This window comes from Arvicanthis niloticus, chromosome 7, assembly GCF_011762505.2.
Source record: "Arvicanthis niloticus isolate mArvNil1 chromosome 7, mArvNil1.pat.X, whole genome shotgun sequence".
Classification (NCBI taxonomy): Eukaryota; Metazoa; Chordata; class Mammalia; order Rodentia; family Muridae; genus Arvicanthis; species Arvicanthis niloticus.
In genome coordinates, this window is record NC_047664.1 from 66345480 (window position 1) to 66406427 (window position 60948).

Genomic DNA, 60948 nt, shown 5'->3' on the forward strand with positions numbered 1-60948 from the left:
AGGAGTAAGAGTTGGGGGGATCTGGAGCTAAGGATATCATATGCCCTCCCTGTTCTCCCCTGAACTTGGCACCCCCAAGGAATGTGAAGTGAACTCTGTACACAAGCATCTCACGGCTGACGGCCCCAGCACATCCATGTGCAGTGTGCACACTTTTTTGTTTTGTTATTCAACATATTATAAGGATTCCCATTAAAATAGAATGGCTGAATTTTATTGCATAAAAATTGCAGACAATATAATCATTTAATTATAAATTCAACATTAGATTACAGAGTAAAGACACTCAATACCTTTGTAAGTTTAGAAAGCTCTCAGACGTAGCTAAACACCTCCACGGAGAGAACAGAACTTCAGAAGCTTCGGCACCAAATCAAGAATGACATTTCACCCCCTTTCAAGTTTCCATGAAAACTATTGGAGGAATTTCTCACAGCTTAATTGCTTGGTAAAAGAGCTTGCTTGTTCCAAACTCACAAAGTAATTATTTTATTTTAATGTTTAAAAATCACATTTATTTATTTATATAGAGGACAGTAGATAGCCTGTAGAGAAGTCTGGTCTCTCTTTCTACCATGTGGGTCCTGGGGATCAAACTCAGGTTGTCAGGCTTGGTGGCAGGCACCTTCACTTGCTGAGACAACTCACTGGCCCATAAATCATTTTACAATGAATGTCACTGGGTCATTGCCAGTGCCTTGTCTGAAACAAGTCAGACCTCAATAACCAACAGCACTAATAAATGTCAAGCTGCATAAACCAAATATTGCCCTCTTGGGGCTGCCCAAGAGTGTGTACATCCTCTGGGGAAAGTACAGGGCCCCGCATACACACACACACACACACACACACACACACACACATAAAGTTTCCCATAAATAGAAGCAGTCTTATTTTAAAATGTGCTTTAATCTGTATAAACTCCCATGAGAGACTCCCATAGGCATCCCATGATATACAAATGAAGATGAATAAAGAATAGTTACTGGTGTGGGCCTCAGTCTATAAAATGTTTGCTATGCCAGGATAAGGACCTGGCTGCCCGGCACCTATGAAAAAGCCAGGCACACAGGTGCATGCCTGCAATCTCACTGCTGGTAAGGCTGAAGCAGGAAGTTTCTTGGAACTTTCTGGCAGGTGCAGTGTGATACTCTGCCTCAAAAACTGGGGTGGGGAGAGGTTGAGAAGACACCCAGCGTCAACCTCTGGCATCCATGTGCATGTGTGCTTGGATATAAATGTGCATATATGCAGATAAAATAAAATACTCAATTACAAAAGAGAATAGTCACTCACAGATTGCTTATCATCTTGTAGGACACGTGACGATTGTTGGCAGGCTCCAGGCCCCATCTATGTCTGGTTCTATCCGGGAAACATTGTCTGTACACTGTATTGTTAGGAGTTTCTTGACTAGTGTGTGTTCCTTAGGAGAAGACAGGAACAGGGCTATAACAGATCACCAGGACATGTTCTTCATACCTGCATATATTAAGCAGAATGGATCATGTTGTCTGCAGATTCCTCACTGTCTGCCTTGATACTAACAACACTGTGCCATGCACCCATACTGGCATCCAGTGGCCCCCAGTGGTTGCTATTATTGTGCTTCTTTGAGAATGTCTTCCCCAGAGAAGCAGGAAGGTATGAGCCGATCAATATTTGTTTTCTGGTACTATTCAGCATATCACTGAGAACTGAACAGAGGAACCCACCTTGGGACCATATGCTCTCTGAGTCTCTCCATTAGGATTTTGCTGCATTTCTAGAATTATCTGGTTTCCACTCTCCAACAGGAGGGTAAGGCAAGAAGTCTGGTACAGAGACAGCATGGTCCCCCTTCTAAGAGAAACCGTCTTTCTTTATCTGGTACAGTTTAAGGCCAGCAGTAAAGGCATACATAGCTCCCTCAGTGGATGGCAAGAGCAACCAGTACAGGCAACTTGGTTGTTGCTCAGTCTTAAAAGCCACCCTTGGAAGATTACCTGACAGCATGGTGGCCATTGCTGTGGGTATCTGAGAGTGGGGGACACAGCAGAAAACACCCTGTACCAAGATGCCGTCCTTAAGTGTTGAAGGAGATAGTACTATAATCAAGCTACAGACAGAGACTCCGGCACACACTGGTAGCATGACCAAAGGATCACTGGTGAAGTGCTGGAAGCTCAGAGTCCCAAAGCCATCTTGCATTCACTGAGAACCACCAAAAAATTATATGTCAACATCCTTCTGGCTCTCCGCTTCAGGTGATGCCACACCACATCAGCCAGCAAGAACGGGCTGTTGTCAGCTGCCCACCTTTAATGGGCGATGGACATCAGCCTCCCAGAAGATCCCTGGAGGAGTGCAGGAGCTACAGGGGTAGCTGGTTAACCTCAAAAGCACTTTTAAGATGAGAAGAAAGGAAGATGAAGGGTCTGTGTTGGGGCCAAGAGCTTCCCACTTGGAGAATATAGTAAGTCCTGATAACGTCATGTTCCAGAAAATTCAAGTGGTCCTGTGGCAGAGGCTTTGATGGCTGGCACAGCGACGAGAATGGGGAGAGTAACTGGGGAGCCATGAGGTGTTTTGTATAATCAGCAGACTCTAAAATAGTTCTAGGGCAAACCCCTGAAATCAGGCATACCCCAGGAGGAAGTACGGAGTGTGGAATGTGTGTAGCCTGGAGACTTGGGGTTGAACAGGGGAATAACGGGCATGGCTCACAACGTGTCAGCAAAAATATATTTACTGAAGGGGAAGAATGTCCCATGGGTAGATTCTGCATCCTTTGTGTATCACAAAGGCACACCCCAAAGTGGGGCAGCCTCAGTAGCAGAGGCTCCACTGGAGTTTCAGAAAGCAGAGGGCCAGCAATGCCCATTGACAAATGGTTTCTTACAGAGACTACTTGTGGGGCGGCTGTATGCTAGGTCCCATTCCTAGCTCAGCCGAATGGCATCCATGAGTGAAACCAAAGATGTCTCTCTGAAACTATCTGGATTCTAGTGGATGATGCCAGGGAGCAGGTGGGATAAACAGAAGAAGTAATTTTGTCGGGTGGCAAAGGTTTTGAGGAGACAAAAGTCCGATAGATGAGTGAGCCGTCCTCAGCTAGCTCATCCAGGATGTCTCCACGGTGAATGTAGCTGGAGATCACCGGCCATAATGAACCGTTTCGGGAATATATGAATGGGTTTAGTACCCTGGTATCAATGATATAATGATATAAATGATAGTATTTCCATTCATACATTTTAATTTAATTTTTAGAACCTACACTCATTCATTGTTAGAGCAACAGCAGCTTGAGCACCGAGGCGCCCTCTGAAGATGGCGCCTTCGGTTGGAGGACACAAGGCTATAGCCGAGCTGCGTGGGTGGAGAGCCCTCGCTCCATTTACTGACTCAGACCTAGGTGGCCCCATCTTGGGCTGTTTCTTTGAATCTGGACAACTGGAGCCCATTGTCCTCCAGCAGCGTCACAGAGCCTTGCGATGGGGGCGGGGTGCACCTCTGTAGTTATTCAGCCAGATGTGGTAGTAAATGGCTTTGATCTCAGCACTTGGGCAGCAAATGGCAGGCAGATCCTCATGAGTTCAAGGCCGGTCTGTTCCACACTGTAAGTACTAAGTGAGTCAGAGCGGCATAGTGAGACACTGTCTCCATGACAACTAAATAAAGAAATGAAATTGATATTCAAGTGGAAATGACATCTAAATCCTTGATTGCCTGTGTAGGGGACTTCAACATGCATCATTAGAGCTGGGGTCCCTCAAGGAGCCCAAGGGGAATGAGAGCAGATGAAACAACTCTAAGAGCACAGAAGTAAGCCTAGCAGGGTACCAGTGATTACATTTCCCAGCAAATCACCATGAGGATCCAGGATGCCCTTCATCCTCCATCCTTTGCATGACAATATGTTCTGGATTATGGACCAAAGAGATGATGGACCACCCTTTCGTTGATCTGAATGTCAAACTCCATAGCATGTAACTCATAAAATGACAGTGTGGTTTTGGCAATGGGAATCAGACAATGAATACAGGATACTTTGACAGCACAATCTGATTTCTCACTCATTTTCAATGCCCTGTCTGCTCTTTTTGGGTGTTCCACTGTGGTAGAGAGAAAAGGATCTCAGAGGGCATTTGCCGTAGGTAGATGTAGAGCCCCACCCTGCTCAGCATCTGCTTGGAGTTTGAGGGTGATGGTTGGATTCTCTACCATATTTCCTGAGGGAGTAGAAGCAGAACATTCTGAGCAACACAGAAGTGCAGGACCGATCACCCTTGTCCACAGGCCAGCTTCAACCATGTGAATGGAGAGGTTAGATTCCTGGTTTGTGGTGGGACCCCAGCTTGACAAATGACAGGCAAGTGAAAAGAAGCCTGCCCATTCACAAGATCTGGAGCATCCTGACATGATCAGAGTGGTTCAGCTAGCTTCCAAAAATGGCACAAGGTTTGTATGTGCACTTCCCCTTTAATTCATGACCCAGCAGAGTGGGAATCTGCTGGAATGCTAAAGGTCTTTGAGCAAAAACACAGAACGGAGCTTTCCCAAGGCTGGAGATTATGTGTATCTAGAAGTAAGTAGCATTCAGCTCAATACAATTCCTCTTGTCTGGCCGTAAGCCCCGTCGGTCACCGCCAGGCTTTTTAGGGATCAGGATGGCATCTCAGGTTCTGAGGAAGGACTTTCTAACTGTTTAATCCGCCCAGCTGCAGAGACAAGAAGGGGCGGAGAGCTAAGCCTGACATGTTGTTGTTGTTTTAATTGTAATAAAACCTATCAGGGCCTGGGAGATGGCTCAGTGGGGAAGCGTTTGCCCAGCTTACCTCACAACCTGACTTCCATTCATGCTCACAAGGGTAGGAGAGCATCAACTCCACAGGGGAGAATCGACCTCTACACAGACACCACAGCACGTGCCACACCCCCTCTATCATGCATAGATACACATTAATAGTAAAATTTACAAACCATATGTGGTTTTAAAACTGAAATAGCTGAATCCTGGTTCATCTTGGAAGGGAGGCGTCTCGTATGGAATACTTCACTCAAGGTTTGCAGCCTCTCCTACAGGGTCTGTTTCACTTCTCCAAAAGCCAAAAGCCACAGCGTATTAGTTCTCAGCTCTGCCACTGCCCCGCCCCACTGTGACTTCTCTGAGCTTTCCCTTCTGCCAAACTCTCCAGGGAAGGGACACTGGGCTGCAATGCAATTCCTCAGTGCTAGCTCTGGTAAGATGTTAGCAAGACCTGGCTTCTAGATCCAATGCCCTCAGGTTGGATGTCTCAATACAAAACAAAACAAAACAAAACAAAACAAAACAAAACAAAACAAAACAAAACAAAACCCCTACTAAACCAGTTAGAGGCAGACATCCATGGTGCTAGAACTCAAGCTCAGGATCGTGTTTGGCTACATAGTGAATTTAGAGCCACCTTGGGCTACATGAAATGTGCCAATAAACAAACAAACAAACAAATAAATTAATAAATAAAAAGAGAAAAGAATCAAATGAAAACAAAATTACTTGTATGAGAAGTTTATAAAATACAAACAAGCCATAAGAAACAGAAATAGATAAAAACCCAGTTTTAATGTTGTAAGTTGTTTTTTTTTTTTGTTTTGTTTTTTTTGTTTTGTGTTGTTTGTTTAGATTAAATGAGATGAAACATAGGTGGCTATGACTATTTAGGTAAAGACAACCAAATTTTGGCAGTTTCATATGATTTAGGCTACCGTCCTGGGTGTTTGGAAAAGCAGACATGATGCCATGGCTTCTTTAGGAGAACAGTGTTCTCTGTCTCTGTCTCTGTCTCTGTCTCTGTCTCTGTCTCTCTGTCTGTCTCTGTCTCTCTGTCTGTCTCTGTCTCTGTCTCTCTCTGTCTCTCTGTCTCTCTGTCTCTCTGTCTCTGTCTCTCTCTCTGTCTCTCTCTCTCTCTGTCTCTCTCTCTCACACACACACACACACACACACACACACACACACAATGTCTGTGGACCCAAAGAGGATGTTGGATTCATTGCAGATGGTTGTGGGCAACCATGTGAGTAATAAGAACTGAACTCAGGGCCTCTGAAAGAGCAACCACTGCTCTTAACCACTGAGCCATCTCTCCAACCACCAATCCCCCACTTCCCAAGGCAAACAGCTTTTAATCGCGCTAGATTAGACTTGGCTGAACTTCTGTTCAGAGGAACCAAGCCCCAAGGACATAGTCTTTTGTTCGAGCTTTGCTTTCTTGTGTTCCATACACCTTAATGTAATTCCATTGGCTATTTTAAAACCATAGGGTGGGATTTAAAAAAAAATGGCTGAACCAATTGAAGCAGTCTGGAGAACTGACCCTGGGGTCATGAGAGCAGTTGAGCTGGCCCTGCCACCCCCCAGCTGGAGGCCCTGTACTTTGCCCTGGTTGAGGGGGGGGTGAGGGTGTGGGTGAGTCATGCCTGAGTTTCAGGATGAGAGATAGCCCTGCAGCCTAGCCTTATCTCCTCGCTGGCTGCAATACTGCAGGTCACCTGGCCTGGGCAGCACAGTGGAGCTGGCTCTGGAGGTTTGGGTGCAGGTGAGCCAGCCCCAAGGGCATAAGAGCAGGTGAGCTGGCCCTGCTGAGGCAGCACTGGGTATCCTAGCTGGATCAGAGCTAGAGAACTCTCCCTGGCGGTGTGAATAAGGGAGATTCCATATGCCAACCAGCTCAGCTACCATCTAGACTCAGATTCAGGGTTCTGAATTGGCCCACTCCAAAATGTATATCATCTGCAAATGGTTGGGATGCCTGAAAGGGCCAGTCCTGCTGACCCAAAGCTGCAGGATCTCCATAACAGGATAACTGGGAGGAGTCCCGATGAAGATCCAATATTGATCTGGAACTAGACCAATGACTCATTACAACGAACATTTGCTAATGAAGATGTGTGGCCGGAGGAATCTACTGTGGGACACGATGTGACACACTGCAGCTTTCACGATGAGATGCTTTCTATGCTTTGTTTTGGTTTTGTTGTTGTTTGTATGGGTTTTGGGGGGGATGGGCAAAGGTTGCAATGACAAAGTACAGATATGAGGGGGTGGGGAGATGTGCGGGGCTGGGTTGCATGATATGAAACCCACCATCAATAAAATGTTAAAAACAAACAAACAAACAAACAAAAAACCAGCTGAAACAAGAAAGGAGAACTAGCAAGGTCATACCAGAGACCAAACTACATGACAGTCTCATTGTCCTTCCTCCGAGGTCTGCAGGAAGGCTGCTACCTTCAAGATTTCCCCAATTCCAGATTCTCTATCTTCTCATCAGAATTTAATCTATTCATCTTCTTCCCTCGCTTCCCCAAATCTGTCTTCAAATTATAACTCCTACCTTGAAGCCAGCCAAGTCCCACTCAGCCATCAGCCCAACCCACAAGCGATCCATGAGTAGCTCTCCTGACCCCAGAACAGTGCAAACTGTTGCTAGAAAGTAGACTCCCACCCTTCGGGAGCTCATGGTGTAGTGAGGCGGGGAAACTTCTGTAATGGGTGTATGCAGTCCGGTGACAGAAATATGTGCAAAGTGATTAATACATGAGGGGGCATCATGCTTAGAGGGAGGGATGAGACCTTTCAAGGAAGAGTTGACATCTGTGCTGGGTCTCGGAGGACCAGGCAGGATGTCAAATGTAAGGTCAGGACCTCAAAGGATGTTCTGGGGAAACACCGGTAATGGATGGGGCTTATGACAAGACATATGTAAATAAGAAGAGATGGGGGTCTCGTCTTTAACTGACTCATCCTCGTTATCATGTGACTAAGCTAAACGAAGTTTTCTAACGGAGAAATCAACATGATGGTTTTTGTTTATTTGTTTGCTAGTTTGTGGCAGTGCTGGAGAACCAGACCCAGATCTTCACAAGCACCAGGTGAGTGCGTCTCTCTCTCTCTCTCTCTCTCTCTCTCTCTCTCTCTCTCTCTCTCTCTCTCACACACACACACACACACACACACACCATGACAGTAGTTTCTTTAAACATAATTTTCAGAAATTATAGAGAGGAAGGACCAAGCAAAATGAGCAGGAAAATAAGTCCACGAGCTTTGGAAATTGTCTTCTGTTTGGTTTATTTTCTTTTTGGTATGTGTGTGTTATTATTGTTTATTCAAGAAAAAACATACAGATCCATTCTCAGCATTTCAAACATTATAAAAATACACAATGTACAAAACACATGTTCTTGCGATCAAACAGACCCCAACCACAATTTCTATACAGTATGCTGATGTAATCTTTAATTTTGATGTATAAACTAACATACTAATATGTGTCTCCACATCATTCTTTTTAATGGCTATGCATCATTCTGTTACATACATATGTTGGAAAGTATTGCATTAATTCTTGTTCTGTGGATATTTAGAATGTGCTTAAATTCATGATTATGAACAAGACTGGGAGCCTATTTACAAAAACCTTTACAAACTTGTTTCTAAAGACATGGTCTAAGAAATCTTTCAAGGAATTAACCATTTTTATTTTAATAGATATAACAAAATCACCATCTTAAAGGTTATATCCATTTTTCTTCCGACAGTGAGTGTAGGCCCCAATTTCACTGGGCATGGCAGATTTTAGAAGCTGTTTGTCCTTACCAGAGAGATGGTAGAACCCTGGAATTCCTCACTGGGCTTTATGAATGTCTGTAGCTCACACCTTCCCCTTGTGTCTGATAAATTAACTTTAATAGCAGCTCGAAGGTTTGCCCAAAAAAGCCCACATTTGCGCCTGTCCTTGGGCCACTCTAAATACACTTTCTTTTCCAAAAGAGCTTTCAGCTTAGGAAACCTGGTAGGAATACAGTAGGACGGAATGGGTTCTAGTAAGATGGGAATGACATCATCATAACCGTCATGGAAGAGATCCTGATGGACGAGGTAGAGTTCATAATGGTACCACCCATTCTGGACAAAGTTGGGAGACAACACGAGGATGGACTTATAGCTCTTCTCAGTGCAGCTTATAATATTTTCATCAATGCTCCTGTCAGGGCCAAAGTTTCTCTCGGGAAGACAAAGCAAGATAGAGCCGTCTTCTGTTTCTAAATTGAGAATCAGTTTGTTCTTCAACCAGACTGAGTCTTGTGCAGCATAGGAGATAAAGGCATGGAACTGTATACTTCTCCTACACTCTTCTCGAATTGTCCTCCTAACCCTGTGCTGTGTCCATACGCACTGGCCCAGCATCCTGAGATACCAGCATATGTCAAAGTAAAGCATGCAGAATGCTACAACCAAACCCAGAAACAGCACAACCAGCACAGTGGTGACAATCAGCAAAGTTGTGTCGCAAGCTAATTCAGGAAGATAAACATCTTTTAATGGAGTCCCCTTTAGACTCAAAGGGTATTGCAGGTGTATGAGTCTGGCCATCCAGCCAACAGGCTCTCAGAATGTTTTTCAAGCCAAATGACACCTCGTAAGTCACAGGTACACCCGAATAGATTTCTTCCTGCATTCAGAGTCTTTACCTCCTGACAGCTCTGGAAAAAAATTCAGAGATGGGCTGAGAATTAAATTCATTTCAATGTTCAGAATAGAGAGCTGTGTGAAGTGATCGCACCCAGGGAAGTCAGTCAGAAAAGTAAAAGCAATACTTAGCTCTCGTAAAAGACTTTAGGGACTGCTCAAATTCTGTTACTGTTCAGATCAAGTGTTTGGATACTTTTAGGCAAACATCTGAAAACAGCCATCAAATTTATTGGATGACAAGTTCAAAAGGATCAAGGTGTCTGGCCACACGCAGCCCTCCCCATTTTCATGTTGCAATAGGTTCTGGCTCAGATCCAAGTGAAGCAAGGACGTGTGGTTGGCAAAGAGACTCACCAGAGAAAGGGTCTCCAGTTTGTTGCTCCTCAGAATCAGAGTTTTCAAATAAGGCAGATGGATAGGGTTTTTAAACAGGTCGTCTGTTAAGATGTTATTGGCAAAATTTAAATGTTGGAAACTTTGGGGGTGACTGGGGAAGAGCAGATGTGGCATTTGTGCATACGATATCGTCAGGTTTTCTATGTCCATTTGGGTGAAAAACAAGTAGATTCTATCCTGGGGAATAAAAAAAGACTCTGAAATGTGTGTTCTCCAAGATTATAGCTTCCATTGCATTATTTGAGTAGTCAAATGAACCGTGGTCCTGATGAACCATCCCTCCAAAAGTCAGGTCCTGAATTTGGAAATATTCCACTGATGTCCACCACACAAACTGGACAATGTGGAGAAGGTCATCCCAGAGCAAGTCAACTTTATGGAGAATCAGAGTGGACGCCTTGGTGTTCTCCACAGAAAGTGTCCGCGAAGCCTCGTAACTTATAAACTGACTCTTACCATCTATATTTGACATTTCTACTATCTTCGAAGTCTTCATTCCATCACACAGAAGCATCCAGGAATTTGTGTTCATTGGTAAAATGGTGTGAAGTGCTGTCGAGTTTAGGATGGGCAGGCTGCCTTCTTCATAGTGGGACAGAGTACTCAGCCCTAACAAGACAGTGCTGAGATGCAAATGAGAAATTTTCTGGAGATCTGATCTTTGTATGTTCACCCCGCTCAAACCTAAGGTTTCCAGATGTGGCATGTTGCCAATCTCCTCACAGGCAGGCAGAGTATCAAAGTCGTTAAAAGACAGATCTAAATGTCTGAGATCTACCAAGGAAGACCAAATGATGGACTTTAGTCTGTTGTAAGACAAGTCTAGGTAGCTTAAGTCCTTGTTAAGGTTGAGGACCTCGGTGTCCAGCTGTTGGATCCTGCTGTGGCACAGGATCAGGACACACAGTTTGGAGAAAGAGTGGAAATCTGAGCTCTGGAATTGATGGAGGGGGTTATAGGATCGATCCAGCATGGTTGTGGCTGGGGTCACATCTGGGGGAGCCATCCTTAAAGCCATGTTGGAACAGTTGGAGATCAGTTGCCTTTCACCTGCCGGCCTTGGAGCCCAGGCTTCTGTTGACATAATGATGTTACAAAGTGTGTAGATGCTGCTGCTGAATTTCATTTTATTTCTAAGGAGTCTACCTTTGCTTTCCTCATGTGAAAGAAGAGTGTCAGCTTAAACCCCTAGAAGGCAGCGCAGAAGGATAGGCTTTCATCATTTTAAATACCGGAAGACTTTGATTTTTTTTTTTCTTGATCCCAGCAGTCTGCTGCAGTCATTGATAGCCATACTGAATCTTTGACTTCATCTCAGGACCTTGGCTGATAGATCTCGGAGCCAGTTAATGCACGTGCCACACCCCTGACACCAAAGTGGAGTCAGATCTGCACAGAAAGCACGGGGTGGGGGGTGAGGGGCGGAGGGGGGGTGCTTTTCTCTGCTCAGTTTAGGAACTGCCTTGTCAGGCCAGAATCCACACCTTTTCCTCAGTCCCATTTGATAGCCTGAGGCTTTTAAGAAGCTTGAAGAGATGGCTCAGTGGTCAAGAATGCTAGTTGCCCTTGCAGAGGACACAGGTTTGATTCACAGTGTCTGGGTGACTCACAACTGCCTGTCACACTAGCTCCAGGGGATCTAATGCCCTCATCTGACCTCCGAGGGCACCTGCACACGCATAGTGCATGTACTCAGCTACATTCACATACACATAAAGCAAATAAATCTTTAAAAATATTGATAGTACTATTGAATTGCTATCACAGGGTGACTATCCAGCCTTCTTGTGGATAGAGTTCCTGTGCAGCAGAGAGCTGAGGAAGTCCTGGGTAAGGGTGAAGAAAGTAAGTGAAGTCTAGCGTGGACATGTATTGCTGATGTGGCCCAGCCTTGCCACAGACACTAAGCATCCATCCCAGGGAAGGAGCGATGCAGCAAACACAGTAATGTGTGGATACATTGGGCGCTGATATGGAGTCATGAGAAGGGTTATTACCATGAAGGTATCGGTGTGTCTATGACAAATTTGAGTAGATATGGTGGGGAAATAAAACAGGCAGCAATAGGAATACAAGGCACTTTAAATGTGACCCCATGCCTACAGATTTCTCCTTTTCTTCTCAAGTTTCTTTCCCCACCCTCCCTGCAGTGAAGAAATTCTAATAAATATGTATATGGCACCCTTCCAGAGTAGTTTAAATATAAGAGCTCTCTGTTGTTTTAGTCCTTGTTGTGGTAACTCATCACAGGCTGAGGAGACACCCCATACAATGAGCAGTTTCTCCTTACAGTTGTGTCATAAGAAGACAAGATGATGATGGGCTGGCTGACTGAGCTCCTCCTGAGGGCTCCTTCTGCTTCACACAAAGGAGGGGAGAACAAGAGAGACAAGAGGAGGGAGGGAATCTGAAGGACGGAAGTCAGGAAGTCGTGGACTTTCTATACAGCTGTGAAGTAAAGGTCTTTTAGTTGGCTAATTCATGTACAAAAAAATTAGTTACCCATATTGATGATATAATTCTTATATTCTATAAGCTTTTGTTACTAGTAAGACTTCTCAAATATCTTGGAGGGAAATTTAATTTTTAGTGAAGTCTCCATTTCTTAAACACATGACTGCCAATGATCTAAGATGCCCTCAGAGTACTATATACAGTTAAGTATTATGGTATGTTATTATGTACTTTAATATCTTTAATACTTTAATTATCTTTAAAAGTCAACTTAGTTCCTGACAGACTTTCAGACCATTATATATGTAAGTGTAAGTTTTCTGCAACTACTTCAAAATATTCCCAGAATGCTAGTTCTTAACTTGTGTAAAGGAGTAATTATTGCTCAAATGGTTGTGCCTATGATATCTAGTGTGGAACTATGCAGTTTCACCTTCTTTTCATTTCCTTAAGATTACATGTTAAGTATTAGAAGAGCTTTCAGGCTAGCAAGATGGTTTATCAAGTAAAACCATGTACAGCCTAGCCTGAAGATCTGAGTTCGAATCCCAGAGACTCTACTTTCACCTCCACGTATGTACTATGACACCAAACACATAATAAATAAGTGGAAAATAAAAAAAATTTAAAAAGAAGATTGATCATGCCACTATTATCTGAACAATAATTCCCATGCATTCGGTATCTCTTCTGAAGTTTTGTTCTCTTATAGCTTGTCATAGACAAGAGTGGGCTGGAGCACACGCTGTACCACTTTTAAGGGTTTGAGAAATAACTCAGGCATCAAGATGAATAATGTTTAAATCGAAATGAATGTGAAACCTACATTAAATAAGTATCAAAACTTCTCACAAAGACAGAGTTAGTACTCTGGTTTCCTCAAAGCCCTCAGGCTCAGTTTGGTTTGGCAAGATCACTAGGTTTAAAGAGACCATGTCAGTGCTTTCCTCTCCCAGAACTTTTTACTTACTTTAAGTTTCTAGATCTGAGAGCTATGGCCCTTAGAGAAACCACAGCAACTCCCATCTTGCTACTTTATTTGGGCTAGGATGTCAGAGTTTCCATCTCGAAAGATGGTTCCTCCTGCTCAGTACCACAATCTGATGAGCTATAGTGAGAGAGGAAGCGACTCCCAGTGAACTTCTTTTAAGTTCATGCTCTCAGGCAATTTGTGTGCCCTGTGGCATCCCATTAAAACATTTTAAGAGTAAGGTATAAACATCATATTATTGCCGCTGTCGTATGGAGGATTAAATCAGGACCACAGGCATGCCAAGCACACACTGGACCACTGAACTCTGACACTCAGCTCAACATAAGGCTTCATGAAAGATAGATTCAGTAATACATTATCACTGCGCTGATACTATTGATACTATGTTGAAAGCAGTTGAAAAGCAGAGAAAGTTCCCCATTGACAGCTTATGAGGTAAAAGTCTAAACCCAAAGACAACTCACAAGCAGCAGTTGATAGTTTGCCAGAGAGACCTTACCCTGAGTCATTTTCCTTTAATAATTCCAGTAAGCAGAGAAAGGCTTCAAAGCTCACCAAAGATTGAATGACCTTGCAATATAAGAATAAGGAAGACCATTTTCTAGTGTTTCTATGTGTCTGACACGGTGCCCTATGTTTTTCATACTACATCTTATTCAATCTTTCAACAACCCCAACAAAATGGTGCCCTTTATCACTCCGATTTTTCAGATCTAGGAGCTAAAACTCAGAGTTTAAGTAACTTGCCCAGGGCAGCCTAGAAAGTCGTGGAGTAGGGGTTTGAATCCATACCTGTCTGGTCCCTTCTGGGTGGCAGTCAAATCCCAACCGGAAGCACTCTCAAACTCTAATGCATCAGCTTAGGTAGAGCTGACCCAAGGTGAGCCCCGCTCACATGGCCAAGCTCCTTCCTCTCAGCTCAGTGTCTTTCTCAGTTGCAGTATGCTGTCAGCATGGGACTCTCTGCTAGGTGTCACACGTCAGAGAGACTCTGCCCGCACATAAATACATCGTTATTAGTTTACAAGCCCAGCCTAGGTACTACTCCAAGAGAATGCTCTTGTAGCTCTAAATCTCTTGATGTAACTCAAATACTACGGCAACGCCCGAGGCATCTTGGGCCACTTTGGACTCCTGGAGTGTCCCTTGGAACAAGAACTATAGTACTGAAGACCCATCTGGTCTGTCCCACTCTTTAGACATAAAACGAGATGCAGAACGGTAATGGAGCTTAGGTTGTTAACATGTACCACTGAGAAATAAAAACCAGAAAAACTCACCATGGTTCCTAGGATCTCCCACAGTAGATAGAAGTGCTGACCAGGTGCAGTCTGCAGTGAAATAAATAAATGAACAAAGAAAATCAAAACAAAACAAAACAAAAATCCCTCCAAACCCTGAAGCTCCTGAAAGATAACTGCTCAGACCAATAGTCCTACGCCCACTAAGCGCTCCTCTTCGAGAGCCCTAGGTCTGCGTGCTCTCCTCCCCTCCGTGCTGGCTCTTCTGCAAAGATTCACACAACCCCTATTTCTTTTTAATGAGTGTCTCAGCGGTTCTTAACCCAGCTTGACGTCTCTGGAATCTCTGTGGAGATGCAGGTACCTGGATGATCTCTTGAGGCTGCGGGAACAGTTTGACTCAGCATTTCCTTAAGGTTTAGACCTTTCCCCCTCTGCTGCGTGCTGGTGGCATTCCATCAGTTAACATGGAAGAGCATTTTGGGGGGAGGGGGCACAAATCCACTTTTATTTATTTACTCTCCATTGGTTTAAATCCGGGATGGGTACAGCATCACATGGATTCTGTGTCCAATGGCCTTTGCAGGAAGGTTGCTTCAGAATTTGGCAGGAACCATACTGCTATTTCTGTGGGCCCGAGTTACTTTTCCCCAGGTCACTCTGGTTTGGTTTGCCTCCAGGAGTCACTGTATTATTTTTTTTTGCTTTGTACACATAAGCACATCTCTCACCTAAGTAGAACTCAGTTTCATCTCAGGCATAAATGCCTTCAATTTTAAGAAGAGCCGAGTGTTCACTTTGGCTCCCAAGACCTTGCTTGTAGCCAGCAAAACTGGCCTTGCACCACAGCCTGCCAAACATACAGACATACTTGCTTTTTTTTTTTTTATTATTTTTTAGAAGTCCTGTTTGCAGCAGGCCTCCACAGGCTCCAAGATGGCTGAGAGCACTTTTTTTTTTAAATACATATTAAACTTGCCGTTGTCACTGTTTCTGTGGTGTTAAGGACATCCCCATGGTTGTTCAGTTCTCTCCACTGTTATTTCCAGAACCTTTCCCTCACCCATTGTCACAATCTGAAACTCGGTGCCCACCAGCACTATCTCTCCACTTCACCCTTCCCAACCCCTGGTATCTCTATTCTATTTTCTGTCTCAGAGTATGATGGCTTTAGGTACCATTTGTAAGTGAAGCCAAACAATATTTGTTCTCTTATTTTTTTTTCTTATAGGCTTATTTTACTTAGTATCTTTCTTGTTTTTGTTTTGTTTTGTTTTCCCTATGTTCCAGCATGCCTCAGAATAGCCTTCTTTTTTTAAGGCTGAATATTATTCACTAAATGCACCGGCCACATCTTATCATCAGACATCTGTGTTGCTTTAGGACTCTTGTGAAAACGGATGCTATGAAAATGGAGTCCAAATGCATATGTTCCTTCACGTTGACTTACAAGAACAGGAGAAGTGACTGTCTCTTAAAGTGAGTCCTTCAAACAAATGTTAGTGAGCATCCAGTCATGATGACGAGCTCACTGAGGGAAATCAACTTACAGTAGAAGAACTTCATTCTTGTTTTATAGAGGTGTCCATACATGGTCACGTCACCCTATCACCTAGGGCTTTTGCTGAAGCAGAACGTTATGACATGGAACAAATTATGTGGCAGTTATTCACCTGGTGGTACTTGTGAAGCAGGGGGCAGGAAAAGAGGGGAGAGAAAGGGAGGGGAAGGAATAGAAGAAAAGTACCAGAGGAAGGGGCTAGAGACAAATACATCTCTCAAGGGCAGGCAAACACTCATAAATATAAAATAAAATAAATTTTTATATACACTCAGTGAGTAAGGGATTGACAAAGGGGAGAAAGAAGAAAGAGAAAGTCTGGAAGTATTTCTCACTAAATGTGTACTTTGCCATTTTGTTTTGGTTTTGTAGAGTTTGTGTAGGTTTGGTGTGGGTGTGGGCGTGCACACCTGTGTGAATCAGCAAGAAGGCCAGAGGTGCATACCAGGAGTCTTCCTAAATCACTCTCCACCTTATTTTGTAGGACCCAGTCTCTCACTAAACTTGTTGCTGACCAATTGGCTGGTCAGTGAGCTCTGGTGATCTGTCTGTCTCCTGACACCCAGCACTGGGCTGCGATGCACCCAGCTTTACATGGGTGCTGAGGACCCAAACTCAGGTCTTCACGCCTGTGCAGCCAGTGCTTTGCCCAGGGAGTCATTTTTTTTTTATTCCTTTTTTTGGCATGGGATCTTGCCTGTAGCCTGGGGTTTTCTCAGACTTATAACACTCTACTTCAGTTTCCTGAGCTCTAGAATTTCAGGGGTATGATCCATGTCTGGCTGCCCAGCTCCAGTAGTCCATTCCTGTTTGTGATGCTAGGCCAAGGTCATGTGCAAGGTGGGCATGACAGTCTGTAGCCTTTGGTTACGCCCAAGATCATACGCATGTCCATATCGCTCAGGTATGCCCAACACCTACCATAGCTATCTTTGTGACTATGGTTGGGAGTTACTGTGGATCTGCAGCTGAATTACAGATGTCAGGCATATGATAAACATCTTGTCAGACACATTAGCTCAAAGATTTTCCCTGAGATTCCCTAGTTTGCATGGAAGCCACAGGACATTGTCTTCACTGCAGGTGGGGGAAAAAAAAAAAAAAAAACCCAGTACACACTGAACCATGCTGAGAGTTTTTCTAACACTTCCAGCTCATAGTCACTTATGAGAGCCAGTTTTCAACTCTTAAGGATTTTGTGAGACAGTGAAAAGCAACCAACACTAAAAATTGAGTTCAGATACTTGGTATCCGAATAAACGGCCTTAAAACCAAAAATAGTAAGTATTCAAACTTTGACTTCCTGATCATTGTGCTGTGTACTCATCATGGCTGTGCCCTAGACAGCCTTTCTGTCTACTGCACGGTAAAAACACTGTGCTGGGACACTTATGCCCATCTCTGTCCAACTCCACCTTCAATGATGTCACAATGCTGTCACATTGTCACAATGATGTCGCATTGTTACAGTAACACCTCGAAATTGACCATGAAAGGGGTGTGTGTGTGTGTGTGTGTGTGTGTCTGTGTCTGTCTGTATCACAAAATTCACAAACACCAATCAGATAATCAGAATTTTATTTATTGTTGTATTAAATTTTTACAAGAAATTTCTACATTCCCACATACACACTGAAGAGAACATTGACTTTTCAAAGCTTTTCCCTCTTTGGAATCTATTGTGAGGCATTTATCAGGACACTGCTGCATCTGTTATTTATGTCTGTCAAGGAAAAGGGAAGACACCCAGGCAGCAGCACAGTCTATAATCCTGGTAGAGGTGAGGTTGAGGCAAGAGGGCCATCCTCAGTTACGTAATGAGTTCAAGGGCAGACTAGAATCCATAAGACTATGTCTCAAATTCAAAACAAAGCCTGGTAAATAGCTCAGGTGATAAAGGCACTTGCTATACAAGCCTGAAGATCCAAGTTCAGTCTCCAGAGTGCATGTAAAAGTGAAAGGGAAAGCCAACCCACAAAGTTGCCCTCTCTCTCTCTCTCTCTCTCTCTCTCTCTCTCTCTCTCTCTCTCTCTCTCACACACACACACACACACACAAACACACACACACACACCATGCCATGTGTCACACACCACCCCCACTTATACACAAATAAATAGATAAATATTAACAAAAAGATAGAATTTCTAGAACTCAGTGTTTCACTTTTTGTACAGTAACACTGTCAGGGGTCCTATGGGACCTATTGATTTTTGGTTACATTGTTCAGGGTTTACATTATGTTCTATATAAGTGCCGACACCTAGACAACTGCACCATCACACACTCTAGCAATCTATAGTCACACTTCTTAGCTTTTCACTCCATTTGGGTCATTTTTTTATGTAGATGTTGTATGTGGGATAACACTCATCACACTCTCAAATAGCCGTTTACCAAAAATTTTAATATACTTAACGCTATCAAATAAATTGTCATCACCCTCAAATGACCTTCTGCCATCTTAGACTAACGTCTTAATCACTGTTCTATTGCTGTGAAGAGATACCATGACCACGGCAACTCTATTAAAGGGAAGTATTTTATTGGGACTGGCTTACAGTTTCAGAGGTTTAGTCCATTGTCATCATGGTGGGGGGCATGACAGCACACAGGCAGACATGGTAGCTGAGAATTCTATATTCGTATCCATAGACAGCAGGAAGAGAGAGCCACTGGGTCTGGCCTGAGCTTTGGAAACCCTGAAGCCCATCCCTATAATACACTTTCTCCATCAACGCCACACTTACTCCAAGGCTCCACCTCCTAATCTCTCTAAATTAGCACCACTCCCTGTTGACCAAGCATTCAAATACATGAGCCTATGGGGGCTGTTCTTATTCAAACCACCACATCTAGTCCCTGGCCCCCTATGGCTCATTGCCATATCACAACGCAAAAATGTATTCAATCCAACTTCAAAAGTCATTATAGTTTATAACAGTCTCAACACTGTTTAAAAGTCCAAAGTCTCTTCTGAGACTCATGGCAATCTCTTAACTGTATAACCTTGTAAAATCAAGATGAAAAGGCAGATCACATACTTCTAACATACAATATCACAGGATATGCATTACCATTCCAGAAGGGAGGGAGGGGAGCATAGTAAGGAAATACTCGACGAAAGCAAGACCAAACCCAGCAAGGCAAAGTCTCCAAACTCTGCATCTCCATGTCTGATGTCAAAGGGCTCTTCAGATCCCCAACTCCTTTCAGCTTTGTTGACTGTAATACACTTTTTTCTTTTGGGGCTATTTCCACACTATTTTCTGCTTTCCTCGGCAGATATCCCATGTCTCTGGCATCTCCGACATCTTGGTGTCTCCAACAAAATCCAGACTTCACCTTCATAGCTCCATGCAGAAGCCTCTGTGACACAGAATTGAGCTCACTGACACAGGCCTGGCCTCAGTGTCTTTCTTTAGTCACTGAGGGGGATTTCATAACTCCTTTCTTGTATATTTGATTCTAAAGCCAGAACCACGTGGCTGAAGCTGCCAAGTTCTACTGCTTGATGGCGCTGGGACATGACCCGTTGTTCAGTTAAATCTTTATCAGCTTCCTGGTTTTGATGGTTTCCTTCACTGCTTAAATGTTTCTTTAACTGTACATTTTGCATTTTTCCTTGCTCACCTTGCTCTTTTTCATCTAGATCTGCCCACAATAACCACATAATACAGTCAATACCAGGCTGTTTTGAAATCTCTGTCAATGCCGTTAATCCAAAACTCTTCAGTTTAGCCTGAGCTAAACAAAGACAGACAAAGGCAAACATCAGTCACATTCTTCACCAAAATACATGTTACTCTCCTCTGAAACCTCTTGAGCCAGGCTGTCATAATCTCCCATTTCTTTCAGCACCACCATCTCCCATGCTCCTACTGGACTGGCCCATCATTCCAGAATTCAACTGCTTTTCTAATCCACAGTCCCAAAGTCCACATTCTACCAAGAAACATGGTCAAGCCTGACACAGCAAAACCCAAGTCCCTGGTACCAACTTCTGTCTTAGTCAAATTTCTATTGCTGTGAAAAGACACCATGACCATGGCTACTGGAGATTGGCGCCAACGCTTTGAATTAACCCGGACCCCAAAATCTGGAATCTGTATGTCCAAACACTGAAGGTCCTTGTCCCCAGTTGTTTTTTGTTCAATCAATAAAGAGTCAATAGCCAATGGCTGGGCAGGTAGACTGAGGCAGGACTTTTAGATTTGTGCTGTCTAGGAACTAGGAGAAGGAAGAGAGAGAATCACCATGACTTGGGAACCCTTTTCCTCCTACTGGATTGCCTTGTCCAGCCTTGATATGAAGATTTGTTGCCTAGTATTATTCTAACTTATTATGCTGTAGTTCTGATGCTGTCCCTGGGAGTCCTGCTCTTTTCTGAAGGAAAACAGAGGAGGAGTGGATCTAGGATGGAAGGTAGGTGGGGGTAACTGGAGGCATCGAAAGGGATGGCTGCCAGGGAGAGTGCGAGTGAGCCAGAGAACCTAGCTCGTTTCTGAATTCTCACAGATGCTGGTTTCCTGTCACCGCACAAGCCAGGAACTGGGAAATTTTACTTATTTATAAAAGAAAAACAAAGGGCTGGGGTCTTAGCTCAGTTGGGAGAGCGCTTGCCTAGTGTGGACCAAGCTCTGGCTTCCGTCCTCAGCCTGACCTGAAGCAATTCACACTTGTAACCTACACTCTTGGGAGGTGGAGAAGCAGGGAAATGAGAAGGGTATCCTCTGCTACAGAGTAACTTTGAAGCCAACCTGGGCTACACAAGGTCTTCTTGTCTCAGGGAGAAGAAAAAAGAGTGGTAATCTCAAAGAATTAACCTTGGGGACACTTCGGGGGACACTTGGGCAAAACTTCAGTTAAAACCTTTCCTTTTCTTTTTTTTTTTCCTGGAGTCCATCTTAACAAGGAAACATTAGCGTGTCGACTTTATAGACAAGAAAAAAGAAAATCCGAGAATGCGTTTTTTTTTTTTTTGAGAGCCCAGATTTATAATTTCCTTCTCCACCCCATTTTATTCCTTTGCTGATTGGAAACTTTCCATGTACAGAAAGAGTGTAGAAATAAACCCGACACTGAACTGCAGGCAAGGCAAGCAGCGATAACGCTTTTGCATATTTCAGCCAGTCCTTTCTCTGTGCATATCTTAAAATTGAAACCAAGTTGCATTTGCAGTTCTGTATGTTGTTGAACTTGATGTCACGGCTGTACAAGCATTCTTATCGGCTAATAAAATGCCTCCTCTATGCTTAAAAAATTATGGTAAAAATACATAAGGCAAAACTCTCCATCTCAACTCCTAACACCTTATTATGTTTATGTATTTTGTGCATACACAATTTTGTACATACACACATGTGTGCCATGGCGTGCATTTGGAGGTCAAGGGGCAACTTGTGGGTGTCACTTGTTACTTTATAATATGTGACTCCCAGGGACTGAACTGAAGTCTTCAGGTTTGGCAGCCAGCACTTTAACCCACGGTGCCTTCCTACCAGCCTGTTAACTCTAAGACTTTAAATGGCTACACAGCGTGTCCTTAAGTGAACACAGCATATTTGTCCCTCACTGGAAAGCTGGAGTGTTTAAGTTTAACAAACTTGTGAAGAGATATTTGTTTATGTCTCAATTTACTTCTAAGGGATAGATTCTCAGAAGTGCAATAAATAGATAAGGAACATGGGTATTTCACAGGTCTCAACATATCACCAAGTCGCGGTTCCCTCTCATTGTCACTGTGCAAAAGCAGCCATTTTACTGCCCCTCCCTAGTGTGACAATCTGATAAAATGGAATTATGTCAGACTCTGTTGTTGAAGGTCCCACAAGCAAGTGGACCCATGTGCTTTTAGTGCCTGGTCCTGCTCTGCCTCAGGAAATAGCTCAGCTACAGGGAAGGGGAGGACCCACTCCATAGACCAAGGGTAGCCTGGCTTCTCCTTCACCTGAAGGCTGGAGCATCCAGCCTCTTATAGGTGAGCACCAAGACAAAGATGAGGGGCCCTAGGTGGTGAGTTCCTAAAGAAAGAGCTGGTGTGGTTGTTCCTGATGGTAGTCCCAGTTCTTAGGAAGATGAGGTAGGAGGATTGTCCAGAGTTTAAGACTAGCCTGGGCAACAGAATGAGACACGGTCTTGAGCCTAAACTTTTGAAAATGAAGAAAGAATAGTTGGCAAAGTGTCTAGAGAAACAGTTAAGCCATGTCTCATGCAGGATATATTTATATTTAACAGAAAGTTCTCTTCTCAGAAGAGAGGAAGATAAAATGAAGTTAAGGGAAACCAGCAGGACTCAGAACTCACAGCAGCAGATGGAAAATGGCAGCTTCCTTTCTTTTGACAGTGAAGAGAAGATTAACACACATATTCAGGTCTAATTTTCTTTGAAAGTGTTAGGTATTTTAAAATAATTTTTTCTATGATTTTTAAGCAAAAATGTTCTCCTTATACTATAAGTTCATTACAGGACATTTAGAACATACAAAAAATTTAATAAAATAAAAACTGTATGTGTTGATGAGTATCTCAGTGGAAGTTGCTAACTACTGCTAATGTTTTATTATTTCTCATGTGTATGGGTATAAATTTAAACACCAAAACCAAAAGTCATTGAGGAGGAAAGTATGTGGCTTATGTACTCTGTATCAATAATCTGTTGAGGGAAGCCAAGGCAGAAATTCAAGCAGGGCAGGGAACCTGGAGGCAGGAGCTGATGCAGAGGCCATGAAGGGGTGCTGCTTACTGGCTCGCTCCCCATGGCTTCCTAGGCCTGCTTTCTTATAGAACCCAGGACCACAGCCCAGGGATGGCCCCACACACAACTGGGATGCCCACACCCCATCAATCACTAATTAAGAAAATGCTTATGTTTCGGGAGGCCAATTAATCCTGCGATGTATAGCCCAGTCTTGTAGAGGCGTTTCCTAGTCAAGGTTCTCGCCTTTCAGATGACTATAGCTGGTGTCAAAGTGACCTAAAACTAGGCTGTTTGAAAACAAAATTCAGATTGAATTATATATGTTCTGTTTTGTTTCTCACTTTTTATTACATTCTGAGCATTTCTCCAGACCAGGATTGCTGACCTGTGAAATCCACTCGTGAGAAGACTAACCACCCAATTTATTTCAGCAGAACACTGCGAAGGGGGTTTTGTCCTTTATGAGTCCTGTTTACCCCCGAAGAGGAAGAACATACGTCTCATACCTCAGTTCTAGGAACTAGAACTGGGGCGTCTACTCTATGAACATTGCACTCTGGGAGCATTGTTTGAGTTCATATCTGGAGATATAGAGGTGTTGGTTAGCTACCTTAAGAATACATTTTTTAAAAACCTATAATATAAATAATGAAATTAGCTTAGAAAGTTTAAGTAGCTTCTCTAAGATCATCACAAGTGAATGTAGAAGCTAGAACTGAAACCCAAACAAACTGCACTCATTTCTCCTCCTCCTCCTCCTCCTCTTCCTTCTTCTTCTTCTTCTTCTCCCTTCTCCTCCTCCTCCTTCTCCTCCCCTCCTCCTCCTGCTCCTCCTCCTACCCTCCTCCTCCTGCTCCTCCTCCTCCCCTCCTCCTCCTTCTCCCCTCTTCCTCCTTCTCCTCCTTCTCCGCCTCCTCTTCCTCCTCCTTCTTCTTCATTGTCCTCCTCTTCTCTTTCTTCTTCTGTTGCCTCTGCTTCTTCTTTTGTTTTTGTTTTTTGAGACAGTGGTTCTCTGTGTAGCTCTAGCTGTCCTGGAACTTACCCTGTAGACGAGGATGGCGTTGAACTCACAGATTTGCCTTTGTCTGCCTTCCTAGTGCTGACATTGAAGACTTGTGCCTCCACCACCTGGTTTTATTGCTTCACCTTTATCCATTCGTTGACCTGAATTCTTCATCTTTCAGCCTGGAATTCAGCAGAAGATGCCACAAATGCAGTTGCAGCCTCTTTGTCACCTCCTGCAGCTGTTCATGGGTTTAGCTGTACGCATACAGGGCTGATCTGACGTCTCAAAATCCTGACTTTGTTGCATAATCTCCACGAAGCTCTGTGTCCCTTACAGAAACCACCCTTTAGACTTAAGAGGTGTCGGGGGCTCAACTGCATCAACCAACAGGTTGTACCCCTGAACCTCGATATTTCAGAGTGGGGTCCTTCTCCAAAATGGGAGCATTGCAAGTGTAATTAAGATAGGAACAATAGTATTAGACAGAGGCCAGACCGTAGAAGTCTGTAAGAGACTAGCATATGGTTGACACGTTGCTGGAGTTGCTGGAGTTTCAGGTATGCACCAGCATAGATGACTGCAATATGATTTTATTTCATTGTTGACAACCATATCCTAGTCTCCTACAGTTTGGGTTTCTGCATGAAAATGGGAAATTAGCATGTAGAAGCAGACATACCATCAGGGTAAAATGCAGACTTGCAGATATGCAGACAAGGCGACAAGCACAGGGAGCAAACAGCCAAACTCGAATCAAGAGGAAGCAGGGAGCAGGGCCTTCCCTCTCTGCAATTACAAGGAGCCAAGCCTGCTTCCACCATGACTGTAAACATTTGGGCCCAGAACAGGAAGCCAACAAACTTCAATGGTTCAGGCTGTGCAAAAGTGGTCTCTGCACAGAAATCCCCGAAGCTACTATAAAATTGCTTCCCAAGGAGTCGAAACTGGATTGTGAAATCTAGAAGTGTAATTTGGGAAGTGTAGCAGATCTGGAGGAAATGGAAGAAGCCAGTTAAGACTGTTGCAACTCCCTTTCAGAATACCACTTTACAGGACTCATGGTCTATAGCCTCTTCTTATTGAGTTCTGTAGACGTTAAGTTGTGTTTCATGAGTCCTTGTAAGACCCCAAAAGGGGACTCTCACCCAAGTCCGGACCTGCACGAACCCAAGGACACACGAGAAACCTTCTTGATGCAATTGCAGAGGAGGTTTAATGACGAGGGCCCTCGGGCCGGAATATATCTCACGCAGGAGATAGGGATTCCGACCCTCTAGCCCCGGAAACTTGGGATATTTATGGGTAGGGGTTGGGGAGAGCGGGAAAGTTTGGCGCGGTTACATATGATTGGATATCTCAAACATCCGTTCCCAAGCCTGGTTTCCATCTAGCCCCCATCCCAATTACCCTAATTTACATCTGTATCTTGCTCCTGGGAGAATTCCTTTCAAGTGACTTCCGTTTACCCAGGTATTTTATTGCCTCTATCTTGGGTCTTTTGTGCCTTTGAAATGTTTATTTAAGCCCTTGGAATGCACCCCAGGGGCAGCTAACACTTGAGTGTAAATTGAAACTCTGAACCTAAGAAACCTATGTAAATTGAAACTCTGAACCTAAGAAACCTAATTTTGAGACCTAAAATTTCATTTTTACAATTTATTCTTTCATCCTCAGTTCAATAGTCTCAGTAGTCTCATTAAGACTATTGACAATATGCTTCCCCCTTTCTTCCTCCTCCTCTTCCTCCCTGAGATAGGATCTAACTATATAGCCCAGGCTGACCTGGACTTCAGTTACCTCCTTCCTCAGCCTAGAAGTTGCTGAGTTGCAGGTATGTACCAGCACGCCTGACTGCACTATGGCTTTATTTAATTATTGACAACTCTATACTAGTCTCATTTGTCATAATCCTCATATCCAACCATGCTGGGGCACTAGCCCCAGAATAAGTCTGGGCATCCCAGGCTTTGCTCTCTTTATTCTAATGGCTTTTCCATTCTTCACCATTACATATGGAGGCTTCTTTCAACACCTTTCAATGAAACACCTAACCTATTGTTTCTGAGGTTTTGTTCTGTTTTGTTTGTGTTTGTTTGTTTTGAGGCAGGATCTCTCTACAGAGCCCTGGCTATCCTGAAACTCAACTATGTATACCAGTGTGGACTTGAACTCATAGAGATCTACCTACCTCTGTCACCCAGGTGCTGAGATTAACTACCTATTATTTCTAAAATGGCCGAGTAAGTAACCACTGGACTTCATTGTACGTTCTAATTTCATTACTCTTTCTATATCTGGAGACACACAGGCCTCACTGATTCCCTGATGCTTTCTTGGAACAATGAATTGACTGTATATGCAGTCCCTTCAATCCTTCCATTAAGTGGAAACCAAGATGAGAGCTTTATATGCAGGCAACTTATGTGGAAAAGTAACATCCAGGACTAAGAGTGAAGGGATTCATGGTGATCCCAGAAAGAATGAGGAAGTCAACCCAAAGTGGAGTTGGAGTTTTCTACTGTTGACCAGACAGGCACACAGAAATACACATATCTGCAGAGGAAAGGGCTTCTTCTCCTGATTCCGTGGTAAATTTAATAAATGTGATTGTAGCAAAAGGAACAAATGGATCCCTTAAGCGTTTAAAATTAATGGTTTGGGAGCTGGAGAGATGGCTTAGCAATTAAGAGCAATAGCTACTCCTACAGAGACCCAGGTTCAATTCTTTGCACCCACATGGTAGCTAACAGCTGCCCATGACTGCAATTCCAATGACTCTAATGCCCTCTGCTAGCCTCTGAAACACAGACATGCACACAGTGCACAGACATGCACGCAGGCAAGACACCTATAACATAAAATGCCAGTAGTCAGGAGGCAGACACAGGAGGATCTCTGTGAGTTTAAGGACACTACTCTATGGAGCAAGTTCCAGGACAGGAAAGACTACACAAATAAACCCTGTCTCGAAAAACAAATAAAACCTGTCTTGAAAAGAAAAAGAAAAAGGAAATGAACAATTTCAACCCAAATTATAATATCCCACTAATTTTTATTAGCAAACACTAGTGGCAAACTTGGGCTAAAAAGCACAAATTCCCACATCATAAAGTCAGAATCATTTTTATGTTCTTGCTGATACAAATGGTACCAACATTAGAACTCCCCAGAGCAGCAACACCGATAGGGTGAACATTCTTATTGCTGTGTGTAATACGTTGCTTCTGCCTGGTTAACCAGCTTAACATTAATGGATGCTCGTAGGTTTGCCCAAAAAAGCCCATGTTTGGTCTTCTCTGTGGGCCATTCCAAATAGGTCCTTCGTGCCATGAGAGTTTTGAGCTTGTGGTAATTGGTAGGGATGGAGTATTGTGGGATGGGCTCCAGCAAGATCAGGATTAAGTTATCAGAGCCTTTGTGGAAGAGATTGTGATGGGCAAAGTAGAGTTCATAGTGGCACCACTCACTCTGGATGAAGTGGGGAGACAGCACAAAGATGGACTTGTAACTCTTCTCAATGAAGTGTATGATGTTCTCCACAATGCTCCTGCCAGGGACAAAGTTTCTCTCATGGAGGCAAACCCGGATGTCATCTTTCTCTAAGTTTGGTAGTAATTCGTTCTTCACCCAAGCAGAATCATGCTCACTGTATGAGACAAAAGCATGGAACTGGAGCTTTCTCTGGAGTTCCTCTAAGGGGATGTTCTTGGCCCTGTGCCTGGTCTGTGTCCATTGACACAGCATCCTCACATACCAAGGCAGATCAAAGTAGAGACACAGGAAAGCCCCAGTGGCAGCCAGCAGCAGCATAGTGGCCCCAATGGTGACCGTCAGCAGAACGGTATCACAGGACAGTGGAGACATGTGGAAGTCCTGCAGTAGGGTTCCCTTAGTGCTTTCTGGGTAGTCACACCTGTAAGAGTCAGGCCAGCCCTCCACCACTTCTCTTGATACCTGGCCTATGTTTTTGACAAACTCCCTCAGCTCACATGTGCATTGGAATGGGTTGTTCCCCGCTGTTAAGGATCTAATATTCTGACAGTTCTGGAAGAAATCCTCAGAGGGGTGGGAAACTGAGTTATGGTCGATGACCAGCACAGAAAGGCTGCTGAAGGCCCCGCATCCAGGAAGGTCAGTTAAAGAATTGGATGCTACATTGAGTTCCTGCAAAGCTTGCAGGCTGGTGACATCTTTAGGGATGCTCATTATCCTGTTGTTGTGAAGGTCAAGGACCTTGACCTTGGGAGGTAAGCATCTGAAGACAGAGCCTGTTAACATATTTGAAGACAAATTTAAAACTAACAAACTCTGGGGCCAGGAGCATTGGTTTTCCCTATCACTGTACCTTAAAGAATTCCGGCTAATGTCTAGTTTTTGTAGGGATGTCATCTCTGCAGACATAAGAATTATATTTTCAAGGTTTTTTAACTGATTCTTTTGTAAACTAAGTGTTTTCAATCCAGTTAAGTTTCTACAACCCTTAAAAACCATGTCTGTTAAAAGGTTATCTGTAAAATCCAAATACAGAAATGGACTAACTTGGGATGGGCAAAGCATGTGGACCATGTGTGTTCCAGATATTGTCAAGTTTTGGATGTTCATATTGGAAAAGATACTATATATGTAACTTTGGGGAAAGGTAAACACATCAGTGACAAGTTCATGTATCGACAAAGCTTTCAGAGAAGTGTCAGAATAACTGAAATTTCTGGAGGCAAGTTGACCTTGTAGCTTCACGTTTGAAATTGAGAAATACTTGACTGGTGTGTGCCAAACCGACTGGAGGATAGCAATGAAGGAAGTCCACGTTGTTTCCACATTGTTCAGGGTAAGATTTGAGAGCTTCAGATTCTTACTAAGCTTTGACAAAGCATGTAGGGAATTAGAACAGCCCTTGTCTTCGAGCACACACTTGATATTAGACAGTTCCAAACTGGTCATAGTGCTGACAGTCACATCCACAAGAAAACGAAATTCTCTTTCCAACGGGAAAACTATATGCAGAGTCTTGGTGTTAATGTGCTGAAGATTCGTGAGGTCTTCTTTTTCCCCATAAGCGTCTCCTAACACCAGCAAAACCTTACTGATGTTCAAATGAGCAATGAGCTGCACACTTGAATTTTGTACCTGAGAACCGCTCAATCCCAGAAATTGTAGTTGGGACATGTTGCCAAACTCCTTGCATATGGGCAGGGCATCAAATGCATTAAAGGAGAGGTCTAAGTGTTTGAGGTTGGCTGCTGGGTGGCAAGAGATCACCCTCAACTGGTTGTGGGACAAATCTAAATATTCCAGCTCTGTGTTGAACTTGAAAACACTGATATTAAGGTACTGGAGTCTGTTGTAGGACAGTATTAAGACCCTCAGCTTGGACAATGAAAGGATGTCAGAAGTCTGAAGCTCAGATATGTTGTTTTGTGATATATCTAAAGTAGTTGTCTGCAAGGGTAGGTCCTTGGGCACTCTGGTAAGGTTTGCATTTGGCCTCTTAATGATAAGCTCACTTTCGTCAGATAACTGGATTTTGATAAGTGTCAGTCCTAAGACGATGATATAATAGAAGACGTGGGAATTTGTTCTAGTCATTGTATGGCAATAGACATCCCTGAGGTCACTGCAGTTCTTCAGAGCATCTCCACATGGGTATAGGTCCTAGGAAAAATTCACATTACATGATTATATTAAATTAGGCATTAAAAAATTTTTATTAGAAATTCATGAAATGAAGGCTACATTCTTTAGAGTTATACAATCCAAAACCAGGAAGATTGATAAATTAGATGGATAGTGAGTAGATAAACAATAGTGTAAACTCTAATCGAATATGTATAGATAGATAGGTAGATAGATATAGATAGATAGATAGATAGATAGATAGATAGATAGATAGATAGATAGATAGAGATAGAGAAATGAATATGGATTATATATAGATATAGATAGATGATTAGGTATAGATATATATGTAGACATGTCTGTGTGTGTGTGTGTGTGTGTGTGTGTGTGTGTGTGTGTGTGTCACAGTGCATGTGTGGAGGAAAACTTGTGGGAGGAGTCAGTTCCCTCCTTCCACAGTGTGAGACTCAGGGATTGAACCCAACTTCTCAGGTTTGGCAGCATGTGCCTTTACCCACTCAGCCATCTTGCTAGCCCCAAACAACTGTTTGTATGGCAGGAACTGAAGGAGGCTCCGGAGACACCACAGCCCTGCCAATGCCTGGCTTTATACTTTCAGTCTCCAGAATAAATTGCCATTGTTTTAAGCCACTAAATTCATGATGATTTATTGCAGGAGCTGTGGGGTTGGAACACGAATGGTCCATGGAAACGCCTCATTTTGGATAATTTAATGTTAACTTGTTAGAGTTAACTGAAAAGAGAAATCTCAATTAAGAAAATGCCTCCCTAAGATCCAGCTGTAGGGCATTTATTAATTAATGACTGATGGGAAGGGGCCAAGCCCATTGTAAGTGGTGCCATTCCTGGGCTGGTGGTCCTGGGTTCTATAAGAAAGCAAGCTGAGCAAGCCAGAAGCAAGCCAGTAAGCAGCACCCCGCCATAGCTTCTGTATCATCTCTTGCCTCCAGGTTCCTGCCCTGTTTGAGTTCCTGTCCTGACTTCCTTCGATGATGGAATATGATATGGAAGTATAAGTCAAAAAAATTCTTTCCTCCCCAAGCTTCTTTGTTATGGTGTTTTATTACACCAATAGTAACCCTAACTAAGACACTCCCCTGGCTCTGACCGTCTCAAACACATTTGAGAAGGTCAAAGAAGAATAGAAGCCAGGCTGAGACTCACTTTATGCCCTTTTATGCTTTGATATGAGAAGTTCAGGTGTCCCACAACTTCTTTTTTTTTTTTTTTTTTTTTGGTTTTTCAAGACAGGGTTTCTCTGTGTAGCCCTGTCTGTCCTGGAACTCACTCTGTAGACCAGGCTGGCCTCGAACTCAGAAATCCTCCTGCCTCTGCCTCCCAAGTGCTGGGATTAAAGGCGTGTGCCACCACCACCCGGTGTGAGCCACCACCACCCAGCGTCCCACAACTTTTTTAAGAGACCCCTGGGTCACTGTGTCATGACCTCGCTGCTATCACGGGGCCTAGATAGAAGAAGACAAAGTCTGACTCTCAAGAAAAAGACCTGTTGATAAATAACTAATTTTAATTTCATGTAGTGGTTAAGTGTAATCTATAGAAACAAATGGGGTAACAATAACCACTGAGGCAATGCTGAGTGATTCGTTTTAATTAATTCACTAGAGAAAGCCTTTCTGAGATGACCCGAGGTAGACACAGCAATTAATCCAAAGAGCCAAAGGAAAAGCCCTTCTTGCAAAAGAAAAGGCAAACACAAAGTCTTGAGATAGAACTGAGGTGAGCTGGTCTGGGGAACAGGGAAGTCAGGGATAGCGTGGGGTAAAGCAAACAAAAGAGACCTAGGGCCAAGATCACTCAAGGCCTTGTGCGTCATGGCAAGGAATTAGGGTTAGCTTCTATACCGGTCACTTTTCTCTGTTGGGATAAAAAGCAACTTGAGGAAGAATGGGTTTATTTAGTTTTTGGTTCCGGGGGAGGGGGGCAAAGTCCATTATGCCATGGCTGCTGGAGCAGGGAGCTGGATAGTCACATTTTTATCCAGAGAGAAGAGAGGGAGAGAGGGAGAGAGGGAGAGAGGGAGAGAGGGAGAGAGGGAGAGAGGGAGAGAGGGAGAGAGGGAGAGAGGGAGAGAGGGAGAGAGGGAGAGAGGGAGAGAGGGAGAGAGGCAGAGAGGGAGAGACTGAGACAAGGCTAGAAATCCTTAAAACCTACCCCACAGTGACACCTACTTCTTCCATAAGGCTCCACCTCCTAAAGACTCCATAGTCTCCCCAAACAGCACTACCAACTGAGACCAAGTGGTCAAATACATGAACCTGTGAGGGGACTTGCCATTAAAACCACAACAGGTCCTAAACAAAAAGATATGTGGAGCTATAATAATGCATGCATGCATGCATGCATCCATTTATCCAGCCAATATTGGAGAGATTTAAGGATAAAAAGCTTCAGAACACCTTTTTTCATTCATTCATCAAATGGATATTTCCCCTCTCATGTATGAGACATTGTTTAGGGTTGTTCCCATTGCTCTGGTTATATCGACCCATATGACCTCAGATGCTGCCCTGTTGTCACCTGTCCTGTGGCATATGAGAACAAAGGCAGCTGTGTTGAGATGAACCGAAGAGGAGTTTTAAATGAAGGTTGCACACCTATGCAGTTGCCTCCGTGAATTTTAAAACTCCCTGGAATGTGACTAGAAAACCAAGACATCAGGACCAACAAAGAGCCAGATTCCTACCCACATGTCCCTCACCGTACATCAGATGGCATAGACAGATCTAAAGAATTCAATTCTCAGAAATAGACCTGAGCTATAGAAGTTCCAGGCTACACATGCTGACCTCTCTGCTTTCCAGAACCTTCCCTGGACTTATGTTTCTGTAGAGGTGTTCATGCTTGCCCTTGCTTCCCCGAGTTCTTCATCAGCTGCATTCACAAGCATTCTGATCAAGAAAGATGATGGAGTATGAAGATTCGTGGGAAAAGCAAGACCAGCCTTTTCATGGCACCAATTACCCTAGGAAAGGCCTAGGAGTGCTCCAATTGCCCTAGCCCAGCACCCCAAAGAGCAACTCACATAAGGAGCCGTATTTAAATGGGTGTTATGGGGCTGAATGGGTGAGCTCCCCCCACCGAAATACTTGAACTTGAATCTTCAAGGAGGTGGGGTTAGGACACAGGCCCCTGGGAAGGTAGAGGTCATAGAGACAGAAGTCTCAAGAACTGGATAAAGGTCCCTACAAAAAGGACTTCATAGGGCTCTCTGTCTATTTCTTCCAAGAAGACATGATATGTTGGCCATCCACAATAAGAGATCTTTTGCCAGGTCCCAAGCATAGGGCACCCTCAACATGGACTTCCAGCTTTTAACACTACTAGGGTAAATTACTCTTGCTTTGGAGTGTGTGTGTGTGGTGCCAGGGATCAAGCTCAAGTCCCAGAACATGCCAGGCAAGTTGTATACCATGAACTACACCCAAGCACTAGGATCTTGTCATTTAAAGGTCATGATCATTCTTTTTATGGCAGCCCAATTTTAAGAAGACAATGAGAATCAAAATAATACCCAGTTACCCCCTGTGTAATCCCTGGATAACTGGCCAGGGTTCAGTATCCCAGGACAGAACTGCATGTTATAATCAGGTCAGAGTAAACATAATTGGGCTTAAGATTTGAGCTTCTCTAGTTATTTCTGTGTGTGTATCTTTATCAGAGACTTTCTCCAAAATCAAGCCCAGACGTCAATGAGGCAGTAGTCAATACTGTTGGGCATAAAACGTGGAGCGGTCCTATGAGCAAGACGAAGTATCTTCGTTCCCTTAACAGCTGCAACCTCAAAGGGCTAGAATCTACCTATGGCCAGGTATGTAATGAGACAGCCTGACCCAAGCATGTGAACAGGGAGCTTCAGCTTTGTACTTACCTAAATCAGTTGACTCCAGAGCCCTTTTACTTCAAGTCATTAATTGGAGGCTCTTAGTTTATGAAACTACTTTTTATTTGGATAATTAAGAAATCAAGGGCTGGAGAAATGGCTCAGCGGTTAAGAGCACTGACTGGTCTTCCAGAGGTCCTAAGTTCAATACCCAGCAGTCACATGGTGGTTCACAACCATCTGTAATGGGATCTGATACCGTCTTCTGATATGTCTGAAGACAGCTACAGTGTACTCATACATATTAGATACATAATAAATAATTTTCTAAAAAATAAAATCAAAATGTTAGGGCTGGTGAGATGGTTTAGCAAGTAAAGGCAGTTGCCACCAGCCCTGACAACCTAGGACACACACAGTAGGAGAGAATCAGCTTCCATAAACTGTCCTCTGACCTCCACATGTGCACATACAAACACACACACTCAAAAATAAAGAACTATTTTTTTTAAGAAATCAAAGTATATACACAAAGAAATGAATTTTAGATATCTGTAGAATCTCTAAATTGTAGATAAAAAAAAAAAACTCAATAAAGTCACTAAAAATCAATGTCTAAATTTTCTAGTCCAAACAAAAAGATACCTGTTGCTGTTTCTTTTGTTGTTGTTGTTGTTTTATTTCTTTTTGTTTTGTTTTTAGATACCCTCTCAATATGTAACCCTGGCTAGCCTGAAATTCAGTTTGTAGCCGCATAGACCAGGGTGGCTTCAAACTTGCAGTGACCTTCCTACCTCAGTCCCTAGACTGCGGAGATGACAGGTGTGCCCTGCTGAGGTATTGTTGATCAAAGTCTGATGGATAGTCACTGACCCTCTTCTGTTTCAGAACCCTCAAACCACTTTAACACGAACAAAAAGGATGATCTGTTAATTGAATGAAAGGAAAAACTGAATGAAAACTTTAAAAGCATGAAATCTTCAGGTATATTTGTGTCCATCTTTATGATCCAGGACAAGCTTAGCTGCCACCAAACGACATAAGGAAGTGGTCTGTTTGCATTACCTCTGCTCAGAAACTCTGGGGGCACCAAATCAGGATTTGGCTGGTTTTTAAATGGCAACACCTCGATCATTAAGTTCAGTTCTGCAAACATGCATGAAAAGCTTTCTCTGTGCCAGGGTAACTATTAACCGCTCTGGAAGGCCTGACAGAGGGCAAGAGTGTTCATGCTTGGCTTCCTGTGTGGCTGCGGAAACTTCAGCACTGATCAACTTGGATGTGGCCTGAAGAGCATTTTCAGAACCTACGATTCCACCTTGACTTCCAGCTCCAGTGTCAGTAGTCTGAGCAAACAGACAAGAATATCTAGTAAGGGTAACCCAGAAGAAAACCAAAATAAGCCTCCCCATTAAAACCAAGGAGCTGTGTATTACAACGCTTCTCCAGGAGAAATGAATTATGCTATACAGTCTCCTTCCATTGGCCCGAGACAGACTGCTTGATAAAGAAAAGACGTTAATTCTACTTACAGTTCTGCTCCACAGTCAAGGGGCCAGTCACATCCCGCGATGACCTTAATAGCAGAATCCCAGTGCAGCCCATGGCAAGAGATGGGGACATATATATCATTCCGGTCCAACCCCTGCTAGTTTCCTTCCAAGGCACCACCTCCAAATGCCATAGTCAGACTGAGCTTCCGCTCTCTTCGTGTCTCAGAGAAGGTATCTAACACATGGACTCTTGGTAGACACACTCAAGTGTATGTGGGTCACAGCATGTCCCATCTTCCTGAACATTTCACTGAGAGGAATATGGATGAGGAGAAGGAGAGGAGACCTTTAGGAAGGTCATCTAAAATCAAAACAGCTGTGTCCAAAAACCAAAAACACCTGCAACCAAGTACTCACTGCCTTACACATGCACGAGTGTACACACACACACACACACACACACGCACACACACACACACACAGAGTAACACACAAGGTCTTGAAAACAAATCACATGAAGGGAAGCGTTTCTCTGATTTAGGTTGGACAAATACTAGTTTCAAATCACAGTCACAGTAACTAAATAAATAGGCTACTTAGAGAAACATCCACAACTTGATCACAGAGACCTTTTCCATTTCTACATGGCAACTAGCACTGTAATTGTTGTTAAAAATAGAGTAATTTGTTTTACTTACCAAGACAACCTGCCTGTCTGGCAGAGTAGTAAGAAACTCAAGCACCTACTTCCTCCAACATTTAATTGGTAACTGCTTTCTGCATTGAAAGAAAGGGCTCCTCACTGCCACCTACTGTTAATTACTGGAATTACACCACAGCTTAAAGATAAAACTAATTTGTAGACTTATACACAAACAGAGTTATATCTTTATGACTCTACATTTTATTACAGTAGGCTCATTGTGTTGGACCCGAAAGTCTCAACTCCGGGACACGCAGTGCACAGAGGCATGGAGACCGAGACTGATGCTAACAGCAAGAGGAATTTTTATTTTGATGCGTCGGGGTCACTTCATTCTTGCAGGAAGATGGATCCTGAATTTCTGAAGCACACACCTTTTATACTTTAGGCAGACTTTAGCAACAGCAAAACTTGTTTATACCTAACTGGAAATTTTGATTAGCCTTTAAACTTATTGGCCACACTCACTCATGCAATTATTTCTGGTGGGCTACGTTTATCCAAGGCTGTGAAGGACACAGCTGGTTACTAATCAGTACATTCTGCGGCTTTTCTCTGAATTGTTTTTTTTAAACTCTTTCCCTGCTATCAGGAACAACCTGACCAGCAGGGTGGTTGTGTCTCTAAATGCCCTTTCTGTTCCCTTGGTTGTTATGGCGAATTTGTCAGGGTGGTCTCACAATTGCTGTCCCCACTAATGGGGTGAATTCTTAGATTGTTATTGGCTGAATCCAACCTGCTTACCACAACGGCTGTGTATGCTGGATACGTGGTTCTGGTAAGTCTCATCTAGTTTGCTTTTCCTCTGGTCTTTTGATCAGCTCATTGTCTAGTGACCGAGGAGAAGTCAGGGGGCAAGATCAAAGTTTTGCAAGAGATTTTTATTTCTCTTTAAGAAGAAAGATGATTTGTGAGAGGCTTGAAGGACAAACACTAGTCACTTCTTTTGGGTCACTAGTTTTCAGATGGAATTTGAAACAAAACCTTTCCACAGATATTTTTCAACTTTCTTCAGTACATCACCTTTTGCTGGGCGGTGGTGGCGCACGCCTTTAATCCCAGCACTTGGGAGGCAGAGGTAGGCAGAGTTCTGAGTTTGAGGCCAGCCTGGTCTACAGAGTGAGTTCCAGGACAGCCAGGGCTACACAGAGAAACTCTGTCTCGAAAAACAAAAACTCTATCTATTTATCTATCTATCTATCTATCTATCTATCTATCTATCGCTATATCTATATCACCTTTTAAAATTCTGTTTTAAAAAAAATGCCACCAAGGCTCTGTTTTCTCAGAGAAAATGCAAGCACCCAAGATGCTTCCTCTAGCTTGGTTTTGGCCAGCATCTTCAGAGATCTCTTCTGGGGGGTCATGCTCTTATAAAACAACCACAACAAAAGGTCAACTGAAGCTAAACCATGACAACTGCCTCCACACTTGTCGTCAGCCCAGTGTCTAGTCACAGTGTGATTGTGGAGATTACAAACCCCCTCCTTCTCTCCCTCCACATACCTCCACGGTAATCAGCTTTTCTACTGTACAATGAGGTTCACTTCCCGTAAACTAAGAACCCTGGGATTTCACTTTGACCATTCTCTGTTCCCCAACTCAGAATTTGTTTAGTGGAGAATATTTAATTCCAGTAGTCGACAACCAAGAACCGCCACCACAGTGCCTGACTATTCCTGGTCCCCAACCCAGAATTTGTTTAATTAGGAAAATGTGTGGTTAGATATAGTTCTGAAACAGAAGAAGAAGAAGAAGAAGAAGAAGAAGAAGAAGAAGAAGAAGAAGAAGAAGAAGAAGAAGAAGAAGAAGAAGAAGAAGAAGCACTAGCTCACCCCCCCCCACACACACACTACTTCGTCCTTTAAACTCATAACTGGAGATGGGGGGTGTCTTCGAGAATTCAGCCCTTGCCTCCTGTATTAGTCAGGGTTCTCTGAGGAGCAGAACCCAACTAAACGGCTGTGTTTACATATAGGAGGTCATTAGAGTAGCTTACAGGCTGTGGCCCTGCTAGTTCAACAATGGCTGTCTACAAGTGTCCAGGAGGTTTTCAGTCCACAAGGACAGATGTCTTGGGTGTACATCAGGGTCTTAAAGAAGTAGGCTCTATGAACAGTGAAGGATTAGACATTCCAGCTAAAGCAAGCACAAACAGACAAAGAGCAAAATTTCCCCTCTTCCTTGTCCCTTAAATAGGCTGCCACGAGAAGGCGTGGCCCAAATTTAGGATGGGGCTTATGATCTCAAATGATTGGATTTAAGGTGGGTCTTCCTACCTCAAAAGATCCAATTAACTAAAACCCCACAGCAGCTTGGGTTTTCAGTTAATTCCAGATGTAGTTAAGTTAACAACCAAGAATATCTACCACAGCTCTCAAAGACACAGGCTTTATGATCCCAGATCTAAAGAAATGCCTGAGGATGCACCCACTGGTACAGTAGTAACACAAGGCTCTGAGGCAATCAACCGCTCTTGAGTCAGATCTGATCAACAGGAAGGAAATCCTTCCTGGTACCTAGTACTATAAACCTGGTTAAACTAACATGAATCAGGAGGTTATAAGCCTCGGAGGGGGAACTGACCACTGTAGTCTTGCTAAATGGACATGTTGCCAAATTGCCTTCTGAGTGTTAGTGTTTATCAACGTAGGTTAGCAGTGCCTTCCACCTTGGCCAGAGGAGTCTCTGTCTGCAGAGGTCATCGCTTAATGAAGAGACTCCTACTTTGTCAAAGTGCTGAGAGTAAGTGACTATTGGATACTCAGCCCTAAAGAGGACCCTAAGAAGGACGTCAGTATGAACCCTTGCCCAAGGCTCAGGCAATAGTGGTAGACAAAGCGTACAGTATGTAAGGGACAGAGGAAGAGTGCTGTGGAATGCTGGCTTCAGGATGGGAAGCCATACCCATGAACTCACAGCAGCTGTTCACCCAAGATCTGCACAGGACCCCAAAGCAACAACATCACTCAGCAGCCCAACAGGCAGCACTAAAGGGGAGGGGAGACAGGGGAGGAGGACATGAAGGCCTGAAGGTGTGTGTTGGGGTGCCTGGAAGAATGGGGGGGGGGGAGTTGGAGTAGACATGATCAACAGACATTATACACATGCATGCTGTCAAAGAATAAAAGGTACTCTGTTTAAAGAGAAAGCTACTCAAGAAAGGAAGTTAAGTGGTGCCCGAGGCAAAGCACACTCTCATCCCAGCATGCCCCTTCCCTCCAACCTCACTCTCCTCCCCTCTGTGGGCAGCCCCTCATGTTTTCTCTCTCCTCCCTTGATATCCCTTAACAAATATGAATTTGCAATGACGCATACCCATGTATCAATACAGCTACCCTCCCAAAGAAACCTTTAACTCTCAGAGAATATGGCTTTAAAATTTGTAAAAGTAAAGTATTAAAATCATATATTTTATATAAGTATATCTAATACAAAACATTAGTGTGTGTGTGTGTGTGTGTGTGTGTGTGTGTGTGTTCAAGTCTTCAAAGTCTGGTGTGTGCTCTAGTCATCTCATTTGGGCTACCCACCCACATTTCAGGTGCTCAGTGATCACAGGTGGCTGAAGTCCACCATATTGGACAGCACCAGACTGGTTGACACTGTGATAGCCATGAAAACACATGTAAGCCTAAATTCCACTTTTCACCAAGCCACTTCTCTGTCACCTGTGTTCCATGTCCAGGCATGTCTTTTTGGATCCAAGACAGTGTAAATCAACTGTCAAGAAGGTTTGGCTTGTGACTAGGTTTTGTTTTTTGTTGTTTTGTTTTGTTTTGTTTTAATTGAATCATAAAAATAAAAACATAAAAAGCAAACAAAAACAAATAATTCACACATCATAAACTTTTTCAACACCATAAATACTTTTGCTGTAGAGCTGCGCAGTCACTGTCACAATCAATTTGCAAGACTTCATGGCCTTAAAATGAACCACTGTGTCTCTTGCCCATCATTCTCTATCGTACACACCAGCCAATCTACTCTTCAGAAGACACTAGTTTCTGTGATGTGTCTCTTCCCACTACTTCAAATAAGTGGCTTTATAATCCATGCTGTCCCACAGGTATTTCTCTCTCTCTCTCTCTCTCTCTCTCTCTCTCTCTCTCTCTCTCTCTCATTTTGGTTTTGATTTTGATTTTCTTGAAACAAGGTTTCTCTGTGTAGCCCTGGCTGTCCTGAAACTCACTCTGTAGACCAGGAACTCACAGAGATCCCCCTTCCTCTGCCTCCTGAGTGCTGGGATTGAAGGCTCAAGCCACCACCACCAAGCTGATATTCCATCCTCAGTGCTGAGCGATTTACCGTTGTATGGATATACCATGTGTCCATTCACCACTGGATGTACGTCATGGCACCACACGTGGTGTGATGGGCAGTGTGTACACATCTTTGAGTAGACATACTTTTTCTTGAGATGGGCCCAGGACTGGGATTGAGGTATAGTATGGTATATAGTATGGTATGGGCTCTGTTTAGCCTTTGGAAGAGCCATGAGGCTGAAAAAAGCTGCATCATTGACCTGTCCAGACATCACTCTACAAGAATTCTAGTTCTCCACATCTATTCCAGGCCTCTTCCGTGTCCCCTTCGCCCGTGAAAGAGACACGTGAGGCAGTGTTCGGGTGGTTACTACAGCGAGGCTTTATTCTTGTATCAGCAGAAGCAGAAAGACCCCAAGCCTGGGAAAGGCACTGCTATATGTACCCTAGAGTGGTGTGTTCACTTCTGATTGGCTGTTCACTCATCACCCCATATTACGCCCCGGGATGGGCAGTGACTTTGGCGTGCTTTTGCCTTTTGCACCTGCGCAGTTAGTTGTTTACTTGTGGGAGCACAGGATGCCCGCGCCATCTTGTAATGGCGAATGCTGTCAAGCTCACCGCGGCTCCTAACACACGTCCTTTCTAATACTTAAAAAAAAAAAAAAAAAAAAAAAAAAAAAAAAAAAAAAAAAAAACCTTTATATTGGTTCTTTGTGAATTTCACATCATGAACCCCAATCCCACGCATCCGTCCCTCCTCTCGTACGCACCCTCCAGCCTTGGAACTTCCCCTAACACAGAAAAAAAATCTCATGGTGGAGGCTGCAGCGTGTCACAGTGTGTCTCACAGCGCAGCCTTTTGTCCACTCTTCTTTACTTGCAAATGTTCATTGCAATGACTCGGTCTGGTACAAGGCCGCTGGCTCCTGCTACCGCATCCTCACTGGGACTCCTCTCTGATCCTGTTGTTGCTCTACATCATGGAGACCCTGTAGTTCTGGACCTGTAGGACCGGCCCTTCGTGCGCTTCAGCAGTTCGCTAGGGTAGATGTTGGGCTGGGTCAATTCAAAGCCCTGGATCTGGGCCTGGGAGGTGTCAGCCCGGCAGACCTCCTGCTCTTATGTTCTCAGGGAAGACTCACTAGCCACTCCTGCTACCAGGACCAGCTCTACCCTGCTGCCCAGGCATGGTGCAGGGCCCCAAATCCTGAGCATTGTCACCTGGTGAAAGACATGGCTAGTTTTCTCACTCTCATGACCCTGGGGGCTAGCTCTCCTGCCTGCCATAGATGGTGAGGGATGAGGCATGGGAGGAGGGTCTCTCTCTCTCTCTCTCTGTCTCTCTCTGTCTCTCTCTGTCTCTCTCTCTCTCTCTCTCTTGCTCTGCACCACTGCTCGGCAGACCAGAGGCAGATCGGGCTCATTGCATTTCCCAAATCCAGGGCCAGCTCTACTGTGTTTCCCAGGTGAGGGGCAGGACTGCTCTCCTGAGTCCTGCAACAGGTGAGGGGCACGGCCAACTCTCCTACTCTTGATGACCTCAGGACCACTTTTCCTGCCTGCCACTGGTGGTGAGGGGCAAGAAGGGGAGCATATCTCTCTCACCCATGTCTCCACAAAACAGACACCTGACGGGACTAGCTTTCCCACACTTACACCCTCAGGGTCACTCACCCACACCCCACCGTCAGGGTCAGCTCTACTGCGGTGCCCAGGTGAGGTGCAGGGTCCCCTCTCCCTAGTGCTGCAGCTGGTAAGGGGCAGGACCAGCTCTCCTGCTCTGATGACCTGATGGAGAGAGGGAAAAAGGGAGGGGATGGGATGTCTCCCTCACTGCTACTACTGCATAGCAGATGAGAGTCAGGACCAGCTTTCCCATTCTCACACCTTGGGGCCGTGTCTTAGTTAGGGTTTTACTGCTGTGAACAGACACCATGACCAAGGCAACTTTTGTAAGGACAACATTCAATTGGGATTGGCTTACAAGTTCAGAGGTTTAGTCCATTATCACCAAGGCAGGAACATGGCAGTATCCAGGCAGGCATGGAGCAGGAAGAACTAAGATTTCTACATCTTCATTTGAAGGCCATTAGGAGAAGACTGGCATCCAGGCAGCTAGGAGGAGGGTCTTAAAGCCCACGTCCACAGTGACACACATATGAAAGAATAAGATTTAAAAAAAAAAAAATAGAGGTGCTCTGCCATTAGTCTGAATCTTGGGTCCTATCTGTCTTTTAATTTTTGTTTATTATCACTATTATTAATATCAATGTTATTATTATGCATTCATGTGTGTATGACATGTTGGAGGAGAAGGTGCATATGTGGAGGTCACAGGACAGCTTTGTGGAGTCAATTCTCTCCTCCTACATTTATGTGGGTCCTAAGGATTGAACTCAGGTTTCCAAGTTTCTGCAGCAAGTGCTTTATGTGCTGAGCCCTCTTGGCAGCCCCTTATTTGTCTTTCTAATTATTGAGTTGTAACAGTTCTTTACACATACTCCAGATATAAATTCCTTATTAGATAAATGAATTGCATATTTTTCCCTAAGAGAAATTTTCTCTTTCTTGAAACGCAAAGACTTTAGTGTTTTGTTATATTTCATTTATCCTTTCTTTCCCTTTTGTTGTTTATATATTTGGAATCGTATCTAGGGAAACATTGGTAAATTCAGTGTACCTATGTTCTCTCTGTTGTAGTAACTGTTTTAAAAAGGCTGCTGGTAGAGCCGACTGTCTAAGCTGCAGCAGCTCTGCTGAGCTCAGCTGCCATGTTGTGTGGCCAGAGGCCACGTGCACACCACAGCTAGAAACAGCCAGATAGAGACACCAGCCTTGCCACCCATAGGACGCCAGCATGGGAGATGGCTCTGCCAATCTTCCACGCTGTCTCTACAAGGCTGGGCAGTGCTCGGACCATCAGGCCAACCACACAGGCTCGGTACAGATGAGACTTTAATGCTTAGATTATCCAAAGGCTTATATATTTAGTAATGATCAATAACAAGATACCCTTACAATTAGAGATGTAACCCAGTACCCAGCCTAGATATACCAACTACCTTTGACTGCTACAGACAAGCGAATATCAGCCTCCATGTCCACTTCTCTCCTTCTCCATCTCCCCAGCTCCTCCTCTTCCTTCTCCTCTTCCTCTCCTTTACTCTTCCTCTTCCCCTCCTTACTCCTCCTACCACAGCTCCTCCTACATATCACCCTTCCTGTTAAAATTTTTAAAAACTTTCTCTCAAAATACAATTAGAGCATAACTGTACAAATTTTTATCAGTAAAGTACAAGATAGACCTAAAACCCAGTCCATCATTTTGTTGACTAAACAAAACCTCTGTCATGTCTCCTAACTAAAAGACTTAGTTCTGAACCGGGCTATTTTCTTGGCTTTTCAGAATGAATGTCAGCTGAAAACCATCCTCTCAAATCTTTTCTCTCAAAGTGAATAGTCTGGATTGGCTATGAGACTGTAAGTCTTCAACCCAATCAGAAATCCAGAATGACTGAATTAACTGAAATTATGGGAAGCACAAAGCATAGCTTCTAAAACTTAGCCAGTTTATAGAGACTGCTATAATAGGGACCTGGACAGTCCCTATTCTTCAAAATGTTGGAGCATCCAATCTTCAGCCTTCTGGCCCAGAATCATCTGACAGACCTTGGTGCTGCAGAATTATTAAGGGCTGATTACTGTCTTGGTAGATATAATCAGTCGACTATTCTGCAAGCGTGTCCTTTTTTCTGGACAGTAGTTTGTCTGTAGACGAAATGAGGCAATTCTTGCCAAATGGCTGTCTCACCACAACTGGAGTAACTCCAAAGATGCTCAATTTCTTCTTAGAACCCAAGACAGGGAAGCTGTCAGGAGCAGACAGGTCTCTAATCAAAATGAACATTAATACAAATGTTTGTAACATCAATTCTGTGGACTTCTGACATTTTGAAAACCAACTATCTATGTAAAGCAACCTGGATTGTTGTCTGTTAAGTCCTCTCTGCTATTTCTAATTAAAAATCTAGAAATCACCCTAACAATAAACTCAGAGCCATGCAATAGCTATATAGGCTAGATGGTAAGCCTGAACTCACAGGCTTACCATCTCAAATCAGTTTAAAAAAAAAAGTTGAAGAAGGACTGGGTCTAAGCCTTGTATTCCTAAATGTGTTATATAGGCACAATGCTTATGAAAGTAACAATATTAATCTCACTTTTATATCAGTAAGAAACTCATACCAATGAAAACCTTAAATTTGAAATCAAAGTAAATTTTGTACCATTTAAGAAATTATAACTTCATCTTAATAATAATTATATAGATTTCTACCAATAAGTTATGGCTATGCAATAAATCCTAGCTAATCCTCCCTGTTCCAACAAAACCACTACTTTTCCCTAGAAAGTCAGCCCAGTATTAACCACCTCAGTCCCCAAGCCCAGGGAATATGGGCACCGACTCTTCATTAACTTCTTCAAGCTGATTATGGGTGTTGAGATATTAGAAGAGGAGCAGGGGGATGAGTAAATTGATAATCCTCTGATGTCTGTGTCTTCATTGCATCCAGCTGAAATTCCAGGACATCAGAGGTTCGAGCAGGTCTGCTCAGCTTTCTTGATGAGTAGATTCACCAAGGCTGTGTATTCTGCAGTATACATTTCTCAAAACAAATTTTAGTATCAAGATAATTTTTTGTTTGAATTCTGGAATCTAGTCTTCTGGCAGCCTGCCTCTGTCATGTCTAATCCATATAATTCTGGAAGGCAGAAATATCTTAATCATCTCTTCTGAAAAACACACAGACAAAATCTTTTTCCCTAAACAGAATATCCTTGAGCCAGTAACCAGAAAAACCTTTATCTTGACCTCTTTTCCAGAGGAAAAATATAACCATATAACTCAAAATCACACCCATCTTCCTCCCCTATTTTGCCAAGCAGGAAATGAACCCAGAATTCCCGTGGGGCCCATGTTAGACAGAACCCGAGTCTCCTGTGAGGCAATATTAACTTTATATCATTTAAACACACCTGATTTACACAATCTTTCTGTTTCGCCCTCTGCCTAGAACAGTTTTTTATTTAGACCATCTATCTGTTTGGCTCTGTACTCCAGAGCAGCTTCCACTTGTACATTTGTACACAATTTTCCCTATCTAAGTTTCAAACTGTGGGCAATAATCCCCATGTGATTCGGACAAATCTGTTTATAAATCTTTCCTAAAAGCAAATAATCCCTATATTTTAACTTTATACTTAAACCAGTAACTGCTCCACAACAAAGGCTTATTTGGCTCTCTTTGCTCAGAGCAGAGGACCTGCCTACCAGCAGTCTCTTTATTCACAGTTCCTGCTCTGGAGTCACGTGACTCCTATCAGCACCAATCACTCACTCACTTTCTTTTTTTAAAAAAAATACAACTTTTACTCTCAGGTGAATAGACTTAAATGTCTAGTGAAATTGTGCCAGAAGTTAGTGCAACACTTTGTTGTAGTAATTATTTAAAATGCGGTCGCCAGACAACCAACTGTCTAGGCTGCCGTGTCTCTGCCTAGCTCAGCCACATGGCCAGAGACCATGTGTGCACTGCAGCTAGAAATAGCCAGCCAGAAACACCAGCCCTGCCACCCACAAGACGCCAGCATGGGAGATGGCTCTGCCAATCTTCCACACTGTCTCTACAAGACTGGGCATTACCCAGACCATTCAGCTATCCATGCCAGCCCAGTAGAAAAATAAGACTCTAATACTTAAAGATTAATCAAAGGCTTATATACTTAGTAATGATCAATAACAAGATGCCCATACAATCAGAAGTGTGATCCAATACCCAACCTAGATATACTAACTTCCTTTGACTGCTACAGACAAGCAAAAATCAGCCTCCATGTCCACCTCTCTCATTCTCCGCCTCTCTCCTAGCTCCTCCTCTTCCTTTTCCTCTTCCTCCCTTACTCCTCCCACCCTAGCTCCTCCTACATCTCTCTTGGAAGATTGTTTTAACTCTTTAGGTCTTTGATATTATTATTGAGAAAGAATCTTGCTATATAGCCTAGGCTAGCCTGGAACTCACAATCCTTCTGCCTTAGTCTCCAAACTGCTGGTATTATAGGTATGCACCCATATCTAGCCTATTTGTTTCATTTATCCTGTGATGGATGACAAACCCAGATCTTTATGCATGCTAGGCAAGCACTCTATTACTGAGATAACCTTAGTCCTTCAGCACTTGATAATCTTGCATCTTTTATACATAGTGTGAGTCAGGGATCAAACTGTTCTCACATGTGGATATTTGTGATGGTTTGTATATGCTTGGCCCAGGGAGTGGCACTATCAGAAGGTGTGGCCCTTTTGGAGTAGGCATGGCCTTGTTGGAGTAGGTGTGTCACTGTGGGCATGGGCTTTAACACCCTTGTCCTAGTTGCCTGGGAGCCAGTCTTCTGCTGGCAGCCTTCAGATGAAGATGTAGAACTCTCAGCTCCTCCTGCACCATGCCTGCCTGGATGCTGCCATGCTCCTGCCTTGGTGATAATGGACTGAACCTCTGAACCTGTAAGCCAGTCCCAATTAAATCTTATAAGAGTTCTCTTGGTCATGGTGTCTGTTCACAGCAGCAAAACCCTAAGACAGTATCTAATTGTCTCAGCCCCGTGGTTGAAAAGACATTCCCCCCATGGAGGAACAGCTTGACACCATTGTTAAAAGTCAGCTGACTGTAGACACACAGGGTTACTTCTAGACTCAGTTGTTAGTTAGCTTGTTTATCCTTGCATTGCCTCTATAGTCTTTTTAAAATTTTAATTAATGTATTTTTATTTTATGTGCACTGGTGCTTTGCCTGCATGTATATTTGTGTGAGGGTGTCAGATCCCTTGGAATAGGACTTACAGACAGTTGTGAGCTGACACGTGGGTGGTGAATCCTTATAATCCTAGCACTCAGGAGTGACGTCAGTGGATTGTGAGTTCAAAGCCAGCCAGATCTACACAGAAAGACTTTGTCTTCACAAAAACAAAACAAGTGTCAGCACCCCTGCCTAGCATTATGCAATAGCATTGTGCAGCTGGAATAAAATTTATATCTTATAGAGAGATCCAGAATAGTCAATGTGAGATGAGAAAGAAGGACTTGTACTTTTTTTTTTTAATTTTAAAACTGACTAAAAGACTATAGTGGCTGGAGAGATGGCTCAGTGGTTCAGAGCACTGGCCGCTCTTCCAGAGGACCCAGGTTCAATTCACAATATCCATAGGTCAGCTCACGCTGTTAAGTCCTATTTCCTGTGTCACATGACGTTCATCACCACACCTAGCTGGGAAGTATATTTTCTTTTTAAAATTAATTTTTAAAGTCAGCATACAAAGTAATGAGCTTTCTTATGCATTTGCATATGCACCATTACACTTTGTCCCAATTTAAACATGTGACTCAAATATAATTTTAAATATAGGTTCTACCTATGTTAGAAAATGCAACACTTGTCTTTATGTGTTTTTATGTATCTTCCCACCTCAGCCTAATCTAGAAATCCACTCACAGGCATGTCTCTTAGGTGGTCCTATATCCTGTTAAATTGATAAGCAATATTGACCATACACGTTAATGGGCTTCATTATGCCATTTGTACATGTGTCATTATACTTGTCCCAATTTGAACATATAATTCAAATATAACGTGGATCGAGTAACTGGGTCATATGCGTGGTATGAGTGTTGGTGTCTAGCTGTGGTTCCTTGTCCTGTGTCCTCCCTCTCAGGGAGACATCACTGCACGCCAGGCTGGAAGCATGAAGCGGCATCCAGAACAGGTAGGATCTGAGACGATCTTAGCATATGTGTATACCTTTATTCAGGGTGGGCTTGTAAATATATACTTTATTCGGGGTGAACCAGGGCTATGTATATGAACCTTGGAAAGTAGGAAGGGCTTCTCCTTAGGGTAAAGTTTCATTGGCTGAGGCTGAGAATACCTCATTTGCATGGGCAGGCATTCCAGGAAGTTGAACCTGTAATTTCTCTAAGGATTATATGGCATTTCTCAGGTAGAAGATCGGGTTTCGGGCTTCCCAGATCAGATGGAGAAGAGGAAGCCCCACTACAAAAAAGGAGTCCTCTACTTTGTAACAAGCACAAGAAAGCTGTCTGGACAAGGTAGACTACAACCTTATTGACGAGTTGCAACAATATAGTAGTTCTATTTTTAGCTTTGATCAAGCTCCATTCTGATTTCTATTGTGGTTGCACAAGTTTGTGTTCACACCGATGCTGTATAAAGAGCTCCCCCCCCCTTTCCACGCCCTTGCCAGCATTCGCTGTCATTTGGTTTCTTGATTATAGCCTTCCTGACCAGAGTGGGATGAATCCTAACACAATTTTAGTTTGTGTTTTTCTAATGCCTCAGGGTGTTGAACACTTCTGCTGAGAATTGTCTGTTCAGTGCGTTAGCTCACTTAGTAGATTAATGATTTGGCTCTTTAATGTTTAATGTTTGTGGCTCTTTAAAAACTCTAGCTATTAAATTCCCTGTCAGATGTGTAAGTTGGCAAATGCTTTTTTCCCCATTCTGTAGGCAGTCTCTTCACTATGGTGATTACTTGCTTCTCTCTCTCTCTCTCTCTCTCTCTCTCTCTCTCTCTCTCTCTCTCTCCTTTCCTCCCTCTCTCCCCCCTCTCTCTTTCTCTCTCTCTGTGTTAATTTCATGCATTTCCATTTGTTGGTTCTTGGGATTATTTCCTGTACAATTGGAACCCTTTTCTGTGTTTGTGTCTTGAGGTGTTTTTTATGTTTTCCTCCAGCAATCTCAAGGTTTCAGGCCTTACCTTCAGGTCTCTGAAGCATTTTGAATTTATTTTTGTGTAAGGTGGGGGACACGGATCTAGTTTCATTCTTGTACATGTGGACATGCAGTTTTCCCTACACCAATTGTTGAAGAGGCTGCGGCCCTCTCCAAAGTATGTTTTGTGGGGTTTAGGTTTTTGTGGGGAGCCGACAGAAGGCGGCTCTCATCCTTGCAGCCATCTTGAGCCATAAACGCTGACAAGAGACTTGTTTACAACAGCCTACAACAGCTGAGCACACTCTGATAACATCTTGTTTTAGATACCCAGGATTTTCCCTTGGGTGTGTGAGACTTAAAGGTGTGATTAGAGACAAGACTTAAGGGCGTGACTTAAAAGCATGACTTAGAAGTGAGACATATAAAAGGCGAGAGTCAGACAGAAGACAAACACTTAGACACTTGAACTTGAGACTCGAGACTTGGAGAGAGCTTGGAACTGGGAAAGACACTAGCAACTTAGAACTAAGATTGGGACTTGAGACTTGGTGCTAGGAACTAGGGACTTGGAGCTACGGACTTGGAGAGAAGAAGGGAGACCGAAGAATAAACGGGATTGAATCACACTCTGTCTGGTCTTCATTCTTCTCATCCATCCTCACTCTCTCTCTTGCTGAACTTTGGCCCGTGGACCGGAGCAGCTTGGGGCAGTGCGGGCTCTAACAATTTAGCCCCCAAGGCTTTTGGCAGTGCAGGTTCCAACATTGATAGAGTGGACCCCAACATTTTGGCCCCCAAATGTGGGGCAGTGGGGGCTCTAAACAGGTTTTGGTGTTTGGGTTTTTTGAGTTTTTGTTTTGTTCTGGTTTTGGTTTTGGTTTTTAAGACAGAGTCTTACAAGTAGGCTTGGCTGACCTAGAGCTTACAACATAGACTACATTGACTTCAAACTCACAGAGATGAGCCTGCCTCTTCCTCCAGAGTTCTGAGATTATAGCTTTGTATCACTGATGGTCTCCAATGCATGTTTTGACAACTTTGTTAAAAAAAAATTAGATGTCTGAGCCAGGCATGGTGGCACACCATATTACACTTAATAATTGTGTCTCCTGTACCATGGGTGAAAACCAACTTGGTCATAGTGTATGATCTTCTATAAGTGTTCTTGAATAAATAAAGTAGAGTTTAAAAAAGAATAAAATAATCATACTAGACTCCCTCAAAGAGGTGGGTTTTTTTTTTTTTTTGAAATTATATGAGATAGACAAAATGCTAGCCATACTGATCACAAGAAAAAGTAAAAACCTAAATTAATAAAGTTAAAGAAAAATAGAAATGATTATAATGGATTGCAATGAAACCAGAGAATTATTAATAAATAATTTTTATCTTTGTGTGTGTGTACATTCATGTTTACACGTGTATATGTTCATACGTGTGTGCTATGCACATGTATTCACATGGGGGTGAATGTGTGTCTCATGTAATTATCCTTTACTTTGTATAGTGAGGCAAGGTCTCTCACTTGAACCCAGAGCTCTTGGATGCACTTAGTCTAACTGGTCTGCTTGCCCAGGGATCCCTTGTCTCTGCCTCCCCAGCAATGGCTTTAAAGGGCGGCTACCACACTTACCTGACATTTATGTGAATAATGCAGACCCAAATTCAACTCCACACACTTGTACAGAAAGTTCTTTGTCCACTGAGCCATCTCTCCACCTCCTCACCCCCATCAGGGAAAACTACAAAAACTCATATTTTAAAAACAAATAAACTGGAAAATCTCCCAAACTGCTAAAGAAGACCTAGTGCCAGTACTCAAACTGCCTCATAAAATACTCAGTCTGTATTTTTCCTTCTCTGTGTTTAATTCCTTTTAAGTGTCTTCTACAGTGCCAGACTAAGATCATGAACTGTCTCAGTTCATGCTTGTCTTGAAGTGCCCTTAATTTATTTTAAAAGATTGTTTAACTAGGGCTAGCAAAGTGGTTTGACAATTATTTACTTTCAGAGTTGGAAATATACCCTCCCACATTATCCTGGATCTTAAGGTCACTGACAAGAAATTTGTTATTATTCTTACGTTTGCCTTTATGTGTCTTTCCCTTGCAGCTTGAGTGCAGTTTCTTTGCTTTATGCTATTGACATTTTTACTGTAACACTACATGGGAAAGGTCTTTCTGGGTCATGTCTACTTGCGGTTTTAAATGCTTCTTGTGTCCAAGTGTAGAATTTTTGCTATAACGTCATTGAGTAGGTCCTCTGTGCCTTTTTCTATGCCATGGATTCCCAGGCTTGGTCTCTTAGCTGTGTCTCTGCACGCTTAGATACTGTGGGCATGCTCATCTTTTCCTTATGGACACTGTGGTGCAGTCCTTTGTCAGCTATGTCCTCCATCCTTGATGCCTAGGGACAAACTGTTCTCTCTCTCTCTCTCTCTCTCTCTCTCTCTCTCTCTCTCTCTCTCTCTCTCTCTCTCTCTCTCTCTCTCTCTCTCTCTCTCTCTCTCACACACACACACACACACACACACACGAGGGTAAAGCTCAGCCTAAGGCCAACAAGGACATACAGGAGTCTCTGGAGACTGACACATACAGTTGATGTTGCCTTCTTTCTTGCTAACATGAAGCCACGTAGAATCCTGCTCACACTGAATCCATCTGGGAAAGGAGGAGGGAGAGGAAACTGTTTCTGAATGATGGAGGATTTGCTCAAAAAGGACTATCTCAGCATGAAAGCAGAGAGCTATACGCCCGGTGGGACAGCTATACCAGATGGGACTGAGCTTCCTCTGTCTAACAAGACAAACTCCACATCCATCCCCCAGCCTCATCCCACAGCTCAGTAGAATCAAGGCTTTCACCAAGTCTCTGTCAAAGATATGAAGGAACTAGAAGCCAGAACCATTAAATTTGTGCCTCCATAAGGGAAGACCTGATGCAAACAAAGGAGAAAATGATCATGGTTTCAGTCCAAGTCCTGAATTCCTGGCTTTGGGACCCGAGGCCATGCAGAGTGTCATGGCAGCTGGGGCATGTGATGGAGGGGTTGTTCTCCTCATGATGATAAAGAAACTGGGAAAACTGGGTCAGTGGGGAGAAAGCACACTCCTAAGCTAAATCATATAAGCTAATCACTATAATCCCAGCTCTTGGGAGGCTGAGGCAGAAGGAATACCCTGAGCGTAGGAACAATCTGGATGACATATGGTGAGACCCTGTCATAAGAACAACAACAAAAAAATGAGCCTTGAAAAATAAAATACAACCTTCAAAGACATGCCCCCAGTGACTGACGTCCTTCAATCAGGGTCCCATCGTAATCGTCCATTCAGCCGTGAACTCAGCAGTGGGCAAGTCCATTAATAAAGTTAGCACCTTCATAAGCTACTTCTAAACATGTTTATCATAGCACAGACAGCAAACTAAGACACAACAGAAGTGCCTCCAGGTAGAAACTTGAACCCACAGTGCTCATCGGAGTCCAGGTTGACAGTTTAGTAAGTTGGAAACCCAAGCTTCACATTTTCACATCGTCTTCATTGACTAAGGTTAACTTCATAATAAAAGAAGCTTTAAGGTTGGCCCAAAACAGCCCACGCTTGCCCTTCTCCTTAGGCCATTCCAAGTAAGTCCGCTGTGCCATGAGAGCCTGTAGCTTGTGGTATCTACTGGGAATGTTGTTCTGTGGGATGGGCTCCAGCAAGATCAGGATTAAGTTATCAGAGCCTTTGTGGAAGAGATTGTGATGGGCAAAGTAGAGTTCATAGTGGCACCACTCACTCTGGATGAAGTGGGGAGACAGCACAAAGATGGACTTGTAACTCTTCTCAATGAAGTGTATGATGTTCTCCACAATGCTCTTGCCAGGGACAAAGTTTCTCTCATGGAGGCAAACCCGGATGTCATCTTTCTCTAAGTTTGGTAGTAATTCGTTCTTCACCCAAGCAGAATCATGCTCACTGTATGAGACAAAAGCATGGAACTGGAGCTTTCTCTGGAGTTCCTCTAAGGGGATGTTCTTGGCCCTGTGCCTGGTCTGTGTCCATTGACACAGCATCCTCACATACCAAGGCAGATCAAAGTAGAGACACAGGAAAGCCCCAGTGGCAGCCAGCAGCAGCATAGTGGCCCCAATGGTGACCGTCAGCAGAACGGTATCACAGGACAGTGGAGACATGTGGAAGTCCTGCAGTAGGGTTCCCTTAGTGCTTTCTGGGTAGTCACACCTGTAAGAGTCAGGCCAGCCCTCCACCACTTCTCTTGATACCTGGCCTATGTTTTTGACAAACTCCCTCAGCTCACATGTGCATTGGAATGGGTTGTTCCCCGCTGTTAAGGATCTAATATTCTGACAGTTCTGGAAGAAATCCTCAGAGGGGTGGGAAACTGAGTTATGGTCGATGACCAGCACAGAAAGGCTGCTGAAGGCCCCGCATCCAGGAAGGTCAGTTAAAGAATTGGATGCTACATTGAGTTCCTGCAAAGCTTGCAGGCGGGTGACATCTTTAGGGATGCTCATTATCCTGTTGTTGTGAAGGTCAAGGACCTTGACCTTGGGAGGTAAGCATCTGAAGATAGAGTCCGTAAGTACATTTGAAGACAAATTCAACACTGATATGCTCTCGGCCCAAGCACATGTTGTGTCATACTCAAGAGAGTTCAAAGAATTCAAACTAACATCCAGAGTTTCCAGAGAAGACATAGTCGTAGTCATGAGAGCTACCTTAAAAAAGTTCTTCAAACCATTCCTTTGTAAGATAAGTGTCTCCAGCCTCTTTAAGGTGGAACAGCCTTGAAAAATACTGTCAGTGAAAACGTTCTGGGTAAAGTTCAGAAACGTAAATGTGCTTGGGGACTGTGGGCACAGCATGTGGATGAACGGGGTGTCTGAGATGGAGAGCATCCTGATGTTCATCTCAGCAAACACGGAGTAAAATTCGTCCTTTGAATATATATACACTTGGTTTGTGACATGCTCTATCTTCAATGAGTTCAGTACTGTCTCCAAGTAAGTAAACTCTTCCTTGTCGATGCTCTCAGTTATTGTTAAGTTGTAAATATTGAGATACTCCACCGGTTGGGGCCAAAGGAATTGGAGAAGTTTAACCAAGCACTTCCAGTTTGTTTCTATGTGCTGGAAGGTCACATTCAATAAGGTTGGCCCTCTGGTGAGTTCTGATAAAAATGTCCTTAACCTTTGACAGTTTTCACTATTCAATTTAATATTACTCAGTTGTAAACATCCTAAAGCATTTGCAGATATGTTCACTTGCACAGAGAACAAGCTATTTGGATGAAAGACCAAATGGAGAACATTGGTATTTGGAACCTGAAGGCTTTCTGTTTCACCATCTTTTATATGATAACTCACTAAGTCCAGAAGAATGTAGCTTAGGTGCAAGTGAGCAACTGGGAGCAGATCAAGTTGTCGGAACTTTGCAGCGCTTAATCCCAAGAAACTCAGCTGTGTCAAGTTGCCAAATTCCTTACACACGGGCAGCACATCGAAGTCATTGAATGAGAGGTCTAGATGCTTCAAGTTCACCATAGGGCAGCAAGAGATGTTTTGCAACCGATTGTGTGAGACATCCAGGTATTCTAAATCCCGATTGAACGAGAACACACAGAAATCAAGTCTCCGTATCCTGTTGTGGGAGAGTCTGAGAACTCTCAGCTCTGACAGAAAGCTGATATCAGACATCTGAAGCTCAGATATAGAGTTTTGAGACAGACTCAAGACTTTTGTTCTTGGTGGCAGGTCTTTTGGGACATGAGTAAGGTTCCTGTTTGAATAGTCAACCATAAACTCACGGTTATCAGAGAAGTGGGTCATGCTTCCAACTATTAAGGCCAAGGTGCAAACAAAGTGGAAAATCCCCATGATGGGTTCTCTGTCTTGGGTCATGTTGATGTGGCTATCCCAGAGGGACATTACCATTCTTCACTGCATTTTTACTTGAGTTCAAGCTCTAGAAATAAGATAGACTTTACGGTGAATAAAGATTGAGAGTTTTAAGCTTCCGTTTCCCAGAATCCCAAGAGCTTTCTTCTCCCACCCCATACTCATCACCATCCCCCATTTTTATGTGATATTTATTATCTCAGCCTGCAGCCATAGGGAACCATGAACTTTTCATCCAAGTACTGTGATTATGTGTTTTGATTAGTCCTGGGGCTTTCTAAAGGATTCTCTAGGGGACTAGAATTTGTTTCCCACTCAAAGCTTTCTCAGGGCTGAAGCAGCCTCCAGGGTGGTGTTTGTCAAAAACCAAAATTTAAAGACAAATATCTGAGCTGCAGCCACCTGAGCCAGAGGTAGCAAAGGATGAGCAACAGACACAGGGAAGTGAGAGAATGGGAAGGAGGATGCATAGACAGGGAAATCGAGCAAGAAGAGAAATGAGGAGGGGATGGAGGCAGGGCATGGGGGCAAAGAGGCTCAAGGGTATCAAGACAGACACACAGGAGAATCTATACCATTCGAACTCTGAACTGAGGGACAGAAGCCAGCAAGGGGCTGCGGGCCAGCCCTTGAAGTCAATCAGGTCTTCACCAACAAGTTAATCCTCTCTGCCCTCGCCACCTGTTAATCCTATCATGTTGGCAGTTAGGTGGCAGTATACACATTTCAGGGAAACAGAAGCATTTGGATCCTGGCAGGTTCCATCATTGGAGGAAGGACTCCACCTTCATCTGTTCTCCTGTTGTTATAACTAATACCAGGGATTGGGAAATTAGTAAAGCATAATCCTTACAGTTCTGGAAGCTAAGAGGTCAAGAGTTGAGGGGAAGCATCTGGTGAGAGCCCCCTTGTTGGTGGGGACTCTTTGTCAAGCCCTAATGTCATACAGAGCATGACATGATGAAAGAGATAAAAGAAGGGTGGGGGGCCTCTTGTAACAAGCCACTCCCTTCATGTCTCATTAGTTTATTAGTCCATACGCAGGTTGATTCATTCATGATGGCATTGCCAAAGGTCTTGCCTCCAAAAGCCATTCACATACGGTTAAGTTTCTAGCATGTGAATTCTGTAGATCAATATTTAAGCCATTGGAAAGGCCACGGATACAGGCAGCTTCTAGAAACAGAAAGTGAGAGATGAACTGCTTGATCCTAAACACTACATAGAAAGAATTCAGACTTATTGATGCCTTGATTAAAGACCTACCAGATGAGTCAGCCTCCTTCATGGAACTGTAGAACAGTAAATGTTCCTCTGTTGAGGCACAGAGTAGTCCATGATCTGTTACAGCAGCAACAGAAAGGACTGTGTTGAGCCATTGTAGCAGGGTATTTATTCTGCTACATTGTAATTACAGTGAAGCTCGGTGATTGGGCAGTAGAAGAGGAGGTGGAGCTGGAAGAAGGAAAGAGGAAGGGGAGGAAAGGAGGAGGCAAGGAGGAGAGTAGCAACCATGGAGGAAGACAGATGGGTCGAAAGCAGTCCTGGGTAACAATTTATATCTAAAGGTTAGATATTGGGTAACAACTCTAATTATGAGAGCATCTTGTTAATCGAGCATTTCCAAATATATAAATCCATTGGATAATCATTAAGCTTTAAGAGTCTCATTTCTACTGGGTACCACGAGTATAGTGGGAATGGTCTGGGCTCAGACAAGCATTGTTGGGGACAGCGTGGTGGGCTGGCAGAGCCAGCCGCCACACTGGTGTATCATGGGTGCCAGGGACGGTGTTTCTAGGTAGCTGGAGCCCCAGTCATAACTGGAGCAGCAGGAACATGGCAGCTGTCTGGGAACAAGCCAGACTGTGCACCACACTGGTGTATCATGGGTGCCAGGGACGGTGTTTCTAGGTAGCTGGAGCCCCAGTCATAACTGGAGCAGCAGGAACATGGCAGCTGTCTGGGAACAAGCCAGACTGTGCACCACACTGGTGTATCATGGGTGCCAGGGACGGTGTTTCTAGGTAGCTGGAGCCCCAGTCATAACTGGAGCAGCAGGAACATGGCAGCTGTCTGGGAACAAGCCAGACTGTGCACCATTTTCTAAATATCACCCGATACAAGCCATCTTTTTCATTAATCAGGTTAGTAAGCACTTTCACTGGGACCTCCAACACTTGGATTGTACAACTAGACCCACAACATTGCAAAGAACAAACTTCATGATAGAAGGACTCAAACCCTGAGGGATGTTAATGAGATGCCAAATCTTTTTAAGTGAAGTTCAGACTTCATTTTAAAGAACCTGACCTAAGTTTAAACTCAGGTAAATTAACAGGCTGGTACCTAACATTAATTTCCAGGTTACACCCTCAACAAGACCAGTGTCTCCAGGCTATTCCCCCAACACACCTGTATCCCAGGTTACAAGCCCACACCTTACTTAATGACCACCAATGCAGAGGGGAGCAGAAGTTAAGTTTATGACATGACTCCCAACACCAGCCAATTATGTTAAAAAGCCATGGGGGCTTTCCAATTGGATGCTTGCACACATACTCCCTGCTTGCTGCTTACTATGAAGCCTTTCCCTGATAGACATTCGGGCTCCCCCACTACCAAAACCATCCTGCCTGATGGTAGTGCGTTGGGGGTGGGGGGAAGTGAGCTAGCTCAGATAGAATAAAGACCCTGCTGTGAGTTGTATCAGATCATCTGTCTGTCTTTTTGGGGATCACTAACATTTCCCTGGCACAACATTAACCCTCTGGAAACAGATAAAAGAATAGGGTAGACATACTCTAGGCCCCCCAGAACAAGGCGAGAGTCTAAAAGAGAATGCAGTAGACTTGTGAAAACTTCAGGGATTGAAATGGAGAACTCTTTGGATGAGCTGAATTGCAAAATAGGCCTACTGAGTAAGACAGAAGACCAAGAGAGGGAATTCTCCCTAAGGCCACCACAAGATACTACAGAGACAGAAACCACAAAAGAAATACTAGACGATGTGAAGACCAGATTCATGATTACACTCTGGGAGAATGGGTCCAATTCTCAGAGAAAGAAATCAAATCCCCGGAAAGGAGCTTCCAGAATGAACTCATAGTGGCTTAGTGATAGAGGACTTGTCTAGCATGCATGAGGTTCTATGTTCTAGTACTGCCCAAAAAAAAAAAAAAAAAAGATTAAAAAGAAGAAATTCAGGGGATGGAGAGCTGGTTCAGTGACCATGAACACACATGCTGTTCTTACCTTCCACTCCCAGCACCCATATGGCTGACAAAATTCTCGTGCATATAACAACAGTAAATAGATCTTTTCTTTAAAAAGAAAGGACAAATAATTAGCCAAAAAATGTAGTAATGTTTACTGCTGAGTCACAGTAAATATTGATGAAAAATATTTTTAGAGGAAATTGGGACTTAAGTCGCCAAGGATTACAAGGGAATTATTAGATGTTGGGAGAAAAAAAAGAATGTAACCAGAAGCATGCTGGGAGTTGTTGCTTGATCAAGAGAAAACTCTAGGCGGCAATGAATTCAAGATGGTAGGCAATTATAAAGTTTAGCGAGGGGACTATGCGAATGAGTCTGTCACTACTCCGCAAGTAGAAAGAAAAATTAGCGTAGTTTATGTAAATTTCTTTAAAGTGTACTGCTCTTTACCTTTGCAGCCCCACGGCTGAGTGTTCACTGAAGGGATCATTGTAGGTCCACAGGAAAGTGAGGTCACGGGGATGCTACGCCATGATGCAAACTGGAAAGATCAGAATGGCTAGGGTGGAAAGTGATGGTGACAATGTGACATAACACACAGCCTCGGTCACTGCATCAAAAAATAAATAAATAAATAAATAAACCCTGCAATATAGCATTAAGTGAACAGAAGGAGGGTTCCAAACCCTCCTTTGGGCTGTCCTTGAATGTGTTACCTTCTACTGGAGTGAGTTAGACGTTACCAAGACTCTAATTTGTAAAAATGCAGATTAGGACATACATAAAAGCTGTGGGGACAGGCTGAGTGGGGGAAGAATGTGGGGGGGGAGGGGGAGTCTGCCAAATGCTAATAGCAGTTATGTCAGGACCAGAGCTTAAGTTAACTTTCTTTCTTACAGTTTCAGGTATTTCTAAAAATTCAAAACTTTTAATGTCTTCTATGGTCTCAGACTATTATTGCTTACAATCTTGTAAAAAGTTGTCTTAATGTGCCAGGGTGAAGTGGTATGGGGGGGCTCCCCATCTCAGAGGGAGAGGAGGGGGGTTGGAGGAGGAGCTGTATGAGGGGGGACGGTAGGAGGGGGCTGATATTGGGATGTAGTGTGACTGAATGGATGGCTGGATAGATAGATAGATAGATAGATAGATAGATAGATAGATAGATAGATATATAGATAGATAGATAAATAAATAAATAAGAAAAAGTTGTCTTTTTCTTTATAAGAAACAGAACTGCAGTTTAGAGAGGGGAGGCAGGCATAATGTCCCACACCAAACTGAGACAATTGACGGTTGCTGGGAGAGGAAGAGTTGGTTTTCTTTTAGGGTGGAGACCTTGGTAACACCTAACTCACTCCAGTAGAAGGTCACACACCCAAGGACAGCACAAGTTAGATTTGATGGGATGGGGGAGAGGGAGAGAGGACACTCAGGTGGGTGGGTAGGTAAGAGTTAGGGTGAAGAGAATCGAAACACAGTGTTTAAAATTTTCAAAGAACTAATAAATCAAAGCTCTCATAAAATATACCCCCCAAAAGTTTTATATGTAAGTGTACCTGTATTATTTATGATAGTAATATACACATAAAAATAGACTAATCTCTTCAACACGATGCCAGAGAACGAACATTCACAGATGGGGTCCCATCCTACAAGTCTTCCAGACAGCTTGTGTGTCTGTGTTCAGGGGACTGTCATTCAGCCGGTGTGTCACCACAAGGACACAAGAGTCCTGGCGGATGCTCAAAACCTCAAGTAGTTCTTAGGGTACACATTCTGGGAAACAACCCTGAACTTCAGTGTATTCGTAGGTCGAGGGGGTGGGACAAAGGGGAAGTAACGTTGGAAAATTCAAGAGTTTATATATTTTTTAAAGGAAATTCGAGGAGACAAGAGTAAGAATTTGCTTAATACATCAAACAGAAAGTGAAAGAAAAAAGAACAGTCAACCACAAAACCAAAATGGTGGCGGGTGGAGGCAGCGCTTTAAAAATTAAAGGGTGGGGTAGGAAATGGTGAGCAAGGGCGAGAACAGGAAGGGTGTAATTAAGTCAACACAAACCCAAGAGAAACCTGGCTCTATCAAACTTTGGGTGGAGGAAGGCCAGGTGCCAGCTTCCGGCTGGATTCAAAGTTAAAAAGTGTTTAGGAATCTGATCTCACTCACTTCCACCAAATGTTTATTCAGACTCCTCTGTGGACAGAGGGCATGGCAGAAACCAGCACAGCGGAAACGAATTCACGTGGGAATGACTGAAATAAGCCCTTCCTCCGAAATGCTCTTGAATTAGTGAGAGGTACAGACCAATAAAAGATTACAGTAACACGTGACGAGGAAATGGAGCACCGTTTCCATACACCCAGCTCAGACAGTGTGCTGTCACGACCACAAACGACTACAAACTTCGTGAAAGGAGAAAACAGCCCAAACCAGGGGGACGGGTAAAATCACAGGAGTTGGCTCACTTCCTTGGCTGCCGCTGAAATGCCAGCTGTTGTCTGTCTACCCCAAAGTCACACTATTTGTCCTTAGGTAGTCCAAACGACAGCTACACTTTAAAGCACCACCACAGAATCACTTTATAAAAATTTCAAAGAAAGGTTACCTAATTCCTGCACTGACCTTACCATTTTCTTTCTCGTTTGAAACATCAACACAGTAATTTGAAAAGTCCAGAAAAACCTTACTTACCAAGACTTCCTTCTCCGAATTACTCTGAAAAAAAATAAGTGCTTGACCAACCCTAGTCCTTAGCCTGGAAACAAAGGTACTTAGGGGTGGTTTGGCGCCATCTTTTGGCCCTCGGTGGAATTACCTCATGTATAAAACCTTTACAAAGCAGAGCGCTCTGAACTGCAGTCTATAAATCCTTGCTGCGGTGTGTAAATCTTTAGATTCATATAAGCAAACAGATTGTGAACATTTTGGTGTTACTAGAAATATTTATCTAAGGTATGTTTTGTCTGGGCTTTTTATTTTTATTTTTTGGGTTTTTGTTTGTTTTGTTTTTGAATTTCAGGCAATATTTTAAATTGCCACCAGGATAGAAAGTTAGGAGATTTCAGTTCTATGCTGTAAAAATCCTTCATATTTCCTCTGAAAACTCACCACTGTCATTTGATCAGGGTTTCAGCATCTTGGGACTGACAGAGGTACTTTAAAAACAAAGTAAGCTTAATTAAGTTTATGGTTTACTTTTTGGAATGTCAGTTTTCAAGAGAAGTTTTGGTGTTAATACACGTT

The 60948-nt window shown here is 43.4% G+C and overlaps 3 protein-coding genes and 1 pseudogene across 7 annotated transcripts; all 4 read right to left on the reverse strand.

Annotated features, from left to right (window-relative positions):
* Window positions 1-8095: 8095 nt before the first annotated feature.
* Window positions 8096-11252, reverse strand: Tlr10 (toll like receptor 10). The gene is given in 6 exon segments (XM_034508209.2): window positions 8096-9378; window positions 9381-9519; window positions 9521-9642; window positions 9645-9718; window positions 9720-10087; window positions 10089-11252. Coding segments are annotated over 6 exon segments (2412 nt in total). The 5' UTR covers window positions 11022-11252; the 3' UTR covers window positions 8096-8602.
* A 3862-nt stretch (window positions 11253-15114) lies between these two features.
* Window positions 15115-15445, reverse strand: LOC117713143 (large ribosomal subunit protein eL33 pseudogene; annotated as a pseudogene).
* An 11429-nt stretch (window positions 15446-26874) lies between these two features.
* Window positions 26875-35584, reverse strand: Tlr1 (toll like receptor 1). 2 transcript variants are annotated; one of them, XM_076938533.1, is made up of 4 exons: window positions 35521-35584; window positions 34862-35132; window positions 34395-34675; window positions 26875-29503 (listed from the first exon to the last, which is right to left on the reverse strand). In XM_076938533.1, the coding sequence occupies exon 4, from the start codon at window positions 29435-29437 to the stop codon at window positions 27050-27052; it is 2388 nt and encodes a 795-aa protein (XP_076794648.1). In that variant the 5' UTR covers window positions 29438-29503; window positions 34395-34675; window positions 34862-35132; window positions 35521-35584; the 3' UTR covers window positions 26875-27049. The 2 variants fall into 2 exon arrangements, with proteins under 2 accessions (XP_076794648.1, XP_034365067.1); XM_034509176.2 differs by lacking the exon at window positions 34395-34675.
* A 12045-nt stretch (window positions 35585-47629) lies between these two features.
* On the reverse strand, window positions 47630-60493 carry Tlr6 (toll like receptor 6). Of its 4 annotated transcripts, XM_076938536.1 has the most exons (4): window positions 60397-60493; window positions 58155-58314; window positions 57742-57809; window positions 47630-54553 (listed from the first exon to the last, which is right to left on the reverse strand). In XM_076938536.1, exon 4 carries the CDS (start codon window positions 54520-54522, stop codon window positions 52102-52104), a length of 2421 nt encoding a protein of 806 aa, XP_076794651.1. In that variant the 5' UTR covers window positions 54523-54553; window positions 57742-57809; window positions 58155-58314; window positions 60397-60493; the 3' UTR covers window positions 47630-52101. The 4 variants fall into 4 exon arrangements, with proteins under 4 accessions (XP_076794651.1, XP_076794649.1, XP_076794650.1 ...); XM_076938534.1 differs by lacking the exon at window positions 57742-57809; XM_076938535.1 differs by lacking the exon at window positions 57742-57809 and having other exon boundaries at window positions 58155-58263; window positions 60397-60470.
* Between the last annotated feature and the right edge of the window lie 455 nt (window positions 60494-60948).

What these genes read in the sequence shown, in the direction of transcription:
- Tlr6 (XM_076938534.1), bottom strand. Translation starts at nt 54,522, where the DNA reads ATGGTAATGTCCCTCTGGGATAGCCACATCAACATGACCCAAGACAGA.
- Tlr1 (XM_034509176.2), bottom strand. Translation starts at nt 29,437, where the DNA reads ATGACTAGAACAAATTCCCACGTCTTCTATTATATCATCGTCTTAGGA.